The following is a 72,089-nucleotide window of genomic DNA, read 5'->3' as shown; positions in this document are numbered from 1 at the left end:
ACTCAAGCCAACCTGAAATGAGTAAAATCAACCCCTGACACAGTGTTTTGCTCTAATTAGAGCTCTTCAGAGAGGTATAGCTTTGTCCAGACACAAGGAAGCACCCAGTATTAAGTCAATACAAAACCCTTTCAGGGATAGAGTGGCGCATAAATTATGCAAAAAAGAAGGACAGAACTCTGGGTAGTTCTCAAGTTTAGGTGGAAAGCAGCTCCTGTTAGAGCACTCTCAACACCAGCGACACTCTAGATCTGCTCACCTCAAATGTCTGTTTTTCTATCAAAGTTTTTAAGCATAGGATTGGCACAGTGCTATCCACGCCGAGATAGAAAATGACAAAGTCTTTTGCCATTTATACAGCAAAGTCTTTAAGCATAGGACTAGTACAGTGCTGTCCTTGCCGAGCTGTAAAATAACAAAAGCCATTTATCACTCCAGGCACAATATTACAGCTTTGAATTGGTAAAATACCAACTCAAGCCAACCTGAACTGAGTAAAATCAACCCCTGACACAGTGGTTTGCTCTAATTAGAGCTCTTCAGAGAGGTATAGCTTTGTCCAGACACAAGGGAGCACCCAGTATTAAGTCAAAACAAAACCCTTTCAGGGATAGAGTGGCGCATAAATTATGCAAAAAAGAAGGACAGAACTCTGGGTAGTTCTCAAGTTTAGGTGGAAAGCAGCTCCTGTTAGAGCACTCTCAACACCAGCGACACTCTAGATCTGCTCACCTCAAATGTCTGTTTTTCTATCAAAGTTTTTAAGCATAGGATTAGCACAGTGCTATCCACGCCGAGATAGAAAATGACAAAGTCTTTTGCCATTTAGACAGCAAAGTCTTTAAGCATAGGACTAGTACAGTGCTGTCCTTGCCGAGCTGTAAAATAACAAAAGCCATTTATCACTCCAGGCACAATATTACAGCTTTGAATTGGTAAAATACCAACTCAAGCCAACCTGAAAAGAGTAAAAGCAACCCCTGACACAGTGTCTCGCTCTAATTAGAGCTCTTCAGAGAGGTATAGCTTTGTCCAGACAGAAGGGAGCACCCAGTATTAAGTCAAAACAAAACCCTTTCAGGGATAGAGTGACGCATAAATTATGCACAATAGAAGGAGAGAACTCTGGGTAGTTCTCAAGTTTAGGTGGAAATCAGCTCCTGTTAGAACACTCTCAACACCAGCGACACTCTAGATCTGCTCACTCTAGATCATATATTCACAAAAAAAAACATAGGTTTCACAATCGTTATAGTTAGGAATTAGCTTTTAAAAAACCTTTGACATTCACTAAAAAAACATAGGTTTCACACTCGTTATAGCTAGGAATTAGCATTTAAAAACCTTTGAAATTCACTGAAAAAACCATAGGTTTCACACTCACTCAGTCAGTCACGCACCTACTAAATCCTTCATCCAGACACTCATACATACACTCATTCTTCAATATGTTAGACACATTTTAACTTTACAGGAACACACATTCACTGGATGATGTCATCAGTGATGTCATCAGTGATGTCAGTTGAGATGTCATAAGTGATGTCATCAGTGATGTCACTGACCATGTCATGAATGATGTAATATGTGACAGCATCAGCAGTGGATTGCGGGCGGGCGAGTTATAGTGAGTCCAACTAATTATAACGTGGGAATTTCAATGGTTTTGTATGAGTAAACTGTTCAGCTAACTATAACTGGTGTGAAACCTATGGTTTTTTCAGTGAATTTCAAAGGTTTTTTAAATGCTAATTCCTAGCTAGAACGAGTGTGAAACCTATGGTTTTTTCAGTGAATTGCAAAGGTTTTTTAAATGCTAATTCCTAGCTACAACGAGTGTGAAACCTATGGTTTTTTCAGTGAATTTCAAAGGTTTTTTAAAAGCTAATTCCTAACTATAACGATTGTGAAACCTATGTTTTTTTTTAGTGAATTTCAAAGGTTTTTTAAAAGCTAATTCCTAACTATAACTTTTGTGAAACCTATGGTTTTTTCAGTGAATTTCATAGTTTTTTTAAAAGCAAATTCATGTGTATATCGACTTTGTAACCTACAATTATTTTTTTTGTCAGCTGTTTTTTACAACAATTAATTTTATATATATATATTTTTTACAAACATTTGTTAAATGTATATATATATATTTTTTTTCCCGGTGCGCTCAGGGTGCGCGCACCAGTAAGCTCTCCCGAGAGCGCACCAACAGCGCTATTTCTGCGTTCGTAAAAAAAAATATGTATGAAAATCAAATAATAATGAAAGACATTTAGTACCATACTTATAAAAGCAGTATTTTTGATTTACGAAATGAAAATGATTTAGCATTTCCGTAAAGCTATCAAAACGTCACTTAGGCGCACCGCGTAAGCGCCCCCGTAAACGCCTACGTTCGCGCCGCGGAAGCGCCCCCGGAAGCGCCTACGTTCGCACCGCGTAAGCGCCCCCGGAAGCGATTCGGTGTGTGCAGCGTAAGCGCATCAAGTCATGTGACCTTAAAATAACTCTTTTCATTGGTTGCTAACAGTTTTTTTTTACAAAGAATGAAATCCCCACCCATTTCCTTCACTTCTTCTTTCACTTTTGTGACTGCAAGACCTGTCTTTCTGCTGTCGGATCTTTGTTGGATTAATATCTTGGATTACCATGGCTGCCACACCATCCAGCAGTGAAGATGACTCAAATGGATTTCTTGATGAAGAGGTTCCTCAGCCGAAAATAAAAGAACACTTCATATGGAAGTTTTTTCCATTCCAAATGACCAGAAAAAAAGTAAATGCTCCAAAGGTGGAGTGCAGGATCCGTGAATATTCACTGAAAAAAACATAGGTTTCAGGGGCGTTAAAGTTAGTTGGACATTGCACTCATGCAAAACCATGCCCCTGTTATAGTTTGCCATAGAAAACTGCAGTGTCCCGGGTCCCCCACCCAGGACACTGCAGGAGCCGGACCTGTGGGGTGGCGGTCCCCAGGGCCATCACAGGCTCCAGGAGGGGGTCCACGCTGCCCCCCTCCCATCAGTGAAATAGCCCCGGGGGTGGTGGTCTCCGGGGCACCCCCATATTAGAATGTTAGTGCCCCGGGGAGGTGGCGGTCTCCGGGGCATGTGGGGGGGCTCAAGCCCCTCCAGACAGGAATATTTATTTTTAAAAAAAGCCCCGGGTGGCGGTCCCCAGGGCAGCGGGGGCCATGTGCCCCGCTAGCCAATTAATTAATTAAAACCCCGGGATGCCGGTCCCCGGGGCTTGGGGGGCTTGGATGCCCCCCCACATTAATAATCAAGCCCCATGGGGTGGTGGTCCCTGGGGCTGCAGGGGGGATTGGGGCCTCCACACTTTTTTTCTCTGCCCCTGGGACCTGGCCCACCCGGAGGCTAAAGAATAACGAAGCGCGGGAGCCCGGGCTTTGTTTTTTTTTAATTTTATCCGAAATGTGCGCTGGGAGCCTGAATCTCACCGATTGTGGTATCCCCTGAGCAGACCTAGGAGGTCAGTGTTTTTCTACCCGGCCCCCTTTTCGTGTTTTGCGTGTTTGTTTTTCTCTTTTCTTGTGCCTTGGTTCTACCAAGGCACAAGATGGCTGCCAACACTTCCTGGTTTGGAGTGTTGACAGCCAATTAGCATGCAGCTCGTGATCGGGAGGGAGCGCGGATCCTGCGCACCTCTAGATATATATATATTTTTTCATTTTGATTTTCGCAGCAGCTACTGAGCGGATTACACCATTTAACAAAAAAAGGGCTCCTTCTGAACCAAGGGCTACCTTTTTGCCAAATTTGGTGTCATTCCGTTCAGCAGTTTGAGCTGTAGCCGTGTCTAAACAATGTATATAGATATATATATATATATATATATATAACCTATTGGCAGTCGCCAGTAGGTAGTTATAGTTAGGACCTAGTTTCCATAGGAAATTTTTTTTTTGACTTTGGTGTTGTTTGACCAATCTGCATGAAATTTTTCCCCAAAAGTATCAAAGTAGGTGCTGTGTGTCATCGAAAGTTTGGGTGTCATCCGTGAAGTGGGGACTGAGAATTAGGAGAGCCAAATAAGGGTGCATTTGTAATGTTAATTCCCAAAGTAACCCATTGTTGAACCTACAGCCCGAACCACTGGACAGATTTACACCAAATTTGGCAGAAACGTAGATGTTGGTACCCAGATTGTACTTTTTGTACTTTTTCCTTATTTGCTGCAAATCCGTTCTGTAGTTTCTGAGAAATTAAATCCGAACAATATAGTGATATCTCTGGCTGCGGATATTTAGCAGCGGTTTTCACAGTGATTGCGGTTAAGTCGTGACGTATTCGAGGTAAATCATGAAAGTGTGCACCAGCAGTGATGCCCTGATTGTCTGGCCGCAACCTGAACAGAAAGTTGCAGGCACCATTTTATCAATTGGGAATGGTTCCTTGGACTGAAAATGTGTGTCAAAGCTTAGATAAGGGTTCAGGTTGAAGATACTCTGACCCCATGTTTCAGAAATGGGGGTATTAGTGACACAATTATGTGTCCAAAGCAGATTATTTTATCACATGCAATATTCATGACAATGCCGCAACCGCCAGTACAGGCCCTCAATGTACTGTTGCAGGGACATCACGACTATTGCAGTGACATTGCAAATATTGGTGAAAAATGTTTTAAAAAATATATATGTGTATGCACTCGCCTGTCATTTTCACATTCACAAACTCATTTAGATACTCATGCACCCACTTACAGGCGTGCTTGGAGAGTGACGCACCTATGTACAGACCCACTCAGAGACCCACGCACCTACTTAAAGACCCGCTCATAGACTTACGCAAACAGTCTCACACCCACTTAGAGACTTTTACACCCACTTACAGACCGACCTGGGCACTCATGCACACACTAACAGAACAACTCAGATACTCAAACACCCACTTACAGACTCATTCAAAGAGTCAAACACCCACGTACAGACCCAGTTAGAGATTTATGTCCACACTTATAGACCCTCTCACATACTCATGTATGGACTCTCAGATCCACAAAGACACTCACACGCCCACTGCAGACCCAGTGAGACACTCAGGCACCCACTCACAGATCAACTAAGATACTAATACACAGTCCCATATAGCCACTCACACATTTAGTCATGGATTCTGTCAGAGAGTTATGCACTCAGTCACTCACTGATACACTCAGAGTGTGTTTTGATTTTCAAACTTTTCGTTTTTTTAATCTGTTTTAGTATTTATTGATTGTGTCTGCCCCCGGGAATTCCTTTTGCCCTTTCATACATGGAGACAGACATAAAGGGTCATTACCTGCTGATAAACGGCAAACTTGATGGGGTGGAATGTCACCATTGTCAATATGCATATTCCTAACATTGATGAGTGGACCCTTTACTCAAAGGTGCGGGACGTCCTCTCGCCTGCATTGGACTGTCGAGTTCTGGGGGCCTTGGATTCAAACTGTTTTATTTTTTGTTTTGTTATTTGTCAATTTCTTTTTTAAAGACATTCTTTAATGATTTTATCTGAAATATTAGCAACAGAGATATCAAACACAGCCTTCATCAACCATGTCACAGATAGGGTCAGCTGTTACAACATAAGCAAATCTAAACAACAGCATTATACCCAAAGCAGTCTCCTTCATAAACACAGAATGTAATGTAAATTGACACTTGTATAGCGCACTACTCACCCGCAAGGGTCTCAAGGCGCTTGTACGAATACCGCTGTGGAACCCATCATGACATTTCCTGTGAGGCGTCCACTCCTGGGCTCCCCCAAGGTGGAGGCCAGGCATCCTTAGCATTGTGGGGGCCATTGTGGAGAGTAAGCAAGCTATTGCCCAGAGTTGCAGAGTGGGACTCCATGATTGGAATAGGCACCGAGGCGAGAATTATCAGGTCCGTGGAAATTTGAGCCCAAGACCCGCCAAGGTGGGGAATTGAACCCTGGTCCCGGGCTAGACCTCTGCATCAGGGTCTGCCGCTCTAATCATTGAGCCACACTTCTCCACTGAGAGTAACCCAGTCAGCTCATGGACATTCAACAGGGCAAAGCCACATCCCACAGAAACAGAGTTATTCATCAATCATGGTGGCAGAGTCCTCTTCATATGTTGATCTTGACATATGAACAAGGAGCATATAGCATTAGATCTTTCCTCACTAAAGTTTTCAACTGGCTTAAAATAAATCAGCTAAAAAGCAATCAGGACAAGTCTGAGATTATCTTTTTTGGCCAACCGGCAGTATGTAACTGGAGCACTTGGTGGCCAACGGAGCTGTCTCTCCCTCAGTTGGCCAAAGAAAAGGTTAAAAACGTGGGCGTTGTAATTGACAACACCCTATCCATGCGCCCCCAGATTCAAACACTGATTGGCTCCTGTTTTGGCATACTCCGCATGCTAAAAAAATTATTTTCTCTGTTGTTGGTGGACACTAGGAAGAATGTGGTTCAGGCTGCAGTAACATTAAAATAGGATTAAGCTAACAGCCTGTACCTATGCCTTCCTGACTATCTCATTCAGCGTCTACAAGTAGTCCAGAACGCAGCAGCCAGAGCCATCCTTAGCGCAAAGCCGAGATCTCATATGACCCCCATTCGCAAATCTCTGTACTGGCTCCGTATGAAAGAAAGAATTTAATTTAAAGCCATGGTGATATTATTTAAAGCAAACCATGGCCTAGGCGCTTTGTACCTTAAGAAGCGTGATATTCGTTACACCCCAACAAGGACCTTAAGATCCTCCTCTGCAGATCTGGTACGCATCCCCAAAATACGCCTAGTGTGCATAGGAGGAAGATCCTTTGGCTTTTTGAGTGCACAAATATGGCATAGCCTACCCACCGTACTGAGAGCCACAGCTGACGTGGCAACATTCAGAAAACACCTTGAAACCTGTTTTTTCGAAAATTAGTCTTGTATAGTGTTCTGCCACCATGTCCATTATGTCCATCTTAGCGCCAGGACACTCCAGCTGGAGTAGATGGCTGCGCAATATCAAATTCGGCCATTTCATTTCATATGTCAAGGAGTGGATTTAAGAGCCCCCTGGGTCCATGAAGATGGCTACGAGTTCCGCCTAGATCGCCCCCTACCTTATAATCGTGTCTGCACTGCTTCAGCCCCACTTCCTCTGCCACTGGGGCCACCTGACCCATTCAGGTGATTGCCAATAGGAATTTGGCCAGCAGCAGCAACAAATGCACAAACTTAAACACCATTTTCTGGCCTTTATGTCAACGGATGTCACCCAACAGGCAAACAGCAGGGTCTGCAATAAAGGGAATCTGCACCACCACCACGGCGAGTCGGTTGAAGTTAGAAGCAATCCGCGCTACATAGCAGGATTTAGGACAAATATCAGTGTTTTGTCTACCTCGCTGGAATTTTTATAATAAAGAACACGCCATGGGCGACATTTATCCTACCTTTGAAGAATATTGATAAGTTATCCAGCCCTTCGCCAAACAGCAAGAACTGAATACATAAACACTGGCTAATGAAGGGAGACAACATAATAGGAGAGAAAGCATAAGTCTTTTGTGTTCATCACTGCTGCCCCAGAACAAATTAGGGATTCATAAAGATGCTTATATTGAATAAGTTCATATATTATAATTAATTGCAATTTTTAACATCATCTGATGTGGGTTGTTTACTGTTAATGACATCCATGGAATAAGCCGAGTTACCACTGGTATGGAAATCCTGAAGAAGGCTTTGCCGAAATGCGTCGGTGTTCAACACATACTACCAGTGTCTGCATATTTGGCTTTGATTATATGTGAAATTATATAATTGTTATACTATTTAGGCAATATTGAATTAACCTGATGCAGTGTATTGAATTCGTGTTGAAGAAACATATCTTTTCTAGGCTATACCTGAATACATATGTACATGTGGTTCTAATTTGTATCATATTACTGGGATTGTGCATTTATTCAGTTATTTTAGTATTTTATATGCAAAGTATATACATATATACATTTTTTCTATCTAAAAGAACAAAAAGAATAATAATGAAAACTAAATATTTATCCTCATTACAATTGTTATGAGTTGTTATTATGTCTTTGTGTTTCTAGAGTTTACATGCCCTACTAGAGTTAATAGCACTGTGCCCGGTGTTCATGTTTTTCAAATAAATTGATTTCCCTGTCAGGGTTGTATCCTTTTTCAGGGGCCCCATTCGTTTTCCAGAGAAGGAAACATGGGACAAGCAAGGGCAGGAATATGTGTCCGCCTTGCAAGATTATGACACTTCACAAGATTTATTCTGAGAACAATTTGGTGATGGAGTGGTTGGGGACGGTGAGGTGCCGGGCACAAGTACGGAGTGTGGTGTTGTGCTCAGAGAGATTTATGATGAGGAGGAGATGGAGGAAGGAGAGATTGTGGGTGATGGGGATTTTGGGGATGATAGTGGTCGTTAGAGTGAATGGTGGGCTGCAACTCCAGCAAGTCAAAGGGGACAGGGTGCGACTAATTGGAAGAGCAGTTTTGGTGTTTTGGAGGAGTTGGTGCCAAGAACAGAGTCTTGTCAAATGGGGAGAGCCACGGCAGGAGGACGAGTGGCTTTGACATGGGCCCTGAACCTGAAGCCAGGTAAGGAGGGTTGCACAGGCAGAGCTGGGGGGGGGGGGGTTGTGGAAATGTGGGTACTAGCAGCCGAGACGGAGGCAAACATTTAGGATCATGGGATGGGTATGGATGCAGTGAGGGAGAAGGAGGTGAGGATAAGAAGGGTTACTTAAGAAGTGACTGGCCACTAAGACAATGGCAGCTGGGGAAGAGGGGTGTAGAAAAAAAGGAGAGCATGGAGGTGAAGATAAATAAATCCCATTAATAGGGATTACAAAGCCCCTAGGGGAGCATTTGATGGCTGTCGCTAAGGAGCGAATTTGGAAAGGGGAGTATGTGGAACTCTTTAAGTTACTGTAGCGTGAGATAAGGGTAAACAAGGGTTAAAAGGAGAAAGAACATGAGCTGTTCCTTAGGCCCAGGGTGCCGGTCAACATAGAGAATTGGACAGCGGCAGTTCATAACTACGTGAGTGTTTACTGCGAAAAGTACCTTCGAGAGGTGTGTTCAATTGTTTATGCATCTTGATGTGGTGTGGAAGGCAAAGGGGACTTTCAGGGGTTAGGCGTGGTTGTGCTATGATGAGAAATTCAGAGCTCGACTTGCTGAGGAAAAAGACAGAATGTGGAGTCAGCTAGAATAAAAGTTCTTTTTGCAGACTATGATTCCGGAGCAGCCAGCCCCATCAACTTATACAGGCAGGGGTGGGTACGGCAGGATGAGTACGACTGGGGATTGTGGGTGCATGCTGGTCTTTTAACTGGGGGCAATGTTTGCAGGAGAACTGCAAGTACCAGTGCGAGTGTCCGAAATGTGACAGAAAACACATGCTTATCCAGTGTACTACTCAAGGAGGGAGGCTTACTGGGCAACAAGTGGGCTGTGGGGGAGAATGGACAGGTTACAGTGACTGCGGAGGGGGAGAGGTGGTCAGAATCCCATGGGAAAAGGTATGTGGGCCAGTTAAGGTGGACCATTTGCAACACTGGATTGCTATAGTAGGGTCAAAATCTGAGGATTTGTTGTTATCAGGTTTCCAGTTTGTTCTTTGCTTATTCTACAAGGTCCCCAGGGTGAGGCAGTGGGCAGAGAATTTGAGATCCGTGAGAGGGCAGGAAGAGTTGGTTTGGAAGCAGTTGTTGAAGAGGTGAACGAAGGGAGGATGGAAGGACCGTTTCCAGAATGGCTGCCAGAAAATCAGCTTTTTTCACCTATGGGGTGGTAGCAAAGAAAGAGCCAGGTGAGTTTCAGCTTATCCACCAGCTTTCATGGCAAAAAGAGCATTCTGTCAATGACTTTATCCCTGAGGTGTGCGGTAAAGTGCATTATGCATCGGTTGATACAGTGGTGCAGCTTATCAATAAGGTCGGTAAGGGCGCCATGATGGCAAAATACAGCATCAAACTGGATTTTCGTTTGCTGACGGTTCACCCGTTGGATCATGAGTTGATGGCCATTCAGTTTGGTGGGCAGTTTTTTGTGGACAAGCCTTTGCCCATGGGTTGTTCAGTTTCTTGTTTTTGTTTGAAGTTTTCAGCAACCATTTGCAAAAGATTTTTACCCATGTGGCAGGGAAAGAAGTTATGACCCATTACTTGGGTGATTTTTTCATTGTGGGTAGTCAACGTTCAGGAGAGGGTCAGGGGACTTTGACGTGGTTTCAGTGTTGATGCAGATTTACAAATGGGGGTGGGGTTGCACACTACTCACACACCGGCGCTGTCGCCCCTAAGGACTCTGGTCAATGTAGTAACGTGTTCGCGATGCATCATCCTTCTATCTTCTGCTATCTTCGCTGTCTTCGCCATCCCTGGACACGTGTTTCGGGGTATCACCCCTCGTCAGCAGGGATAGGCAGTGTTCTGGGGTTGCCGATGGCTGCCAATATCTGCCAGGTATAGTACCACACAGGCGCGTATGTGCGGGATCCCAGGCTTGTCAGCCCGCTGCTCAAGGGAGCTTTAAAGTTACAAATGGGGGTGGGGTCGCACACTACTCACACACCGGCGCTGTCGCCCCTAAGGACTCTGGTCAATGTAGTAACGTGTTCGCGATGCAGATTTAAGTGTCCTGTTGGTGCCAGAGAAGAGGGCCAGTCTAAATCCCTACATTTTTGGGAATTGAGTTAGATTCACAAAGGATGGAGATTTGATTGCCTGATAAGCATGGGCGAATTTTGCGAATCTGGCATTTGTGAATTTGCGCATTTGCGAACTCGCAATCCGCAAAATCTGCGAATTCTCGCAAATTTGCAGATTTTTTTTGTGTTCGCCAGGGTTTCTGCCAGTTCGCCAGGGTTTGGTACCAGTTCGCAATTGCGAACTTACTTGTCGGCTCGCAACGGTCGCGACTATGTTGTTTCTACGTCTGGTTCATCATCACAGGTTCCCAGCACCCTCTGTTTCACCATTGCCACGCTCTGTTTCACCCATGCCACCCTCTGGTACGTCAATGCCACCCTCTGGTTCATCACCACTGTAGATTATGGGGGGGGAAAGCAAGCACACCTGCCCTGCTTCAACTGACATGAATTAATTTGGGGTTGGTTTATTAATGTGTCACTGTTTTAAAATTCCAGTCTGGCACCTGCTTCCTTATCAGTAATTTGCTTTCTGTTGCAGTGCAATTTTTTCTTCCAGGACCTTTGTGTCCTACTTGTAGCTAATCTATGAGCCTGCTGTGAGGGTCAGAGCAGGGTCATACAATTGTTGCAACTAGCAACTGAACTCTGGAGGGGCCCCAGTCAGGAAGCACTACAGGGAATGGTTACTAATGATGAGTTTGAACTTTTGCACCTCCTGAGTGCTTTCATTTTTGCAAAACTCGTTTTTCTGCAATTTCGCGGGATTCGCGAGGTGCGAACTTGCGCAAGATTGAATTCGGAAGCCGCGAATTCGTGCGAATATGCGATTTGTTTTTTTGCGGCGTGTTAGTTCGCAAGCTTTTGTGCGTTTTAGCGAGCCGCTTGTAGCGCAACGGCGTGAAGTTACCCTCGCGGTCGTTTACGGGCGCGGCCATCTTGTTTGCATGACGTATTTCTGTTTCCGGGCGCGATGTGTAATCTTGCAAAGTGTGCGGCTCGCTAGTACAATTTCGCGTGTGTTCGCGAGGAAAATCTCGCGGCCATCTTGTTTCTCATTCATTGCTATGGTTCTGTATCCTCTCTGAATCTCTGCCATCCTTTGCTTGTTTGAAGTTTGTTTTGGATCTATTTTACTTATTATATATCCCTCTATTTTTCTAGCTCTATATTTTTGTGTTTCCTGCTACTTTTGGTTAATTTTAAACTACTTTTTTAAACTCTTTTCTTTTCTTCTCTTCTCTATTCTATTTTCTTTATTATTTAGCTTCCTTTCTGCCCAGACCATGGTAAAGGGAGCAGGGAAGCATCCCAAGAAGGGGAAGGGTCCCGCACCCTGTGCCCGGCTCCCGTGCAGGCGCTTGAGGGGGGAGCAGGTCGCACCCCGGGAGATCTTCAGCCCGGAGGAGGTGGCCGCACTATTTCTTTATGTTCAGCGCCGCCTCCCCAGGACCATCATGGCAGGCGGCAAGATCGCTAGCGAGTACGGGATCCAGGAGCGCCAGAAGCGGTGGGAGAAGGTGTGCCGGGCCATGTACCACCACTCTCGGATCCGGCGCACCTACAACCAGGCCACCCACCGCTGGACGGATGTCCTGGACCGGGAACGCGATCTGCTCGACCTGCTCGGCCTTGAGATCCCCGGGCTTGGTGAGTAGTAGTAGCTATTTCTTTACTGTGTTTTCTCCTGCTCTGTGTGTTATTATCTTGCACATTTTTGTTTTTTACCAAGAGCAATAATGCTGCTGATTACATTGTAGGTAAATTATATTTCAAAATCTTCTGTGCATTTCAGGTGCACTGCTCTCCTTCTCAGTAGCGCTGCTACTATGCTTATTTGTTTTCGATTTTGTGCTCATTTTACTGGCCTGTGAAATTATGCATGAGTGTAGTTTAAAGAACTGCCTAATGCTAGACACTAAGGGTCAGATTTTTAATTACCAGCGCATCCCTGCAAAGTAGCAGGGATGCGCCAGTAATTGTGCGCCACGCCGCCACCACCCATGGTGCGCCGTATTTACAATGCGGCGCACCATGGGCCCAAAACGTCACCAAAGCATTACGCATCTGTGCCGTAAAGGCGGAGCATTGCTGGAGTTGCGTCGCAACGATGGCGCAGCTCCAGCAATGCTCTGGGGTGCCCCATCTCCCCAATGCTGCGTCAAGCCGTACGTCTGCTTCAAGCAGGCACAGGGTTTAAGTCACGCATCATTGTCCTCAAAGTGACTGATTGAAATCTTGTAGATTTCCCTCAGCCACTTTTAGGATGCGTTCCTGCGCAGGAACGCCCTCCTTTGTGCCGGAAGGCCCCCTGATGGCGCAGGGCTTTACAACGTGATGCATCTCCCATATGCGTCACGTTGTTAATATACGTTGTACCATGGCGCCTCTTTTGTTCTGCCGCTGCGTCACAAAAGTCACGCAACAATGGAGCAAAAGAGCCACAAGGGGCTTCTAAATCAGCCCCTACAGACTCAAGTCCAGTCCTTCCTTTGTACACATGGCGATAAGAAGAAATAGTGGTGGTGGATTGATAGTTTGAGTATTTTAATGACTGGTTAATGTAGTAGGAAACTTTCGTGTTGTCGCTGATCTGCAATCATGATGGACTTTGTCTGTCACTTTGTGTGCTGCGGACTGCTGCCTGCCAATCCTAGGCAAACCTTTTTAGTACTTTGTTTAGTGAGTTACATAAGAACTTTTCAAGTCGACGGTCCGCAAATCAAGCAATACTAATAACGTAGTAGACCACATGAGATCGGTCAATATATCCCGTGGAATAGTTGTCTATTTGCTATTTCGCTAAAATATTTTGTTATTGTTCTTTTGAAATGTTTGATTTGGTTGACAAATCTCATCCATGTTTTCTGGTCTTTCTTTCTTTCATGTTGTACATCAGCTCCCCCCAGGGGCAAGAGGACACAGGAGGAGGAGGCTGCTGTTTGCCCGGATGCAGGCCAGGATCAGGCAGGCGAGGGCTCCTTTGCTGGCCCCGGTAAGTTTTAATTTTAATATAGAGTACCTATTTTTTCCTAGCGTTCCTCATTCGATTTTTTCTAAATCGTCTTTGATCTTCTTGTAGACCGGATCTAAATTCTTATCCTGCCTCGACTATGACTCCCTGTGGTATTACTAGATTATTCTTTTTAGTCTGTCTGTGTAGCTAACTAAGATTGCACATTTGGCAATTCCATTGGACTCCCATTCTAGTCAGCAAAGCTCTATGCACTGAGTGCAGTTCTCTGGGATTGTCCATACTGTCTTTTCAAGTCTTCTAAATGTTTATGCTTTGACAATTGCCAACAATAAAAAGGGGAATGACCACCAAGAAAGAATAAGATACTACTTTACTTTTGGTTTGGATAGGAGGACAATCCATTCTACTACTTTTGCAGGGACAAATCTGCACAAACAGAACTATGGACACTAAATAATGCATTGCTTAGCTTATCAATTATAATAGGCGCTGTTAGACTTTCCACATACCTCAGTGATAACAGACTTTGGAGTTGAACCCCCAATCTCCTTACTGACTAGATAGTGTGGCAGAGTCATTTAGCTCCCAAAGTCACCGATGATTGATCCCCAATGATGATTAGATTATCCAACGCAGGACAAGAGTACGGAGTCAGAGTCAAGAAGTGTTAGATGCATGGACTCATGCTTGCAAAAATTCCAAAACCTTTAGCTCAGCCACTCTATTCTGGAGGACCAAAAACCACAGAGTCTATTTAAGTTTAAAAGCTTTATTAAAAGTAAACACATTTATTAATATCAAGTTTGTCATAAAAGTAAACGTTTAACTGAAAATGGAAAAGTGCTTAGTGCTGACGATTAATTGGACACATTTCTTGTGGTCGAGCCGAGCTCTCACCTGGTTTGAACTTGATCTTGCTCGTGTTCTTAGAAGTCAAGCTTCTGTCTGTTAGGAGAAAAAGTGGTACGTGTTAAAAATAAAAAGCAAGCATTCATCAGTTGTGCCAAAAAGTGCAGCAAGACAAACAGCCTTCCCTGGAAAAAGGGACATTTTTACTTTAGAGTAGACAGCCACAAATTATTACATTGTTTGCTGTTTTTTTAACATTTCTTTACTCTTAGACCAAATATTATACAGTAGTGAGTGGTATATTCTAACATTCTTAAATATTCTTTGTAGGTGGAACATCTGGTGGCGGGGCCAGCGCAGAGGTGGTGGTGGTGGATGAGGGGAACAGTTCTGGGGAGGATGCGGTGCAAGTGCCGGATGACATCAGTGTGCCTGTGAGGGTTCACACGGTGGTGGCGGGCAGAGGTAAGCTATATAGTCCTTACTTATTGAGATTGAAGACTGCAGAGTGTGCTATCTGGGGCTCTGGGAGGGGGAGGGGCGCACCAGCAAGTGCAAGGAGCCTGCGCCCGCTATCTGCACGGGTGTATTATAAATCAACCAGGTAGTAGCCTCCTCTAAATGTACTTCGACTTAGCTGTGTAGTTTTTGGCGAGAAGAATCCCAATCAGATCTGAGATGAACTTGATGGATGGGATAAACGAAAAGCGAAAGAAGGGTGTAAGTAAGTGTGGAAGGACGAGAAATGTAATGATGACTGGCAAAGAAGAATGATATGTGTTTGCTTGGTCCCCGAGGTGGCTGGGAAGGAAAGAATATGGTATGGTGCATGGCTGGGTGAATGATGAAGCAAGGAGGGGTGGAAGGAGAACAGCCTGGGTGGGTGAAACAGAAACTGTATGTGTGCATATACTTTGAATGGATGGATGCCTGGATCATGGTACTATCTGACTCTTAGATAGCATATACTCTTAGATAGCATATGTGGATCTAGAGAGAGTAGACGGTCACTGGATGAACTAAGTGTTACTTTGAAGAGCATGTAACACCGCACCCGAACGTCCGTTTCAGTGTATGAAATGCAAGGAAAAGAAGTTGTAATTTTGTCCAAATACTACCATGAATAGTAGCAGTAGTTTGTATTGCAACTGCAAGCACAGCATATATCCGGTTCTTACGGTGGACACTCCCTACCTCTCTTAATAACTTTAGTTTAGTAGTAGTAAGTCATTCATGTGTGGGTGTATCACTGTTCACTCAATAATAAGCAAAGCACCTAAAGTCATCCCATATGTAATCAAATACATCCCATGTGAAGTGATAGATAATCAGATTATTTAGCTTCTTCATTTTCCTTTTCTAGTACTCATTTGCACTGTAGGGTGAAAGCTAAATTAATTAAGCAGTAGCCCTTTTAACAGAGTATTCTCAGTGCCACCCGTAATAGAAAAGTAAGAGCTTCACCACCTGCATGTACTGGACCGGTACAGTAACGCAAGTCTGTCTCACTCATCATGGTGAGCGTCTGTTTTTCTTGGGTGCAAGTTCACTGCGCTGGCATTATGCCGGCTTGCATAAGATAACGTACCAATTTCCCTAAACAAGAGAGAAGAAGAAGAATAAGACTGGTGTACTGTCATAGTCGACTGTAATGGAAGTCCATAGTGCTCGTAGAATTTGTTCCTTAAACTCCCACTAATGTTAGAGCAAGGATGAAGAAGTGGGAGGTTAGATAGATACTGTCCTCTATAGTTATGTACTGTGCTTTCAATTTGCTACTTGTACTGTGACACAACTTTCTGCTCAATCATTTTGTGTTAATCTTAAGGAGCATTGGTTACAGACTATGTCTTTCTTCCTTCATATAGTTGCTCCTTCCAAATCAAACAGACCATCAAGGAAGGAGTTGGCTCGAATGGCCCGGCAACGGAGGCTGGATGCCACTGTCGCCGAATATCGGCGGCTGGTGGCCCTGAAGGAGGAGGACACGCAGTCTACCGGTACAACATCCACTGGGACAGCTGCATCCTCCTCCGTGCCCCCATGGGCTGCCAGCCAGCGCAGTGCTCCAGCAGTACGGAGCCGGGCTACCAAAGCCAACCGCCACCGCCGAGCAGCAAAGACAGCAGCTGCCCCCCACAGGAGTTGCAAGGCACGCCAGCACCGCTTATGCCTCAGAGTGTCCTACCTGGAGCAGGAGGTCCTAACGTATAAGGCCTTGGTGGAGGGCCTCCTCTCCGACCATGCCACCCTCCGCAAGGAGTATGATGCCCTGGCCGCAAAAGTGAACAGCAGCCTGCCGTAGTGTCCCTTGCCCCTTTTTTAGAGACTTTTGGGGGGTGGGAATTGGGAGTTGGGTTGTTTTTGGGACTTTTGAAGGACAATCGTTGGGGTTAGGGAGGGTCTTGCGGGAGATTATTTTGTTAGGGCTACAAAAATATACTTTTTGAAACTTTATCGGAGCATAGCTGTTTTTTACTGCTTTTGAGTCTGGTGGGTGGGGGTTTAACAGAAAGTTTGTGTTCCTGAACATTAAGTCTGTGTCATTTTCTTCCTTTAAGTGTAAATGGCTAGATGTTTTCAACACTAAGTGCCTCTCACAGAGTAAGTGAATTCAAGAGTCCTAGGACTTTAGTAGTACTACCGTCAATCTCTCATCTCTCCTAAAACTCCATTATACTACCTCCCACCAAACGCTTATCTTACCTGTAATTTGTGTTTGAAAGTAGGGCTAGGCCCAGGGCTGGCTCCACGGGAAATGGCGATTAAGGTTGGCAATCCTGGGCGGATGAAATGTCCTCCTCATTGCGGTGGTACTAGTGGTGTGACACAGTGGCAGTTGCATGCCTATGGAAAAAAAGAAAATGAAACCTGGTTTGTCCTTACTGTAGCATTACAACAGTACAATAGAGAATATAGCAGGTGACAATACACTAGAACAGTGCCACAATGTAGCCTAACAAATGGTAAAGTATTGAAAATATAACTAGTACTTGCGTTGAATTTCTTTGACATTGGCTACTACTACAAGAAATAGTACTGAAGCTTAGTAAGTCTAGAATATATCCTCGGATTCCTTCACCAGCCTGTTGCTATGACCTTATCCTCCCCAGCAAGTGTGTGGAATTATTGATGTCATTTAGTCACACATCAATCAAAACCACACAGCCCGGGGGAAGAGGGTTAGGGTTTGGAAAATGGATGGGAATGGGGTTTTCTTTTTGGGTAGGTTTTTTTGAGAGAAGAAGAAAAAAAGCACAGCATGGACAAACAATAATTGAAGATAAAGAAATCTTTGGGTACAAAGCTAACCATAAATCTTTTAAGTGACATAAAGGAAGTGCATGCACTACTGCATGCATTGTTACTGAAAAGTAAGTAGTACTTTCGACAACCGTGAATGACAGAATGCGACAGTACAGGGCTGCAGCGTTTTCACTTGCCTATCTCTGCACTCAGAGAAACACTTCTTACATTAAATTAGGTTTAAAAAATAGCCGAAGTAAAACCTATAGAATGGCTGTAGGGATCAATTTAGAAGCAGAGAGAGATCCAAGAAATGCAGTCACACTCATAGAAGAAAACAATGGATACTGTATCTGTATGTTGTTGTAGTTGTCCTGTTGAATTTGATAAGTAAGTTGCATGCAGCAAACAATTCCTCTTATTAGCGGCACTCCTCCATTCCAGCTGACGTTTCGTCCATCAATGTTGGTGACCAGAAGACACCCTGTCCACTGCCTGCCTGGCGGATGCTGAATTGCGGCTCGCTAATGTGAAGCCTGACTCCATCCTTTTTTCCCCATTGCACAGACTGAAACCCGGCCTGTAATTATTGAACGAAAAACAGGAAGTGATATTAGAACACCACTGATAAATAAATATACGGTATGTACGCTGTGTAGTGCAAAAAGTCACACTTTGAGTTTCCTAATAGACAGTACAATATTTTTGAAAGTGCGTACTCTGTCTGAGTCTCCTTTTGAAGGATAAATAGGTATGGGCAAATTAATTTAGCGGATCTTTCCCCTGAAGCTAGGTGTACTGTAAACCGTGTTTTAGAACAAAATTAGACCTTCCCAGCAGTGCTCCCACCCAGACCCTTACTAAAGCCAGTCGTAAAAATTTAGACCCCCAATCAGATCTCAAAAAACGAGGCCTAGCAGAAAACTGGTGACAAAACGTACTTTGAAAGTAAAAGTAGGCCCAAATACCCCCTTACCCACTGTGGAGTGTATTCAAACCTCAAACCACTTGCAAGCAAGCAAAAGTATCCATAGCCAGCTTCGCTCCAAGACTCGAAAACCCCCCCACCCAAACACATGCAATAGAAATACTGCTAACCCTAACGAGCCCTAAGTTAAGAATAGTGGCAAAGGCTTTCTTTAACAATGCCAAATCCCCCCTTTCCCACCATGGATTTTCTTCAAATGACTTGCAACCAAAATTACACATTCCCACGAGTGCTCTAAGACCCCAGAACTCAGTTGCAAAAATCTAGAACACCCCGAAACACATGCAATCCTGCTGCTAGGGCTAACCCTAACGAACCCTAAGTTACAAAAAGTGCCAAAAGGCTTTTCCATATGGATTTTGTCCAAACCACTTCTATCCGGTATTAGACCTTCCCAGGAATGCCCCAAGACCCGCCAACCCAAACGCAAAAAAGCACAACACCCCCAAACAGCCAAAATGGAAAATCTCATTCTTACAATATTTATCGGCCTTCGGTCCAAACGCGCTGTGCAGCTAGGTCATAACTCCCGTTTTTCACCACGGATTTCCTGAAAAGCAAATGCAATCAAGATTAGACTGTCCCAGCAGTGCTCCCAGACCCCACAACTCACCCACAAACACCCAGAACCCCCCCAAAGAGCACCTCAAAGGCAAGCAAGTCAGCAAAAAAGCAAAAAAAATTTGCCTCCGATTTGGTCCAAACCACTTGTATCCGGTATTAGAGCTTCCCAGCAATGGCCCCAGAGCCGTCAACCCAGGCAAAAACTAGTAGAAGACCCCCAAACAGCCAAAAAGTAAAAGTACAAAAATGGGGACTTAGTCATTTTCTTGGCAATTTCCAAAATCACTCCGCGCGCGCTCTGCAGCTAGGCCCTAACTCCCCTCTGCCACCATGGATTTGCTTCAAACCTCTTGCAATCTAAAGTATCCATAGCCAGCAGTGCTCCCAGACCCCGAAACCCACCCACAAACACCAGGAAGCCCCCCAAACAGGCCCCCGAAAACGCTACATTGAGCGAAATGTCAGAAATAGCAAAATAAATTCTACATGGATTTTGTCCAAACCACTTCTATCCGGTATTAGACCTTCCCAGGAATGCCCCAAGACCCGCCAACCCAACCGCAAAAAAGCACAACACCCCCAAACAGCCGAAAAGGAAAATCTCATACTTACAATATTTATTGGCCTTCGGTCCAAACGCGCTGTGCAGCTAGGTCATAACTCCCGTTTTCCACCACGGATTTCCTGAAAAGCAAATGCAATCAAGATTAGACTGTCCCAGCAGTGTTCCCAGACCCCAAAACTGACCCACAAACACCCGGAACCCCCCCAAAGAGCACCTCATAGGCAAGCAAGTCAGCAAAAACGCAAAAACAAATTTGCCTCCAATTTGGTCCAAACCACTTGTATCCGGTATTAGAGCTTCCCAGCAATGGCCCCAGAGCCGTCAACTCACCCGCAAAGAAGTAGAACACCCCCACAAGTGCTGAGTCTTTCTTCATTGGGCGTAATCCAGCCGTCTGCTTTGAGGGAAGTAGGAGTCTGAAGGAGGAGGATAGAGGAGCATGTTCTTGTGAACTTGTGAACCTGAGGAATGCAGACTGCGGCACCTTCAAATCAATAAGCAAACAAGTCAAGACAGTTCTGCTGATGGGCTTGTTTTTGTAATTAGGTGATTAAAGTTTGAATTAAATTAACTGTGCAAAACAAAGAAAGACAGACACACAGGAATAAAAGTGAATAAGGACGAAAAAGAAAGTTATTGATTCATTGTCTCATTTTCAGGGCTCGGTGTCAGGGAATAAGAATAAGAGTTCGTCATCATACTCTGCGAATTCAGGTAAGGTGAGGTCAGTGTCACCTAACAGAGAACAAATTCCCTCATCTACGTTGCTGTCCTCCTCGTCTTCATGCGGCGTGCTTTCTCGTACTTTGTAATCTGGTGGTATGAGGTGCTGATTCATCTTGATCATTGTTAACCTCTCCACATTTTTGGGCGAGAGGCAGCTCCGTTTGGAAGTTACAATGCCACCAGCAGCACTGAAAACACGTTCAGAAGACACGCTTGCGAGTGGGCAAGATAAGTAGTTTATAGCCAGGTTGGAGAGCTGTGGCCACAATTCTTTTTTCCCATGCCAATACGCCAATGGGTCAGCATTAACATAGACCTCTGTTGAGTCATTCAGATAGTCCTGCACCATCGACTCAAGGTCCTCCAAGGTTCCTCCACTTTGCTTACTTTTTGCTGTGACCTTTTGAGAACCAAACCCAAGCTGAGTTAGCCAATCCTCTTCTGCATCCAATGTTACTGTTGTGTCTGGTGCAGGTGATCCGGTTGCCGGTGTCTTTAACGGCTGAGAGGTCACTTGTGCCACAGCCACAGGTGCAGAAGTGGATTCTTTTGACTTGGGATGGCCTGCTGATGCTGATGTACTGCCTTTTCCTTCAATTTGCTGCCGTTCTCTTTCAAACCTCTTGGCTGACAAGGCTAGCCAACATTTGTACTTTGTAACATCTTCATCAGCAAAAGGAAAGAATGCTCGGCCTGCCAGCGCCTTTTTGTAGCGTGGATCCAGAATAGTAGCACAAATGTAATGCTGTTCTGAGTGGATCATTTTAAGACGTTCATCACCACGTAGGCGGTCTAATAATTTCTCCGCCAAAACAAAAGGGTCTTGGTTTTTTTTCATCTTTTGGAAACATAGAAGACACCGCCTTCAGTTGGTGCTCCAGCATGCGCAACAATGGGATAGCTTTTCCCAAATTACAGTCCTCCTTGCTGACTGCACTCGTGAAGACCTCAAAAGGACAAAGCATGTCTGTCAGGCTTTTAACTAGGTCCCATTGCGCCGCATCTAGCCTCAGGTCCTTCTGAGCTGTACCCAGTGTTATCGAGTACCGTATACTGCTCATACAGACGCTCAAGCATGTAGAAGGTTGAGTCCTGGATGAGTGCTTTCACTGGCATTAGACGTTCATGTAGCAGGCTCCTCAGATGCTTCCAGGCCTTAAAAGAATGGCTGAAATGGTTGCACATTCTTCGGCAGGTGCCCACTAACTCGCACGCTGGACTGTCTTCATCACTCAAGAATTTTTTAACAACCAGGTTTATACAGTGCGCCAAACACGGCACTCTGAAATATTGACCCAGCTCCATGGCCTTAACTACATTGGCGCCATTATCTGTGGAAACATAACCAATCCGGTGTTTTTTTGGGGACAGCCAGTGAAAGACCTTTGTGTTAAACTCATTCAAAATGTTTTCTGCTGTGTGACGTTTCTCCAAGCCAAACATGGCTAGTGTTGCATGTTTCCGAGCAGCTTTAAAAACTTGGTCCGGTCGACACCTGCGTTTAGCTTTGCTTTAACCCCTGAAAAAGAGACCCAGTGTGCAGTGATGCACATGTAATCAGCGCCAGCGCCACTGGTCCACATGTCTGTTGTCAGATGTATAGTGTGAACAGCACTCTTCTGCAAAGCTGCCCCAATCACCTCCAGCACATCTTCATGTAGTGCTGGAACCGCAACTCTGGCAAAATAGAACCGGCTAGAAACCTTCCATTTAGGGCAGAGCGCTGCCACTAATTCTAGAAAACCAACCCCTTCTACAAAAGAAAAAGGGAGAAGGTCCAGAGCTAGCATTTTAGCCAGCTTAGTGATATACAGACGCGTCAGTGGGTGGTTGCGTTCATATGGCGCGTCTGAAAACAACATGGTTCTAATGTTGCCCTGGACCAAGCATTTACGGGATGATGATGATGATGACTTCTTTGACCCAGTTACGCTCGCTGATGAACTTTTTCGCATTGGTGTCTCACTCTCTCCCACACTCTTAGTGTGGCTCACATGGGGTGTGCTGCTGACAGGGGTACTGGGTGTAAGTGAAGTGTTTGACACGTCTTCTTCCTCCTCGTCATCATCAGATTAAACATCAACGTTTTCTTGACTTGCAATTCGGGCTTCCTTGATCTCCTTTAGGTGCGCAAACCATTGGACAGCGTGCTGTCTCCTAAGATGACCTCTCTGGCCTCCGGTACCATAGTTGGTACCAAACTTTCCACGACTAACTGCAAGCTTACAAATGCTACAAATGGCGAAGTTTTCCTTTTTTGGGCAAACACTAAAGAAGTCCCAAACTACGGACTTGAAATGTCTGTGGGGGCCGGAGGAGGCGGCGATACTGGTGGTGGTGGTCATGCTGCTAATGTCAGATGAAGTGGAGGATGTGGATTGCCGAATTTTAGTACGTTGTGCACTTTCACCACCACTAATTGAGGTCGAGGTGGATGGAGGTCCCTTCTGGCGAGGAAGAAATATGGAAGCGGTACGTGTTGGTGTACTAGTTAACTCCAATGATTGTGGTGTTTCCATTGCCTCCTCGTCGACAACATCATCATCACGCTCAGCAGCTTCTCGGGCTAGGGTCAAAATGTCTGTTTGCTGCATGCCCGCTGGGGCTGCAGTGACCTTTATGATGACTTGGTCGTCGTCATGAGAGTCTTCATCAGCAGCAGTATCCGGCACTTCTTGTTGAGCCTCATCACACTCCATAATTATGAGACTTGGGACGAGCTTCCTTTTACGCTTAACTACCTTTGTCAGATCATGGTGTGCCTCACTCTCAGACGGCAGTGGTGCTGGTTCCCAATTTTGATCCGTATCATCAGAAGGAGGTGTGCTTGAAGAAGATGTAGACACCACCCTTGATCTCTTCCTTGCTAGGGGTGTGGAAGACAATGAATGATCATCAGGAGGAGTGGCTTCCTCAAATGATACCTCGCCTTGATTGTCGATTTCCTGATGTGCCCCTACTTCGGGAGGAACACTTGTGACCCTCCATGCACCTCTGCTTGCGCATCTCCTTGCTCTGCCTCTCCTTTCACTTGCACTTGGGCTTGTACTTGCACATGTGGTTGTTGTTGCGGCTGTGGTTGTTCAACACTCATCAGATGAGTTACAACAACCTGTGTTGATTGAGGGACATTGCTGCTACTTTCTTGCGATGAGCCAACATCACTGGTCGATGGTGATTGAACAACTAGACTAAGTGCCTCTGCAGCACTCAAGGGCTTGGCCTTAAGTTGGCGTGGTGGTGGTGGTGGCACTGAGCCCAATGGAGTGGGGGTGCTGCTCCCAGCTTGGTCCCCAGCAGATCCCGCTGCTGCTGCAGGCGTACTTTTTTTTTTACTCCCAAAAAATGTGGCGGGCGGCACACCAGTCTCCTTGGTAACTTGCTTCTTCTGCTCCTTACTGGCAACTTTCTTGCTAGAGGAGCTACGGGGAACTTTTTTTGGGGCCATCTTCTTCAGAGGTCAGAACAGCAGGCCGCAGTTGCACGAGTTGCAGAGTTGTCTGACACCCCACAGAAAGACTAGGCCCATGCACTACTCACTACCCCTGGGCATAAAGGTTGAAAGCTAGGCAAAATGGTTGCAGACCTAAGAACACTGCCTGCATTCAAAATGGCCACCTGCCTCCCAGCACATGGCCTGCCTGTAGCAGCACTCAAAATGGCCCCCACCCACATGGCCTGTCCCCATGAACACCCCAAAAAATCGAAAAACACAGATAAAGCAGCACAATCCCATGCCATCCAGGCCCTCCATAATGTTTAAATTCAAGACACCCCACAAAAAGACTATGCCCATGCACCACTCACTACCCCTGGTGAAAAGGCCACATCAACAGCCCAAAAAAACGAAAATCACAGAAAAATCAGGACAATCCCAAGCCCTCCATGATGTTTAAATTCAAGACACCCCACAGAAAGACTAGGCCCATGCACCACTCACTACCCCTGGGCATAAAGGTTGAAAGCTAGGCAAAATGGTTGCAGACCTAAGAAGACTGCCTGCATTCAAAATGGCCCCCTGCCTCCCAGCACATGGCCTGCCTGTAGCTGCACTCAAAATGGCCCCCACCCACATGGCCTGTCCCCATGAACACCCCAAAAAATTGAAAAACACTGAAAAATCAGCACAATCCCATGCCATCCATACCCTCCATTATGTTTAAATTCAAGACACCCCACAGAAAGACTAGGCCCATGCACCACTCACTACCCCTGGTGAAAAGGCCACAACAACAGCCCAAAAAAACGAAAACCACAGAAAAATCAGCACAATCCCAAGCCCTCCATGATGTTTAAATTCAAGACACCCCACAGAAAGACTAGGCCCATGCACCACTCACTACCCCTGGGCATAAAGGTTGAAAGCGAGGCAAAATGGTTGCAGACCTAAGAACACTGCCGCATTCAAAATGGCCCCCTGCCTCCCAGCACATGGCCTGCCTGTAGCAGCACTCAAAATGGCCCCCACCCACATGGCCTGTCCCCATGAACACCCCAAAAAATCGAAAAAAGTGAAATATCAGCACAATCCCATGCCATCCATGCCCTCCATGATGTTTAAATTCAAGACACCCCACAGAAAGACTAGGCCCATGCACCACTCACTACCCCTGGTGAAAAGGCCACAACAGCCCAAAAAAACGAAAATCACAGAAAAATCAGCACAATCCCAAGCCCTCCATGATGTTTAAATTCAAGACACCCCACAGAAAGACTAGGCCCATGCACCAATCACTACCCCTGGTGAAAAGGCCACAACAACAGCCCAAAAAAATGAAAATCACAGAAAAATCAGCACAATCCCAAGCCCTCCATGATGTTTAAATTCAAGACACCCCTCAGAAAGACTAGTCCCATGCACCACTCACTACCCCTGGTGAAAAGGCCACAACAAAAGCCCAAAAAAATGAAAATCACAGAAAAATCAGCACAATCCCACGCCCTCCATGATGTTTAAATTCAAGACACCCCACAGAAAGACTAGGCCCATGCACCACTCACTACCCCTGGGCATAAAGGTTGAAAGCTAGGCAAAATGGTTGCAGACCTAAGAACACTGCCTGCATTCAAAATGGCCCCCTGCCTCCCAGCACATGGCCTGCCTGTAGCAGCACTCAAAATGGACCCCACCCACATGGCCTGTCCCCATGAACACCCCAAAAAATTGAAAAACACAGAAAAATCAGCACAATCCCATGCCATCCCGGCCCTCCATGGTGTTTAAATGCCACCCCACAGAAAAACTAGGCCAATGCACCACTCACTACCCCTGGTGAAAAGGCCACAACAACAGCCCAAAAAAACGAAAATCACAGAAAAATCAACACAAACCCCAAGCCATCCAGGCCCTCCATGATGTTTTTATTAAAGAGACCCCACAGAAAGACTCAGTCCACCCACCACTGAATACCCCTGGGCAAAAGGCCCCAACAACAGCCCAAAAATCGAAAATTCCAAAATTGTAGTTGCAGCAACTGTAATGCCCCAAACAAACTTAGTTGTGAAATTTGTAATCCAAAAGTGATCCAAAGAAAGTCAAAAAGGCCTCAAATCCAAATATCCAGTAGCATCCACAAAAAGTAATCCTTCCAGCTCCAGATCCAAATGAAAAGTGACCAGGAGATGGACAAAGCACTGGGAGGAGCCTGCTGGACAGGAACAGGAAGTTGGAGACTGTGGGGCACTTCCTTCCTCCCACCCACCCCCCCCCCCCAAAAATGGACTCCTTGCAAAAAAAAGTGCAGGCAAATGTCAACCTGAGGAGTTATTCTGATAAAAATCATCATTTTCAGAAGGTTTATGCTGCTTGCTGGTGGATTTCTTGTGCAGAATTTCAAATTTTGTAATTTCACGAGTGCGACATTGTTGCTGCTCGTCGCATCTATGTGCTCGCAATTGCGAACTCTCGCGATACGTGCTGTGCAAGGTGGCAAGCCGCGATTACGTAATCGCGGTCGCCAAACTCCCGCGGGATCCCGCAGCAAGATCCAAAATGGCGCAGCACTCGCAAAATATCGAGAAAAACAACTCGGCAAACGCTGAATGACGGTAAGTGAACGCCACACGCCGCAAAATTGTATCAACAAGAAAAAAAAATCTGCTGCGTGCGAATTTGCGGATTTTGCGGAAAATTCGCGAATCTCGCAGATTGCAAATTTACCGAAAATCCGCAAAATCCTCGAACGGAACGGATTTTCCACCCATGCTTATTTCCTGAAGAGAAGAGACAGCGCTGTTTGGAGCTTTCGGACGCAATTTCGGTCAGAGCGTAGGTACAGGTGAAGGACATACAGATTTTGTTAGGCCACCTGAACTTTGGAACTAGGGCAGTCAGGGGACCTTTTGTAGTATGTTGGGTTGGGCATTGATGGGGACCTCACTACCCCATAATAGGGTATGATTAAAGGCAGAGGTGAGAGAGGATTTAAAGATTTAGCACCCATTTCTGAATAAATGCAATAGGATTCCAATGGCAGGAGTTGGGAAACAGATGGAGCGGTCAATAAAGATGTTTTCTGACGCAGAGGGCAGTCACAGCAGTGGCCTTTTCTGGCAGGGTCAGTATTATGTACAGGCTTGGCCAGTGGCCAGTGGCCTGGAAGCAGGAGAGACAGCATTGCCTTCCTGGAATTTTTTTTCCCTTTGGTGGTGGCTGGATGTTTGTAGGGGTGACACTTTGCGAATAAAACAATGCTTTTTAATGTTGATAACATGTCAGTGGTAAACATGGTCAACTGCCTATCTGCAAGGGAACCCAAGGTGTGGAAGTTGTTGAGAGTTTTTGTGCTGGAGTGTTTGTGTGCCAATGTTACTTATAGGATGCAACCCATTCTAGGAGCACACAACGAAATTGCTGATGCTCTTTCTTGCTTTTTGTGGTTGAGGTACCGTGAGTTGGCTCCATTGGGTGGACGAGATGAACACTGCAATGCCAGCTCACTTGTAGGAGGTAGGTGAGAGCGTGTGATGCAGCTGATCCTTGGCTTGTTATCAGGATCAACACATAAGGCATATGGGCTGGTGTGGGATGAGTTCCTGCAGTCGGGGCAGTGCATATTTTGAAACAAGTGGTGGCTGCTCTCCTGAAGGTGTGTCAAAATGAATGGGAGACGCACTGTTTTTTTGATGTGGTTGTTTTTTGGGGCTTTTCGGGTGACAGAGGTTTTGGGTCTTCATTGCGCAAGAGGATCCGCTGGCACAATGTTAGGATGCTTGAAGGGGTTGTTCAGGTGTGGATTCCAAGATTCCAAAATCTAGGAGAGATAGGGAGGGGGGGTGTCATTGCGAGCATACTCAGATTTGACGGTTTGCTGACTTGTCAGGTGGGTTGCTTTGAGGTTTGGATCTGTGGCACTCTCTTGTGAAGTGGGCAGCGAGGAGGAAGACAGCTGGGAGTAACTGATACGGTAGTGCAGTTAGGATGGTTTGGCAGAGGAGGTATGCAATGGTACAAGCTGTTACCAAAATTGAATGCATTGATAAAGGGCTCCTCTTGCCCGGATGTATTACTGATGCACCTAGGAGATAATGACTTAGTGCAGTTGAAAGGAACGGCGCTAGTACAGGATGCCAAACAAAAGCAGCATGGTCAGGCACAACAATGGTATTTACTGGATTTCTGCCAAGGAAGTAGGGAGGGGGGCCAAAAAAACAGGGGCCATCGACAGGGCACAGCTCAAAGGAAACAGGGAGATTCGAAAAAGAGTGGAGGGGTTTGTCTTCCTGGAGCATAGTAATATCAAGTATGAGGCAGTGGAATTTTTTTCAAGATGATGGGGTACACTTATTGGTTTATGGGTTAGAATTGAATTTGATGCAAGTTCGAAATGTGCTAGTGGAAATGCTGCATTTGCCAGTGGGGATGGAAGCGGTTCCTAGGTTTGGTGGGGACAGAAAAACTCAGAAATGTTTCTGATAGCAGTTCGTACACGAGTTTAAAGGTTTATTAAAGAAAACATTGGTCATGTTGGGACCTAGTTGAACTTTGGGGTTGAGGGGAAGGGGATTTTATGAATGGAATGAGAGGATAACTGTGATATGCACGGCGGATTGATGCAGGATTTATGAGAGATGAGGGGTGATTGGATTTTGGTTGGTTTGGTTTGGAAGGGTTGCCTAGGGAGGGGAGGGGTTTTTGATAGTTAATTATATGTTTTAGTGAGGCCCATGTTCATGATTAGTATGTATGGCTTAGAGCCAGGCTTTGGGGTATTGCCAGTCTGTGCACTTGTTTAAAAATCTGTTTTTTTACACACCATCATTCTTGGATACATTATCTCGCCGTGTGAGGGTTTTAGGAGAGTGGGCAGAAAGTCCTACCCTCCCAGAATTTTTGGGCGGGTGGTAGAGTCTAAGGGAAATGAGCAAAATGATTAGCCCAGGAGTTGTAGGGGTGGGGCTTATGTAGGGTTTTGAAGGAAGGATACTAGTAGTAGGGGCCATTTTTTGTGGGTACGCCCCTGTTAGCAAGGGTCAGGCAAGCTTTTCCCCACCCACCCTCTCTAATATTTTCCTGTGATGAGGTTGGTGCACAGGTAGTAGGAAGTATTTTAGTTTTTGCTGAGATAAGCAGGTAACTGGCGGTTCGCACATGAGTTTAAAAGTTTAATAAAGAAAACATTGGTCATGTTAAGACCTAGTTGAACTTTGGGGATGGGGGGATTTTATTAATGGAATGAGAGGACAACAGCGGTATGCACGAAAGATGGATGCAGGGATTTTTGAGTGATGAGGGGTGATTGGATTTTGGTAAGTTTGGTTTGGTTTGGAAGGGTTGCTTAGGTGAGAGGGCATGTTTGTTTGTTGTTCTTTTCCTGCCTGCACCGCCAGCCCACATTCCTGCAGAAGGGACTACAATCCCCATAGATCAACGTGCTGGAGAGGCGCCACCGCTTTGTTCTCTCCCCAGGAGGCACATAAGGGGGGGCCGTGGCTCCCGCAGCACAGGAGCCCATGTTTGTTTGCTGTTCTTTTCCTGCCGCACCGCCAGCCCACATTCCTGCAGAGGGGCCTACAATCCCCATAGATCAATACGCCGGGGAGGCACCAATGCTTTGTTCTCGTGCCAGGAGGTGCATAAGAGGGGGCCGGGGGTCCCACAGCTCGGAACGAGCTTGGGCGGGCTTGTCTGCGCCCATCAAAGCCCGGAGGGGACCGGGCTGGGACACATTATTGAGAAGTTGGAACCAGTACGTTGTCATCTGTGCTTTGAAAGGTACTGTGCAAAAAGTGTTACTGTTACTTTTGTGATTGGACAGAGGGATAAAAAAAATGAGTAAACACAAGCTTGGCACAGGAAGGAAGTTGTAGGGACATTGGATGCCTTTCTATTGAGGGCAGAATTGGCACTTATACATGAGAGTGAACTTACTGGGCGGAGATTGTTGCTAGAACCGCAGCTCCCAAAGAATCGGGCAGCAATCACTGGACTATCCCCGTAAACTAGCCCTGAGGATTTCTTTATCCAACTTAACTTGCTGCAACCTACAGAAGTAGACCCTGAATATACTGAAATATCTGAGAAAGAAGACAGACCTACCAAGCCTAATGTAACTACTCGGGGTCAAAAGGCAAAAACAAGTCAAGGCAACAGCGATGAGCCGCCATCAAAGAAAAGGAAGGGCCAGGGACCCCTGAAACAAAATCATCATCTGCAAAAGTCAACAGGTATAAAACTAAGCCTGTCGACAATGACTGTACCTGGGGCCTAGTTTAGCACCAAAAACCGCTCTGATGACTGGAATGCCTCTATTTTTGGAGGAGGAGGTTTTTGGGAAGAGATTAGAGTCAACAGTATCAGCTTTGCTGGACCCTTTGATACATACGCTGTCTCAAATGGAAGTGAGATTAATAAAGCTGGAAGGTCTTGTTACCAATATTACATCAGGCCCCCCCTGATAGTACCCAATGTAGAAATAGGAACATGCTGCATAGCAGAGGGATGGATATAGTGGTTAATTATCCTGGAAGCAATTTTGCAAGTGGATAAACGCATCAGTCTAGAACCAATAATAGTACAGTTCAGGCTGGGCCTTCCAATCAAATAAAAGTACCACCTCTACTAGACAATTTAAGGCCTCACAACCGTAAAGATGGCTTGAATTATACATGTGCCCAGATTGTAAAACCTGAAATGGGGCATCTTTGGGTATGAGGAGTACCACACAAGGCGTGGGGGAGAATTTTATAAGTACACAGAGTTATCAGAGAGTTGATCAGGGAGATATCACAAGCCCAAATTTGAACCTGCACCTTCCCCCAGAAGCAACCCCATACACGGTTGTGTTGGCTAATGTTCCCCCTCTGTTATCGAAGGTAACAGAACATTGGTCTACACTGAGGAGCAAGTCGCTACACCTATTGAGTTTAAGAACTGGTATAACTAAAAAGCTGTTCTCTAAATTCAAAATGGCATGGAGAATAGGCTGGGTAGGTAAATCCACCTAGACACTAGCTGGTGAATGCATAGTTTTAACATTTAGGTCTCCAGATCTGGTCCAGTCAATCCTATACAGGGCTGGTAACTAGACCGTAATGGCGCAGTGTATTAATACTCTACCACTAGGGTATTTTTTATCAACCACCCAGACCCCCATGGCCAACCTCTGAAGAGGAGAGATTGGCACGGCCTAGACAGCCAAGATATGCAGTCCCAGTTAGTAACCGTTATTATATCCCGAGTCCATTAAAAGACATAGACTGACTGACTCACCCGAAACTCCATTTCCAAAATTCTAAGCCTAATTTAAATGCTTACCGAGGTAACGAGGCACTTAAGCAGAAAACCACCTTTAATCAAGCTTGTACAGCTACGGCTAATAGACTGACATTTCCAGCTTCTAGCGAGCAGGAGAAGGTGGGCGTGGGTACTACTAATTCGTCCCCGGCAGTCTCCTCCAACTCTCATGTATCCATAAGCCTAGTCCAGCCACCTAATATTATCAGGGAACACTCGCCCAAAAGGTTGCACAGCCTAGCGTTATAGGTAATAGGGATAAAATCCTTTGCATTCTCGTTTCGTGGAATATATCAGGATTACGCTCCAAATTAATAAATCCAATCTGGTGTGATTTAATAGCACAGCATGACATATTATGCAGTCAAGAAACAGGGACTAAGGAACCTATTCATATTAATGGTTTCAAAATATTTCACACTCGAGTAGTTGGAGGGCAAAGCGGCAGGGCGAAGTCTCATCTTCACCCTACTATATATCAAGTAGGGTGAAGATGAGAATGATAGAGCCCACCTAGAGGAAACTTTTTATCAATTGTTTACAATATATATTAATGCTAATCATTGTATCGTACTGTCACATTTTTACAATAAAATTCCTCCGGACAAATACGCGTCTGTGGTGAAAAAAATGGTCAATGATTTGGAGTCTTTGTGAAGAGATAATGTAAAAGACATAATGTTGATTTTGGCTGGGGATTTTAATTGCACTCTATGTTCAAAAGATGATGGTAGATCATGTGGCTTCATTGGTGAGGAAGAGATAAGTAACACCCATTTTCGACACTCTTTCTTGAGGGAGTTGTTTAATGAAATAGTTTTCTCTTTTAATCTGGGTTTTGCAAATGAACTAGGTCCTACACCATTCCCCACGTGCCACACCTTTAACCTCTTCGGTGCTGCGGACGGCACCCCATCCCACGTGACGGTGGGCATGTGCGGAGGACGGCCGGGGCCGCCCAAACCCTGCCCACTGTCTAAACGCCCACACAGCAGTGGAATTTGCACCGCATTCAACAGGTTAATGGCTGAGGGTTATGTACTACCATAGATTATATTCTACTGTCAAATAGCCATGCTGTAGGTTGCACTCCTTCTTTGTTGATGATAACTCTCTGAGCGACCACTACCCCTTGTGTATTTCTATCCTTCTCCCGATTAGTAAATCTGACAACTATGACATAATCGATCAAGTGTTAGAGAACATAACAATTGATAAAACAAATGGATATACTTTGCGCTGGTCAATGTTGGACCCTATAACCGTCACAGAACAAGTAATAACTAAGTGTAAACCGGCCTTTGACACCTGCCTGACTGAATCAGCTACTCCAGATAGCATTTTATCCTCCTTTCAATCGACATCAAGGACGGTAAAGGAGGTATTATTTGTCCAGAAATGAAATAAAGAGAAAACAAATGGCTGGTTTGACTCAAAATGTACAAGAGCTTACACCAATTTAAAGCATGAACTACACAGGATACCAAGGAAGTCAAATGGTGTGAGACAGGCAAGAATGGAAATAGGATGGCACTTAAGGTTAGAAAAGGTGTTCTGAGAGATGAAGCCTGGGAAACCCTCCATAAAGCCTCACTAATGAAAGATAGTTCATCATTTTGGAAAGCAGTAAAATCCCCCCTTCTATCTCCTGGAGGTGGTCCCTCAATTAAAATTGCTTTTTCAGAGGACCAATGGATCAAGCATTTCTCGAGCGTGTATAATGGTCAGGAAAACCTAAATGTACAAACCCATATTAACCAAGGGGAAACTAATGGGGATTCCTTAACGCACTATTCGGACCTCCAGTTCACGCTTGAGGAAGTAAATAGGGCAATTTCAGCAAGTCATGGTGACAAAGCACCTAGGCCGGACAGGGTCCCTGTAGATTTGTTCAAAACAAACATGACCCTTTGGGGACCTATTATCACCCAGGAAATTACTGCGAGTTGTCAGACCCCTTTTCTAACTACTTGGTTTGAATCCATCATTATCCCAATTTTTAAAAAAGGGGACCGCCAAGACCCTGGGTGTTATAGGCCTTTCTCATTACTGAATTCCTTGACCAAAGTAGTTGGCCGAATAATCCTGGAACGCCTACATGATTGGGCCCAGGACAACTAGGTCCTATCTGATTACGATATGGTTTTCTAGAGGGCCCAGAGATCACTGAGCAGAGTCTAAATTTGGCTATTACTGTTGGGAAATATACCCGGGTGAAGAAGGGCAGACTGTTCTTAGCTTTCATGGATCTCACCGCGGCCTTCGATTCAGTGGACCACGGTAACCTATGGGAGATCCTCGAGACCATGGGAGTGGAAGTACAAATTATCAATTTTCTTAAACGCAAGCTTGGCACAGGGCAGGAAATGACACTAAGGCACAAGTGCGTTATGGTATGGGTGGTGAATGCACAGCTCCTTTTCCAATTAGGAGGGGGGTTAGGCAAGGGTGTGTTCTAGCCTCCTTCCTTCTCATATATTAACGGGTTGGGTAAGACCCTCCTTAAAGACAATCGAGATTTTCCTCAAATAACTGGATGCCCAATACCTGCGCTCCTTTATGCAGATGATGCAGTTTTGATGTCTTGTACGCAAATAAGCCTACAGATGGTCCTATACAGCTTTTCTAATTTCATGAATGTTCTTGGTCTTAGTGTGAACACTTTGAATACCTATATAATGAGGTGTGGCTGTGGTAGTCAGAGGTCCAGGGACATGTTCCTGTACGGACAGAAAATAGAGCCCACCAAGAGCTTTTCATATCTTGGAATATTATTTAATAAAAAAGGCTCACGGACCCAGGCTGTCTCGGTAAAAAAACTGATGTTTCATAGAATAACAACAGCTCTTGGGAATTTCTAAAAAAAAAATTCAAATATAAAACAAAATAAAACAAAGACATATCTGGGACATCACATTCAGTTACAATAATAAGCAAACATTTTCAGATATCAGGATTTCGGTAAAAAACAATGGGCGGGGTAATTGAAACATCGACGCATAGATCATTCAATAATGGTTAACTGCACACAATTACGCTACATTTGATGCGCTACAGTACTCAGTCCCCGCCACTCAACAGAACAGGATAAAGAAAGGCGTAGTGCCCCAAGATACGAAAAAACTAAATCAGAATAAATGACAAAAATATTCACGCCACTGCCTAAACTAACTACACTGACACCATCCCCCCACACTGCACCCCTGCATATGGCTTTCGCCGAACCCCAACTAGCAGTGTGCCTGTCGCCCCATCTAACTAAATACTAAAATATAGAAAATGGCGGAGGGCACCTTCGTACGTGCCCCCGGTCCCCCCTCCTTCCCACCAGAACTAAGAATCCCCCAGAGTAAATCCACAAATCTATTAAGAAGCTAATTCAGTATGCAACAGGAGAAACTGCAAACACCGCCCAACCTCCCGCAAGCATCATGATAGCAAATCCCACATCCATCAAGACCAAAATGTCAAACCCAGTCAATCAGTCTCATTCTTGACCCTTCCGATCGGACGTGCGAACCCCTTCCGGACGAACTGCCGCCTCCACAGGATAGTCAAAATACGAGAAAAGTGCAGCAAAGTTCAAACTGAGACCAAGCAGAGATGTTAAGTCACTGAGAACTTCATCAGGTCCAAAGACTCTCCTCACCGTGATGAACTCCCAACTTTGTTTCCTCCGCCATAGTAATGGAACTGGCGATTGGGAGAGAGACGCGGTTTCAAGCCCAAAACAGTTCTCATCAAAAGTCTCCGGAAAGGGAGCACCGATTAGTCCTTCCACAGTCAGCGTTGATAGTAGGCTTGACGATCCATTCGAATCACCGATCTTGCTCCTATCGGCCATCACAGCGGCCAGAGGCTCCGACACCTCTCGTTGCACGGGCCAGCTTCCTCTATCAAAATGGCCGTCGTGGGTATCTCGAGCTGCTTCATTCCTTGTAGTGGAGCAGGGTCCGGTCCAATCCGCCCAATTTCAAACTAATGCGCTATCATTTTATGAATAAGGGCTTCCACGTTAGTATGAAGAGACAGAATGTCCGCCAGCACAGTTCGCAACGACGGTTCATTCTCAGTCCGCTCCACCGCTCCTCGCTCGATATCGACCATTTTTACGTCCCCCATAGAGCCCGGTCTCCCCGGGGGAACAGTCAAAAGTAGAACGGACAACAGCAGAGGGGTACTCAATGTTCACAGCGGCATCGATCTGCGCTTCGCCACCGCAAGCGAAGATCCCAACCCAGCAAACGCCGGCGGGTGGCTAACCGGGCCACCGGGTCAGGGACCTCCGCCCACAGCCTCAGTCGTGCATCGTCACCCCTCCTTCGATGTTTACCAACTCAGCAGACCGTCATCAAAATCGGGCCAAGAAAACCTCCACAGCAATAGACCGGAACCTGCCACTCGCTCACGGCCGATGTTTTTCAACTGGAACCCGGCTGGGCCAGTACTCGAGACCCCGGCTTCCAAGCTGGGCTAGGCCGCAAACTTTGACACGATATAACTCTGTCTACGAAACCGGTAGAAATCTCGGGTTCGCACCATCGAGCTGTAGGCGGGTTCATACACACGGAGGCAGGGCGTAAAGACAGGATCATCTGGCAGGAGACGGAGGTCGGCGGAGCCGGGAGCCTAAGCAGCCATCTTGTTCGCTAGCATAGCTCCTCCTCGGAAAACTCCTTTTTAAGATAGATTTTGTCTGTACCAGCTAGTACTTCTTCGTATGTTTGTCATGCTGAGTTGGGGCTTCCATATATTTCTGATCTTATGAAATTGGAACCTATTCTCCTATGGCATAGGATTTGGATGAAAGTAGAGACAAAACTGAAAAGGGACATCTTAAAGGATAGTTTGAAATTGGAAGGGGCACTAAAGATACCGTAGGTAAAGTATGTTCGAAATTTTATGTATAATTTAGGTCACTTAGAATACTTTACCGACCCGAGTACTATCCAGACAGTTTCAGAAAGGACCTAAAAAAAGGAGAGTCTCAAGCTATTGGACACATTACGAATATCAGTAGAGATTTTAAAGCCCAGGGTCCTTCCTAATCAGCTGATCTTAACCACTGTTAGTATACAATCATACTTAATATTCGTACCTGGTGGGTACGATTGGTAACTATTAACTAGATTTAGGCTGGGGACCTTTCGTAGATCTGTAACCTTTCCTAACATGAACGACAGGGCCTGAGACATGCAGATGTGCCCATGTGTGACAACCGGTCAGCCCAATCTACTATTCATGTTGTTTTATTTTGTACATTTTATAGGGAGTTAAGGAAACTATGGATTGCTTCAATTATAAAATCATTTGGGATAAGACAATGTTGCCTGGCACTGACTATTCTGCATCTCTTGGAGAATGAACACATAGCATGGAGGATGGCTATGTTCTCGAAGAAAGTATTATATCAAAGCAAACGCATTGTAATTTAAACACTGAGATTGCGGACGCATTGTCACATTTTTATCAAGTTTGGCTTTTAATAATAATTTTGCACAATCTATTCCTATTTTTTTATACCCGTCTACTTATGAGTAAATTAATGGTGTGTTTTCATGTGCTTTTAAGATTGTCTAAAAAAACTAATCGAATAAAGTTTTCCTTGACTTGACTTGGATAGTTAATTATTTGTATTAGTGTGGCCCATGTTTATGATTAGTATGCATGGCATAGAGCTAGGTTTTGGGGCATTGCCAGTCTATGCACCTGTTTCAAAAGTGGCCTTTTACACACCATCATGTAGTCAGTTAGTCATTCTCGGATACAACATCCTGCTGGAGTACTTTTATGGCACCCAAAGCAGTATAAAATTTGCTCTGATTGATTGTACTTTGAGACAGCCCTAGGAACCTTTTCTGTACGCTGTACTCTCAGCCAAAGTGTTTGATTAAAGGAACTGTTCCTGTTTTGCCAAAATACCTCGGGGCATATTATCAAGGGGATTTATCTCCGCTTTTTTGGCTTTAAAAGCCAAGAAAGCGGAGATAAAATTATCTCCCTATTAACTAGCTGTCGCTAACACCAGTTAGCGACAGCTAGTAGGAGATAGCGACCATCTTGGGCCCCACTTTGCATGTCAGTGATATTTATCACTAATGACATGCAAAGTGGGCGTGCCAAGATGTTAGCGACTGAAAACAGTCGCTAACATCGCTATCTCCTATTACCAACGTTTGGAGATATTCGCGCTAAGCGCGAATATCTCCAAAAGCTAACACCTGCCCTGAGCAGTTCTTAGCCATGTTATCCAATGGGAGGTGGATAACATGGCTAAGAGCATTAGCTCGGTAATGCATGAATATCGCGGACTTTCTAGCGATATTCATGCATTGCGGCGATTTTTATCGCATTTGCGGTAAACCTTGGTAATACCAAAGTTTATTTGCGGTAAAAATCGCCGCAGCTCAGCGGTAAATTTTTGTCTCTAACCAAGCAATAGCAATAATTATCGCTATTGCTTGGTAATATGCCCCCTCGTCTTTTGTTTTTTTCAAGGTAAATTCATATTCCAGCAAAAAGTGATGGGCCCAGAAGGATGTTGAGCCCACTCCAGTTCTCCAGATGTGAAGTCGGCAGCTCTGTTTTCTGACAAAGCTTTAGGAAATAAACGTAGAAGAAACTACAAGAAAGACTGTGTGGCACACAGGTAGACATAACTGAACATAATCTTTATTGCATGGTGCTGGACACACTAAATCAATTGTCTTCGCTTCCATCACAAACAAGGTTAAAATAAAGTAAACCTGTTAACGATTAACGTTTATGTGGGATCTGAATTTCAGCAAGCACAATCTTTTTTTGATCTACACTGAGAGAATTTGCGTGGCAAATTAAACCATGCAAATACTGGGCCTACGTAGATTCGATTTGGGGTTATGCAGGGTAGACATCGTTTTAAAAGGGATTTGCATGCAAGGGTTGAATGTTCTCATTTTGCCTTAGTGCCGTGTAAATGCAAATCTTATCGTTGCCTGGTTTACACACACCACTTCATGCAGTTACAGGCCTCTGGGCATGCGGTTAACAATCTGTTTTGGCTTTCTTTAAGTGCCAAGCCAAAAAGTAGGCGGGTGTGCCTTTGTTGGTGAACCACAAAAGAAGACGAAATGCAGACTTGGGAGGTTTAAGGATAAACTTGTAGCAAAGGTGCAAGCAGTTCCGGCTTTTGGGCGGTGCGAGCGGGGCCACGGCACCTGGTGCCAAGGTCAGGGGGGGCGCCATTGTTGCTTTGAAATCGGCACCAGTCGCATTGCCCAAATGTTGAACACTGTTGTCTCTCTTTCTTTTCCACGATCTTAAACTTCGTGGAAATAAAAGAGAGAAACAGTGTTAAACAGATCAGGAGATACACGTGTATGCCCACCTATACCCTTCAGTTAAATATTTGCTTTGATTATGACTCAGAAAATGAAATAAAACGTTTCCCGCAAACGTTTGGGAATTTTATTTAATTGATCCAGGCACATAGAGCCGAGCTCCGCTCTCTACTTGCACTATCAGTATGTCTTCTTATAGCCTTGATTACTAGAGACATCCCACACTAGCTTAATTTTATGTAATTCACTTTCAGTTTGTTAATTAAAACATGTACGTTTTAGGCAGGGAACTCTGTGGTGGTGCAACATATATCATGGTTTTAAATGCACCTGCTGCTGCATTATTTTATTCCAGCAGTTTTCAGGCAACAATAAACATGTCATGATAACTCAGTGATTAATATTCTTTCTGGAGAGAGAGATTGGATCTTTGTTATGTGGAAGTTTTGATTCATTGTAAGGTAGCACAGAGGGTTAATGTGCCTGCTGCAAAAAACATATCCCATGCACATTACAAAGATCATATAATGTAAATAAGTCAGTAGGTTACTGCTTTTGGCAATGAGATCCTATTGTTACTTACAGTTTTTAAGTTAAAATCCTAATGTAGAACAGGGAGCTATTAACTGAGAACTGCATGGTATAGGTTGGAGCGTTATGATTTTTTCCCGTCTTTCATTATCTTAATGTTGCAAAATGGGTTAATTTGGGCAGAAATCAATTCTTATTATTAAAGAGAATCCACAACCACGGTGTCAAGTTTTATATTCTAAGTTTGTGCTTCTCCAGACCAAGCACTCCTAAATGATTCTGCCTACAAGTATGGATGACATGACTCCTTTTGTAGTCCTCTGTCTTATGTAATGTTTCCCATACACTGATTTATACACGTTTAATTGATTCAGTGGTGTAGCAAGGGGGAGGGGTGGGGGCGGACCACCCCAGGCAGCACAAGCTTTTGCGGCAGTGGCCTCTCCCCACTCTTACCCGTCGTTTCGGTGCGGAATTTACCCCCACTCTTCAATCGGCCGCCGCTGGGTGGCAAATGCAGTGACCGGCCAAAGGGCTAGCTACGCTACTGGATTGATTGTGTCCGTGTAATATTTGTGATGTAAAAGGGTCTGACACACTAAACTGGTATGAGTGGTGCTATAAAACTAATTTAATGCATCTGTGAGAGAATATTTATGGAGACTTGAAGAGGCCTGTTGAAGAGTGGTATTGAGGGAATCCGCGACGAAGGTGGTCATTGGGGGGCGCCAACAAACAATGTTGTACATGGCACCACCAGGGTTAAAGCCGGCCCTGGGTCACAAGTATTTTTGTAAACTTTACAACTGATGATGATCACACCTGGTATTAAGTACCTGCGGAAAAAAGAAATGCCAAAGAGTTTGATTCCCCATTTTACGACTGCGGTATACACCCTCGGCATACGCACACTGTAAAAATCTTAATGGCGCCTGAATTTCTTCTCATTTAGTGCTTTAGATAGTATTCCTAAACATATATAACATAACTTAGAGGGGCTGAATCCTACCATGCATCATACATAGTGGCGAGAGTCATGTTTATTTGAAACTAAGCAAACAAACTAGCAAGGTAAACAAGATATCAACATAAAATGGTAAACAGTACAGAAACAACTTAATAACGTCAAAAAGGTGAAATTGAATTTCAAAAATCCGTTTAGTCAAGTTCAACCAGAATTGCATATTTAGGGGCAGATTTACAAGCCCCTTGCGCCACTTTTGCGTCACTTTTCCCATGTTAAAAGTGACGCGAAAGTGGCGCTAGGGGCTTGTAAATCTGCCCCTTAGGTTCCAAGCACTCGTTTTTGTTCAAAATTATGATATGTTTAACACTTACTACTCCTTTTATGGCACTCATTCTCTTTGCAGATGGGGCGTAAACTACTTTCTGGGAGGCGACAGTGAGTGATTTGGCAAGTATAGAGCTTAGCAGTAGCTGTGCACTTTCCATTCAGAGCCAGCTTTGTAAAATATCCTCATACAGAACCAGTGCAAGATTGGCAAATTCACATTATTAGTAACATCCTTCTTTGATTGGACAGGAAAACGTAATCTAGGGAGAAGGTACCTTCGTATTTGTAGTTCAGGCATGTTCTAGCAGGACCTCATTTGCACATGACATCAGTCATGCAGGTGGAAATTAAGAAATAATGATTTCAGAATTTCTCAGGCAGTTGTAGGAAATTTAGTTTGGATCAAACAGCAGTACCCAGAGTCATGAGTGGATATATATATTTTCGTATTTACCTGCATCTATTGTTGCATGCTTACAGTTCGTTCAGTTCTGTATCCTATGTCAGCATTTGAATTGCGAATAAGGTTCCTGTTGTCTTTCTGTGTCACGTTTAATGCTGGGGGGTGAAATTTCTTCTAAGCTGTGCATAACAACCATAGAACATGATGAATTGAAGCATATCTTGTGTCGACACTCGGTCGCAGCCACAAGTTCCTAAACTGATTCCCTAATTCTAACCCTTTGGAAATTTTAGCAGCCAGTGAAGTTGATTCAACTCGAACTGTGTCAGAAGAAAACAATAGTGTTAGACCCAGCGGTTTCTTGTTGGCTGGATCGCATCAAGGGCAGACAGAATCCATCGTCCTATATAGGGTCAGAACAATACACTTGTCTGATAACCTGTGCTCATCCTTGGGTAGCTTGGCACAGAGCAGTCAGGCTTATCCTCGAGGTCAAAGTGTTAAGCATTGCCACAACACTACCCTTGTATCGTAGTGTAAAGTATTGGCACAACACAACCCTCGCAACACACTGAGTACACTACAAAAAGACTCCACACCATATGTATAAAACACTGATCTTTGTATTACACTCACATTGAAATCAAAATGAAATACACATTGGATGTATACTTTACACATATATGCAAATATATAATAACTCTCCCATTAGCAGCAGACGGCATGAACATATATTTAGTAGTCATAGGTATTCACCTAACCCTTTATCCCTTCAGCCTCATAAGCAACATAAACCCATGTGCGTACTTCCCCGAGGTGTTCACGATCATAGCAATCCCTTCCACATCAATAGTGACAAAAACATATATGCAAGCTGTTTAGAGCTATTCCACTTTCCCTCTAACACATTAGCTGAAACACAACATTCCCAATATTGCATGCCACTTACAGTTGTAATGGTCAAGAAATCACAGGTTTTGACTATGCTTCGTGACCCAAAACCTTGACCACTCAAACTACACCAGTCAAAGATACAATGTGCGCCCACTGGTGGCACTTGGAATAGATTGTCAGGACCACCAAAGGCAGAAGGAAAGAGTTATGTGGGTTTGTCTCTCCAGATTAGGCCTTCAGGCACCCAGTGGGACCTTCATGAGTGTGGGATCACTATCCACCCTGTATGCAAAAGACTGTGATAACGGAAGCTAGGGCGCTTTCAAATTTAAGAAATGTTTCCCCTCAAGCAAAGGTGCGAGCTCCAGTTGCTTCAGGCAAGGACGTCCTTTCTGGCCTTGGGATCTCGTGGACAGGAGGCCAGCCACAGGCTTTTGGAGAGTGCTTAGGGATCTGGGGCACAAGAGCTGGCAATTAGTTGCAGGCCAGCAACATCCGGGAAACTCCAACAAGTGATAGTCTCCTTCCTGGAGGACGACAAGCCCCATGCCACCACAAGTCTGTGGATAATCCAGTTGCAGTCGCTCCTGCCACAATGGCTCTTCTTATCGATGTCTCAGCATTGAACCAGCGTAGTACGGTCCCAGTCCCAAAAGCGGCTCTAACTCTTGAGGTCAGAGTCACAGTAGTTATACCCACAACGGCCTTTAAAGATGAGATCAGTTCAAAAGGACACCTATGAACTGCCCTATCCCACTCTCAATTTTGTCCTGTCTGCCAACCTACCCTGTGAGGCTTGATAAATATCTTTAGTGGGGCCAAGACCCTGCCCCTTGGAATGCAGGTGCCATCTCCACCCAGCTTATCTATCCCAGGAAGAACCCTCAGAGGTTTGCAGTTTCCCTTGAGCCCCTAGATTATGGCCTTCAATCAGGAATACACAGATGTAGCTGTCCCCCCACCACCCAGATGTGGATTGGAGACAGGCTGACAGGCACACAGAGCCATGAGCACAGAAATGCCCACTTTCTCAAAGTGACATTTCTACATTAGTAATGTTGAATCCACTCAAACAACTGGAGAGTATTTGCCACTACTAACCCATCGAAATCAAACACTATACTGCTACTCTTCTGCACATAGGAATTACTGATCAATAGCTTTCCCACTGGTCCCCTATGTTAATCAGTGCAATAAGCAGGCCCCACTGTACCGAACACTCCATCCGGTGCTACCAGTGCTGGATAGCCCACCCACGTCCAGCCTCTTCTCCAAACAGCACCCAGCCCACAGGAAATACTCCAATGTAGAGAGACATCCATAACCTTGGCAAGTAGTTTTTTAATTGCAAAGCCGAGTAACAGCAACCTGCACACACAGACCAGACAGGGCAAATCTGTGGCACATTTGAAGAGCTACTTGTGTGGGTGGCACAACCAGTGCTGCAGGCCCATATAGGAGCATTTGAGTTACATGCCCTTGGTATATGTCTTCCCCTTAGATAAGGGATCTACAGCTAACTGAAATCAGCCAATCCTGTATACATCAATCAGTAGTATGTATATGACAAGCACAGCGCTTTCACACTGAATGGAAGTGTCAAAAACACTCTAAGTAATAAGGCTACCACATAAATCGGTGGAAAACCAGGAAGAACAAAAGCAAAAAGTTGAGGGAAAACACCCTGGAAAGGGCCATTTCCAACAGATTGGTAATATTAATTACAGAGGAGAGATAAGGTTTCATCATATAAGCAGTTTTTAACATATCGAAAGGAAGGGGGGGGAGTATTTTCTGGTCTTTTCCATTGGCCTGACATAAGGATAGAAAACTGTCCAAGTTCAATTTAAATCTATTTTCCTAATCAGCGCAGGGCTATCAAACAAATCATTATGATACAGACAAGAAAAGGAATATATGAGACAGTTTAAACAATGGGGTTTCTGTAAATTATCAACGGATACACAATCTCACTAAATCTCAAAATAAAAGTTTGTCTCAGACCTTGTCCAGGTTAGGATCCATTTTAAGAGAGGTTGAAGAGCAAGCATTTCAGATAAATAACTTAGTCCTAATTTTTGGTGCACAATATATCCACGGGTGCATTAGGGATTGCTCAAAAGGCATCTAAGATATTTATTTTCTACTGTCTATAACACAGAAACATCAACATAGCCAACATGTTGCTTCCATATGCCACTGCAGAGGTACACTTACAGTTTTAAGCAGTGCCAGCAGCAATTTCCTTCTCATGATAGCCCTTAAAAGCTGATTTTTCTTAGTACTCATTGACTTAAGCCAGGTACATCAAGAATCAAATTGGACTACTAAATAAGAGAAGGAATTAACTCTAGCCAAAACATTCCCTTCAACACAAAAAGTTCTAGATCTGGCGGACCAACCCCCACTTTCACCACAAAGGACTTGTTATATGTCACTTTGTCCAATGCCCCCGTAAAGCTCACTAATCAAGTCCAAAAGCTTTTGCAGCCCTTCTATGGTTCTAGCTAAAAGGACCACACCGTCTGCTTATATCACACAGGAAGAGGGCATATACCTACCATGGGAAAATCCTGGCTATTATTTAACAAGAGTGTTTCAAAACCATTGATGTATAATGCAAACAAAAACAGGACCAGAATGCACCCCTGATGTACCACACGCTTAATCCTACAAGCATCAATATATGAGCTGTCATAATAATATTGAATGACCGCTGACACATTCATATGCAGGTCTCGAAGGAAAACTTCAATGTCAGGGTCTACCCCTAGGACAGGCGTATATTCCACAATTTGTCTCTGTTCACTCTGTCAAATGCTGATGTTAGATCCATGAAAGCCATATGAACAGAGCCGGATTTAGCTACAGTGATTTTTTGATAATAAAATACAGATTCAGGCACTGATCCATTGTGCTGGTGCTAGGACTGAACACATTTTTTAGGATGAAAAGGATATGATTATTTTCAGCCCATGTTGTCAACCTATTAAGCATCACTCGTCTAGTAACCTTTAGAAGTTAATCAATTAAAGAGATGGGTTGATAACGCTAGGGGCCAAGCTTGCTTCCCTTTTTGGAAACTGAAGTTATAATTGAAGATGACCGGGTTGGTAAAGGTCCTTTCTTCGTAGTTGCATTTAGAATTTGAGTAAGCATAGGTGCCCACTGAGACATAAATTAGGTGGAATCCCATCAGGGCCTGTGGCTTTATTTTTTGATAGCCCTGTGATTCCAATCTTGACTTCCTCTATAGAGAAGAGTAGGTCAGAGTCACCCATACAGTGAGGGTTACCATCCCAGAGAGAAACACTAGAATTATATATATCTGTGAAGTGCGTCGCTCATCTTTCAGGAGGGATGCAGGAACAGATAATCCCTCTATCAGTCTGAGAGACTGATTGACAATTAAGAATGTCCAAGAATTGACAACTATTGGCTTAACAACTAGCCTGAAGTAATTGGTCCCCTGCTGCTTCTCTGATGATTTTGCAGGTTTACCTTGTATTTATATTTTGAGCAGCAGGCAGCAATCAACAAAGTGTCCCTTGGTGAAGTCTTTAGTGCCTTCTTCAAGCCTCCATGGGCTCTATAACATTAATTGTCAAACCATCTACTAAATTGCCTGCCAGTGGTAAAAGAAGGCCAGTGAACAATAATGGGGTTCCCCTGACAATGAATGGAGTTCCTAAGCCAGGGATAAAACAGCAATTGTCTAATAAATGCTTAGGCAACTATACATTTGAAAGGTTCTGAGAAATAAAAAGGGGCTTGAAATGCTATATGACCAGAAACGACCTAAATGTGGATAGATTTAGTATGTTATTTATATCAAAAATAGAAAAAGATAAATAAATATTTATTATGTGGTAAAAGCAGGACCAGTCAAAAAGTTGCATACCTTCTCAGCTATGTAAGCAAAAGTTCTTACGATATTTTGATCCAACAATTCGACATCTAGACATTTTGCGTGGTCTGATGCACAACAACTGAACAACATAGCCTGAAAATCTTTGGGTACTATTTTAGACCATTTCATTCTCCTTCCCTGTTCTTCAGGGGTCACCTCACTACTACCTTTACATGGACATCTTTTAATTGACTGTCCCCAACCCATAGACAGAGAGATTGGCTTGTGATCTCTAAATTCACTGTCTGGGAACCATAAATCACGAACAAATTGAATACTGAGGAAGAAACAAATATGAAATCAATTATATAAAAGCAGCCACAACCTGTAAAGGTTGGGGCTCTGATAGTAGATCCATGAGTAATTAATTTCTCAAGAGAAAAACCTGATTGAATTTGTGAATTGAAGAGTTACGAAAATCCCCCTTTCATGTATGTTCCATGAGCTGTGTGCCACCATTAATAGGGCACCTTAAGATTGAATTAGGGTCTAATGGAATTCACCCACGAATATAGGTATTAAAGTCACCCACTAACAAGTGATGAATAGAACCTAATTTGTACTCCTCAAAACAGTCCATGGAAGACCTTAAGGAAACAAAATAGTCCACTAACAAATTGGCGTTATAGAAATCACTCACTAAAAAGTTCGTAGAGTTGTAAAAGGTTACCTGCACTGCCTGAATGCTAGACTAACCTGTGTGGTACTCCATGAGCTTGGCACTGAGAGAAAGTGAGATTAGAGTGATCAAACCTCCTTTGTCTCTAGTCTCTTTAGAGGGAATGGCTTGAGAATAAAAAGTACTGAAATCCATCTAAACAAAAAGTAGTCGAGGTATCCCATGTTTCCTGTAAGCAAATTATGCCAAAGTACTTAATAAAATCAAACCAAGTATGATCAAATTTCTTATTGGTTAGGCCCGTTATATTCCAGTTTGGTATCTCAATGCAATCGCTATCAATGCTCCTACCTATAAGTTTGACACAGGAAGACTGTGCATACCTGTGCTCTGCGCTCTGTCAATCGCAGTTCGCCAGTAAGTTCAGAGGCTCAAACTTGTTAGGCAATGAAATTATACGATTTGAGCTGTCGACCACAATATCACCTTGGGATTACGTTATGGTTAAAAAGGGGGTCTGTAAAAGAAAACCAATGGCAACACAGTAATGATAGAGTCAGACCCCTTTGTTGCCAGCAGACTGTGTCAGTATTCAAGATGCAACAATAGGTTTATCAAAATGTACCACCACATAATCACCTTTAGAAAATTTTTGATCAGATCCAATACAACGCGCCTTCCTGCCCCTATTAATGTGCTGGGCGCTCTGAGACACACTATCAACATGTCTGCTCAACCAATGCATTACCTTGTTTTTAGCTGATCATAATTCTCCTGCAACCCCTCCTATAAACGGAGGACGATATTCAAGACAATTACATAAGGTTTAGCGATGGTCGAAAGATTGATGGTTATGTCTGCAGACGTGATAGCTGAGACACAATCACTGCGACTTGCCTGTATGGATATCATTTTAGACAGTCCGCTTTATGGAGATATCATGATGAGCAGATGATCAGTCACAGACATTCCCAGCTCACCTGTAGGTAAACGAGCACTCAGAGGGTCTACATTTAGTTGGATTGGCCACTTTCCCTGAAACATTACTTGCTTTATCCCACCTACAGGATCAAGATAGCAAGCGTCTCCCCCCACTGGATTGCCATGTGTAGAGGCATGCACATCGTGGTTTACTCTCTCAATTTTGCCTACAATATTAGGGTGTTTCTTAAACTGAGAGGCTAAATCTAGAAGTGCATACTAAATAGCACCTATTCGTTTAAAACATTCTTCAAAATATATTTTAACCAAACATTCAACTCTGGAATATGAATGATCCAAGAACTCACAGACTAGACTTTTCTTCCCTCCCTTGCTGACTTTGAAAGAGACAGAGGATGCTTTATCACTCATAGAATTAGATGTTATGGGGACTTTCTCTCTCTTTTACCTCTTGGTGGCCAGAGGCTGAGAATGTAGTAAGCTATGCAAATTGTCAATATTAGCATAGAAAACAGCATGATGCTCTTCAACCACAATGGTCACAGGATTAGTCTCAATAGGTGGGCCACTTCCCTTGGGTATTAGAACAGAACTCATCTTTTGTGATGGGGCGACTCGGAGCGCCAATCCTCCTGGATCCAACCACAGATTGGCCAGAAATGTGCAATCCCAATTCCTCCTCTACCATGGTGGTCTCTTCACTTAAAGCACCCATACCCGAGGTAAGAAGGACATGACAGAAGATTTGGTGCGGGTGCTGCTGGCATGTTACCATTAGTATTTGAAGTGATACACTTATGTTTCCCTGTGCCATCACGAGATCCTGGAGCGGGCTAAGGAAGGGTGGCCGGGTTCAATAACATTTGACCAAAGACGGGCCCAGACGGCCTGAGTCTTGGGCTGGTCTTTGCATGGGCACAGCGCGGTCATGTCTCATGCAGTGGGTCCAGAAGGTGGAATTTATGCCCAGTGGCCCCTCCTCCAGCATCTAAAAAGCCAAGAAACTTCCAGATTTTGAGTCCCGGCCCAAGGGCAACAAATAGCTGAGAGCGTGTCTCATACTGTGACTCCAGAAGGCGTCATTTATGCACATTGTCCCCTTCTGTAGAACCTACGAGGCAACAGGCTTCTGAGCTCTGAAGTCCCAGCCCAAGGCCAAAAAGCAGCTGTGTTTCTGGGAAGACGTCTAGAGGCTTCAATGTCTGTGAAGGAGACAAGTCTCATCTTGTTTATTAATAAAATGGGGATGACAAGACTGGGTGTAATGAGGCTACCCGATGTAATCTAAGCATTACAAGTTGTTCTGACACCAACACTCTGTGGGGCATATTTACATGTTCTGACGCATCTCTGCAAATCAGCAGGGATGCGCCAGAACAGATGCGTCATGCAATCCTCTCCTTCTGCCATCACAGATGCGCTGTATTTACAATGCGGCGCACCATGGTGCAAGGAAGGGGAGATGCGTGACGCATCTTGTTGCGTATGGGCGGCGCATTGCTGGAGTCACGTCGCAAGCGCGACGCAGCTCCTGCAATGCACAGGGGCCACCCATACTCAATGTGGTGCGTCACTCCTTACGCCTGCTTCAGGCAGGCGTAAGGATTCGACGCAGCAGCGTCGTAAAACTGACTCAGTGAAATCTTGTAGATTTCACTGCATCAGTTTTACGGGGCTTTCCTGCGAGGGAACGCCCACCCTGCGACAGAACGCCCATATGAAACCTGACGCAGGTTTCATGTGGCGCAGGGCTTTACAACGTGACGCATCTGCCTAGATGCGTCACGTTGTAAATAAGTTGCAACGTGGCGCATTGTTATTGCCGCCGCTGCGTCACAAAAGTGACGCAACGGCGGCGTAAAAAGTGTCGCAAGGGGCTTGTAAATCTGCCCCTTAGACTTTAGTGCTTTTTGTAAAGGTTCAAATACAGTACATTTGCCAGTATTCTGTTTATTATTTTAGGAAGTATTACAGATCAGGTCCTCCAAACTTGTCGGTTTGGATAGCCTGAACACTTCACTTCTAAACGGCAGCCACTAACCCAAGACGTGAAGTGATTGTATATTCAGTGCTTCCACCTAACTGTAAATGTGTACTTTCACATCAGAACACCTTGTATGCCTACCTAGCCCCTACAGTACAGCATCAAAATATTAAAATGGTAACTGAAGACGTAAATCATTCACAATTGCACTAAAGTTTACTCGGTGTGGTGAATTTTTTTATTTTCCTAAATAAAATGATCGTTACCTACAAATAAAACGCTGTAGCAAAGTATTCCCAACACATACAACGAATACACGCAACTACAGGGTACTTGAATATTACAAGGAATGGAGGCATTTCACATGAAGAGTATTAGTGTCTCCTTCGCTATGGTGGAGGAGCGTCGCCCACTGCTTTCTAGCAGTGCGAGAAGCAGAAACATAAAATAGTAATAACCTTTAGTTATTATCATTTTATGTTTGCTTTGCTCATTGCAGACAGGCAGGTGGGTGGAGCTGCTTTGCTCTTTGAGCAGGGAGGGGAGGAGTGGTTTACCCACTTCTGAGTAGGCAAAGACTCTTTGGTCAGCCCTCTCGGGTTTCCCAAACCAGTCATGCGCACTCTGCCCTTTATATAGAGCATGCCCGCCCCATAAGCCCCTGGCTAGGCACCGTCCCGACTAATCACAACACTGCTTGCAGTGTTGCGATTGGCTTAGGGGAGGGAGCCTGGGTGGGAGGCATGAGAGCAGGAACCGAGAAGACGCGGATCCCGGCCTCAAGGTAAGTAAAAAAGTGTTCTTTAATTAAACCCGCAGTGGGACCCCCCCCCCCCGCGCGTGACCTCCCTGCGTGACCCCCAACGCCCGCCACCTAACCCGGGAACCATGCCGGCCGCAACTGTTCAGTGGGTTTGTTTGTACCAAAATGTCATTATAAGCAAAGTACCCTTGAGGTTATGTAACATCTCATCACCCTGGCTAGTAAAGTACCCACTGCACGTTGCAGTGATTGTGTCATACTGACTGTGTACACTGAAGGTAAGTCATGCCACTCACCATATGACCTCTGGCTGTAGAATCATACATAGTGCAGGTTCCTCTACTTCCTATCCAGCGAAAGTATTACACAGCCCTTGATTTCTCTGAGGGTTTAGGTGTTATTTCAAGTCTTTATCATTGCCATAGATCTTCTTTATCCTCTTCCCTAAAGTATTTCTTAAGGAACTTTTCCAATCCCCATTTAAGGAGCTTCCATGATTGCTCATTTGCGTTCATACTTCACACCTTTCGCTTTAAAGTCAGTTTTCTTCAAGTCAGTTTTCTTCGTCAGGTATATTTTTGTATGACCAAAAAAACTTAAATTGCTACGAGCTCCTCTCTGCCTAAAACCTATATTTATTTTTGTGTTTTGCCTTTTAGCATGTTTTCGAAAAATCTAATTATCATGCGCATCTACTTGAATGTGGACTAGGTATTTGGAAACCTTCCTTCAAGGGCAGTTTGTGTGTTAAGGCGGAGAAGCGTCACCCCACTAAAAAAATGCCTCACAGGATAGAAAAATAAAATGGTAATAATGTCCATTTATTACCATTTTGTTTTTCCTAACTCCGCCCCGAGCTGAGCAATAGGATGAGGGCGGGCTTTCTGGTTATGCTCCTGCCAGTCAGGCACCAGCAGAAAGCAGTGGCAGGCAGGGCACTTAGGTTTAAAGAGCGCATGTCTTTTTGGCCGGCCATCATGTGATGGCCAGCCAGACATGCTGAATTTAAACCTCTCTAACCCAGCTGTCTTACGACAGCTGGGTTAGAGACAGGATAGGGCTCCAGTGCCCTCAGAAGTGGCAAGAGAGACCGCTCCCTCCAATCCTGGCGCTGCTCTCATGCAGCATGAGAGCAGCACCAGGATTGGTTACTGCAGTTTCCTGGAGCCTGTCTGTTTGCCCAGAGAGAAGACTAGATCGAGGAGGAGGACGTAGCACCAGGAAGAAAGTACGTGGAATGATTTATTTATTTATTTATTATGTTTGTCCCCCGCCTCACCACCAAACGTACATACCAGTCGCCACTCCTTGCATCTTGCACAAACGAGCACCGGACTAGAAGTCCCTGTAACTTAAAGTACTTCTTTCTTCAGCTGTCTCTTCCAAATCCAACCTCCTCAGATGGCAACTCTTTAAGTTACATATATTAGTCGACATCCAGCACATAAACCAGACACATCAGCCAATCATACACAGACACATTTATTACATATCCCACCACATGAGCTCATATGCACAGACTGCTAACAGAATGTTCAAACGCACAAACATAAACATGCAATAATAGCGTTTGTGCCTGTATTTAAAGAAGTATTAAAAAATGTGATGGGTTAAATTTTTGAATTAATCTCAGCCACTGGTAACTGCTCAGGCCCCCTCCCAGTCTATCGTTATTTTGCACACAGACGGCCACATGCATCAATGTCCGTTTTTGCGATTCCTTATTTGCGATTTTTAGGGAATCGCAAATAAGGAATCGCAAAACGGGATGCATGATTGAAATTGCATAAAATTTGCGATTCTGTAAAAATCGCAATTTTTACCGAATCGCAAATATTATGCGAATTCCAATTTGCGATTTCGCAATTCCCATTGATTCCTATGGGCCAAAAGGCCCATAGGAATTAATGGGAATTGCGAATTCGCAAATTGGAATTCGCAAAATGTTAATGCATTCCATGGGTGCAGGGGGGGGTCCAAAGAACCCCCCCTGCACCCCTGAAATGTATTTTTAAATGGATGTTTCACACACATGTCCTAAGGACATGTGTGTCTGTAACATGACAGTGTTTAAAATGCTAATTTGAGCATTTTAAACCTTTTTCGCAAATTACCACGAGGTTCACCCTCGTGGTAATTTGCCCCCCCTAATTGCGAATTCGCAATTTTAAAAACAATCATGCATTGCTTTTAAGGAATCGCAAATTTGCGATTCCTTAGAAGCAATCGCATTTTTGGAAATCGCTAAAAATAGCGATTTTTCCAAAAATGATTGATGCATACTAAAAAGGTATTAGGAATCGCAAACGGACGATTTTATCGAATCGCACCGTTTGCGATTCCTAAATACCTTGATGCATGTGGCCGCATGTCACCTCACTTTGGACCCAGCTGTATGCAAATCATTCTTGACCCTGCTCCAATTGAACAGTCCTGCTCGAACTGCCAACTGTCAGGGAGGACGTGGCTTAGTAATGCGGGCAGCACTGTTCCCATGAGGAGCAGGGTCAAGACTGATTTGCATATGGCTGGGCCCAAACTGAGGTGGCAGGGTGGGCAAAAAATGATGGATTGGGATGCGGCCTGAGCTATTGTCAGTTGCTAAGATTAATTCACGCATTTCGACCATTTACCTTGTTGATTTTTTATTTAAAAAAGAGCACAATAGGATACTTCTTAACTACTTGTGTATTCAACTGAATGCTAACATGTTATTTGGTACACCACTAAATAATGCTTACCATGGTATTTATAATCTTCCAAAACTTTGTCATAACAAAAGCCACATATTTTTTGCAACCGAATTGAAAACCTAAAACTAGCAGCCATTTCGTAAGTGGGATATAACTCCACATAGAAGAAAAGTTCAGAATACCACACATTATGTGACTCAGCTCACTGCTTGTCATTGACAAGAAAAGTGCCGGTGCTCAAGGTTTTTCTAAGAAGTCCGCATCCATCCAAAATGCATAGGGCAAAAGTGAGGACAGGCCTTAGATTGACGTCCCCTTAGATCAGTGCACTTATTTTTGGTCTATGACAACGAGATTATTTTAAGGGTTCCCATGGCAGCATGGACAGTTTCTCTGTCTTTCGTATGCCACGTGTAAAGTTCAGAAGGTTTCCACAAGCACTTAAGAATTTAACAGCCACATGCATAATTGTTGGAATTTGCGATTCCTAAATTGCGAAAATTAAGGAATCGCAATTTTGGAATCTCAAATTCCTATGCATCAAGAAATCGCAAAAGGTATTGCGATTTCTTAATTTTCCTTATTTGCGATTCCTCAATTGCGAATCGCAAATGAGGAATCGCATTACATTAATTCCTATGGGTCTAGAGGCCCATAGGAATCAATGGGAAGGCATTCTCATTTTGCGAATTCGCAATTAAGGAATCGCAAAATGAGAATGCAATTTCAAGGGTGCAGGGGGTGGTCCAAAGGACCCCCCCTGCACCCCTGAAATGTCACGTAAGTACATTTTACTCACACACATGTCCGAAGGGCATGTGTGTGTGTAAAATGTAAGTTTCAAAAATGCATTTATTTGTATTTTTGAAACTTTTCGCAAATTACCATGAAGGTGTACTTCATGGTAATTTTCCTCTTCAAAATTGCGAATTGGCAAAAAAGAAAAAATCATGCCTAGCATTTAAGAAATCGCTAAATTTGCGATTTCTTAAATGCTATCACAATTTTAGAAATCGCAAAAAATTGCGATTTCTTAAATTGCGATAAATGAAAAATGAATGATGCATCCCAAAAAGTGATTTTGGAATCGCAAACGGCCGAATTTTGCGATTTGCACCGTTTGCGATTCCAAAATCGCTTGATGCATGTGCCCGTAAATTCCTTATCTTGAGTTACCTTGTAAATGGGCTAGATTGTCCCCATCCCTGGAGTTACTGACACTGGGGAAGGCTAGTAACTCCACCAGTGGAGAACATCCAGCCTATTATGAGTTGGACAATGGCTATCTACTAAGAAATTAGATATTATTGGGGAATCATTCATTTTGGGTGTAATTCCCCCAGTAATTGCCCATTTTGGGCCGGGCTTTCATTCAGAGATTTCAGCTGCTTTTAGCCACCGAAATCTCAGGATAAATTAAACTGATCAGTGGTATTTCTGTAAATCTAACATTCTGATGGTGCTGGTAACTGTTGATATCTGCAATTTCAGAATTAAGAGGCCACTGGTAATGAGGGCCTAAGTGGGCAATCTATCTCAGGGGCTTCAGCAGAAGTCCAATATAAATTGTTTATGGGGAATTAAGGTGGAAAGATCTGCTGTGATGGCTGGGAAAGGTTCAATAATTTTGGTTGGTGGAGATCTTGGTGAGATCTAGACAGCATGGTGCCAAAACTGGGGAGCTTCACTAGCACCAGAGTGGAGCAGTTTGATGACTCACTGGCATCTATCGACAATGGATGAGTTACTAGTTGGGGATTTCGAGTTAAGTTGAATTTATAGCACAATAATGGACTCGGAGATGTTTTAGTACTGAAGAAGAGAAATGGTTTGTGGTGGCGGATTGCATAAATAAAGGACATGTATTCATTTATTTTATTTAATTATTTGTTTTTATATAGCGCGGACTTTACCCGAAGGTGTCAGAGCGCTTCACAATAGGAACAGAACTGAAACATGAGAACATTACAAGTGAACAAATTACAAAAGCAAACGTTACATTACATGAGGCAAAAGTGACAATCGTGAGCAAACAAAATACAACAGGTAGCAAACGGTGCATTACAGGAGGAAGAATTGACATGTGCAGGTTACAAAAGCGTACAAAGTACAAGAAGAGGTATAATACTGCAATAAATGGAGGACACTCAAACACTAGAACAAAGGTTACGTAGGCAATGGTGGCACTTGTGCAAGTATCGAAAGCAAACAAAATGTAAGAGGTAGCAAACAGTGTGTTACAAGAGAAAAGTGACGTGTGCATGTTACAAAAGAGTACCAAACACAGGTAAAAGGGTAATACTGCAATAAAAGGCAGATTCTCAAACCACAAGAACACACTGGGAAGGCACTTCCCTAGTCATGGAGAATAGAAATTTTCTATACTAAAAGGTCTTCCTTCAGATAATAGAGAGGCCATGAATTAACTTTGGAAGTGTCTTTGAAGGAGGAGAACTTTGAGGTCAGTTTTGAAGGCCTGGGAGGAGGTGGTGGTCCAGAGCTGAGGCGGAAGTGAGTTCCAGATTCTCACTGCATTGCCTGAAAAGGATTGGGCCATCGATCTTTCCTTCTTGAAAGTGGGAGGTTCAAGCAGTAGATTTTCCGCATTTCGTGATGATCTAGAGCCTCCAGAGAGTTTCAGTTTATTCGCCAGGTAGCGAGGAGAGGAGGAGTGCAAGGCTTTGCGGGTAATGCAGGCAGTCTTGTAGATGGATCTTGCCTCGATGAGAAGTCAGCGGAGGGTGGATAACATGTGTGTGATGTTGTCGCTTCTTTTGGCTCCATAAATGAAAGGAGCTGCTAAATGGAGAACAGACTTAAGGGGGGACTGGTGGGATTTGGGGAGGCCAGTAAGAAGAGAATTGCAGTAGTCCAATCTCCACAGCACTGCCACTCCAGTTGACTTTTACATCATGTTATGAAGTAGTCACGAGCAACAACACGCTGTAGCTCATGCCTATTTTATATGTGGCACTTTGAGGGAAACGTGTTTCTCTAGTGGGGAGGAGGTTAGCTGTATATGTTTAAATGTGGGAGAGGCGACATATATACTGGGGAAAGCAACGCTTGCGGCATTCAGATGTTGCCTCTTACGGTACTTGCCTGTTGTCCGATAAATAAACCTAATGGAGGATTCTTTCCAAGAATAAACATCATTGCAGCGTTTTTCTTACCTGAATACTCCTACAATGGCGACGAGTGGGCACAGAAATACGTGTGGATACATTTTCTTTTGTTGTTAATTTTGTTTGTATCCTCTTCACGTACCGTTCTAAGGGACATATGTATCAATGTATTTTGCAATCGTAAACAGACCGATTTGCTAAAATCGGCTGTTTGCAAGCGCAAAATGGCTTTTTTTAATGCATGAAAGTCATTGGGATTCATAATTTAGGTAATCTCAATTTCTTGCCATTACCTAAATTGCGAATGCAAATAGGGAATTGCAATTTGCGATTCCTTAATGCATATGCAAGAAGCCTTTCCTAAATGTGAACTGTGCATTTAGGAAAGGCTAATTAGCACCAACTTCAAGTTGATGTTAATATATGCATACTTTGAAAAATGCACAAAACTGCATTTTTCAAAGTGCCATGTGGCGCATGTGTGTGCCTTACATGTTCAGCTTTTTTCCATTAGGGTTGCCTCAGGGGGGCCTTAGGCCCCCCGAGTACCCTTGCCTTTTGTATTACCTAATTTGCGATTACCAATTAGGTAATCACAATTTAGGCAATGCAAGACCATTCCCACCTATGCGCCTTGAGGCCCATGGGAAAGAATCTAGTAGCAATAGCAAATAGCGATTCCCGAATTCCGTTTGAGAATCTTAAGGAATCACAATTAGAGAATTACTATTTGCTGTTTCGTATGGTGCATTGCCTTTTGCGATTACCAAATAGCAATTTCTTAAAAACGCTATTTGGTAATCGCAAAAATGAGGTTTGATGCATGTGCCCCTAATTGACCCCGCCCTATTAGCTATGCTGTCTGGATAATGTTGTGGATTGGTCTACAAAGGAGCCTGGATATTGGGTTGCATTGGTCTACTAAGGAGCGTTGTTTCACTTTGCCGCCACACATTGGATATTTCACTTCCTACGTTTTTCTTGCTTGCCTGGAGGAGTACCTCTCTCATTGGATACTATTGATGGCCACACCGTGGCATCGTTAACCCCTTTTCTTGCCCCTACGCATTGCCGAAGGAGTACTGTAATTTCCCTTGTGGGCCACTGTTGTTCGTCACACACGTATTACCCCACAGAAGCTTTTTGGGGCACATGCAACAACATAGGGAATTGTGATTCCTTAATAGTGGTTATTAAGCAATCGCTATTTAGGATTTGCAATTCCTTATGCATGTAGGAAAAGCTAAATAAATTGCAATACCTACACATTTCCTATTAGTGAATTGCATATTGCAATTCGCTCATAGGGATTGCCTTCCCATTCATTCCTATGGGCCTAGAGGATTACCTATTTTGCGAAAGGCTTTGGGCTTGAGGCATCCCAAAAGGCTAATTACTGGCGCAAATGGGCCGATTCTGCAAATCGGCCCGTTTGCGACCGATAATTAGCTTGAGGCATGTGCCTCCACGTTATCCGACTGGATCGGAGGGTTACAGCAAATATCTAGGGGTTACCCTTATTTCCTTTGCCACTATTAATGGATGCACGTGCCATATGGTAAAACAAGGCACATTTCAAGGAGTGTTTTGCCTTCAGTTTGGATCTCTGATCCACCGGTCAGCTAAGCAACAAGTGTTTATGATGCGATTGAGGTACTGTACTGCAAAGTTTCTTTAATTTCCAGTTTTAGCTCCATGAAGACAACAGTGGCTTCTTTTATTATTTTACATTCCTAGTACTTTACATTTCTTTCCATTCTCTATTTCATCTCCAGTTTCATGTAGACGACGGTGACTACTTTAATTATTTTTCATATTCACTGTACTTCTTTATTGGTGTTTGTTGTGCCTTTATTGGTTGTTCTCTCATTATGGGGCTCATTAGGATGGCGGACGGAAGTGCCTCCGCAGCCCTGGAGTATGCGGAACATGCCTGATCTGCGTCCGCCTGTCGCGGTCACTCCGCCCGCCATATCAGGATAGGAAAGATTGTCCAAATTCCGTCCGCGACGGAAGAGCACGCTCCGCGGGCCATCTACACCCGACCACGCGGCGGACGTAACCAATCCAGAGACTCCGCCGTACTGACTGACGTCTAGGACCGTCCTCCAAATCAAGATGGCGGAAAATACACATAAAAGCGCTGCGGAAAAACAACCTTCCTGAACACTGCGGATGCCCCACAGCGAACATACCCACCACGAGCTGCTCGCCGACATGGACCCAACACTACACGCTTACCCGATACTCTTCGCGATCCACCACGTCCTAGTCCTGGCCCACTACTGAGGACGACGCAGGTGCGCTACAAACCATTCGCTGTCTGGAGGGGAGTACCTGCAAGGGTCGTGACGTCGGAAGGGGGAGTGTCAGGTATCTGAACCCACTGATTAGAAGCAAATACAAAAACACACCTGTATCACACACGCAGGAATAACTCCGACAAAGCACAACACATGATTGACTTGCTTTATTACACATAATCGGGGTATAATCACAGTGTATGCATGAGCATGGGCATGGTGGCCACCACAGCTGGTACAACAGAGGCAGTACATGAGAGTGCAGAGTGCAGTATCAGAACACCAACAGGGCATTGTGGACACCAGAGCAGGTACATCAGAGGCAGTACATGAGAGGGGCTAAGTGCATCAACAGTCCATTGCACTGAACAGGTCCATCAGAGGCAGTACATGAGAGGGTAGACTGCAGTATCAGAACACCAACAGGGCATTGTGGACACCAGAGCAGGTACATCAGAGGCAGTACATGAGAGGCGCCAAGTGCATCAACAGTCCATTGCACTGAACAGGTCCATCAGAGGCAGTAAATGAGAGGAGCTAAGTGCATCAACAGTCCATTGCACTGAACAGGTCCATCAGAGGCAGTACATGAGAGGGCAGACTACAGTATCAGGACACCAACAGGGCATAGTCGACATCAGAGCAAGGACATCAGAGGCAGTACATGAGAGGGCAGAGTGCAGTATCAGAACCCCAACAGGGCATTGTGGACACCAGAGCAGGTACATCAGAGGCAGTACATGAGAGGCGCCAAGTGCATCAACAGTCCATTGCACTGAACAGGTCCATCAGAGGCAGTAAATGAGAGGAGCTAAGTGCATCAACAGTCCATTGCACTGAACAGGTCCATCAGAGGCAGTATATGAGAGGGCAGAGTGCAGTATCAGAACCCCAACAGGGCATTGTGGACACCAGAGCAGGTACATCAGAGGCAGTACATGAGAGGGGCTAAGTGCATCAACAGTCCATTGCACTGAACAGGTCCATCAGAGGCAGTACATGAGAGGGGCTAAGTGCATCAACAGTCCATTGCACTGAACAGGTCCATCAGAGGCAGTACATGAGAGGGCAGACTACAGTATCAGGACACCAACAGGGCATAGTCGACATCAGAGCAGGTACATCAGAGGCAGTACATGAGAGGGCAGACTGCAGTATCAGAACACCAACGGGGCATTGTAGACACCAGAGCAGGTACATCAGAGGCAGTACATGAGATGGCAGACTGCAGTATCAGAACCCCACCAGGGCATTGTGGACACCAGAGCAGGTACATCAGAGGCAGTACATGAGAGGGCAGACTACAGTATCAGGACACCAAAAGGGCATAGTCGACATCAGAGCAGGTACATCAGAGGCAGTACAAGTACGTATTCCAAGCAACCCGTCCCAAGGACCACAACTGTGGAAGTCTGTACACAATGGACAATGTACACACCATGTGCCATGACATGTGAGTGAAGTGAACAGCACCTCACATCACACTATCATGTGGATTGCGTGAGGTACCTGCATCGGACAGACTGCCAGCACCAGAAACTGGAGTGTGAGAGACAGCCACAGCTCGAGTGACTGACACATGGGCCACAGACCCAGACACACTGCCAGCACCAGAAACAGGAGTGTGACACACAGCCACAGATGCAGTGAATGGCACGTGAGCTACAGACCCAGACACACTGCCAGCACCAGATACAGGAGTGTGAGACACAGCCACAGCTCGAGTGACTGACACATGCGCCACAGACCCAGACACACTGCCAGCACCAGATACAGGAGTGTGAGACACAGCCACAGCTCGAGTGACTGACACATGCGCCAGAGACCCAGACACACTGCCAGCACCAGATACAGGAGTGTGAGACACAGCCACAGCTCGAGTGACTGACACATGCGCCACAGACCCAGACACACTGCCAGCACCTGATACAGGAGTGTGAGACACAGCCACAGCTCGAGTGACTGACACATGCGCCACAGACCCAGACACACTGCCAGCACCAGCAACAGGAGAGGGCACAACTGATACAGTGCTACTACATGATGCATGACAGCAAACAACAGACACAGTGCCACTATCTGACACATGAGAGTCAACTGCAGATGCGCCACTGGGACCACTGAAATGATGAGCCACATGGCTGTATGGGCCAGGAGGCAGGGTTGCTCTGGGAGCTGGTGATAGTTGGACTTGACCGACATCGGGGTGGGCATGTGTCAATGGTGTGTGTCTATGTCTCTTGGGGATATGTGAGTGCGCCCTGTACAGGACAGGACTGCCAAGTGGTTCGGACGGAAATGAAATGTCACCCACCATGGGTGGTGCATCTGCTGCCGGGGGTATGCTCTCTCGGGACGTGCTGGAGCATGCTTGTCGTTTGCTGTGTGACTGCCTTCTGGCCTCTGCAACATGTGTCGTGGGGGATGCTACAACAGGGCCCACATTCCTCTGCTCCTGACGGGCCCTGATGGGAGTGGAGGTAATGGGTGACTCCACCGCGGAAACATCTGTATTCCGTTCCCTCAACAACATCAGCCTTAGTGCAGCAAGGGGTGATGTATGTCTGTCCTTGATAGCGCCAGTGTCCATGGGAGAAGCCTTGTCCCTTGGAAGTTCCTTTTCTGTAGGAGGAATGTTGTCTCTGGCCTTTCCCTGTTCACTGGATGGTGCCCTGTTCCTGGCAGCAGACTTGTCGTCTCTGGTGTACCTGTCTCCTGAACACACCTTCTCCCTGTGTGTGTCCATGCCCTTGGGAGTGTCCCTGCTCTTCTTAGGTACCTTTGTCTTTTGGCTGACCTTGTCCCTGCCCTTGGGAGTGGCTCCTTCCTTACTAGTGTCCCTGCCCTTGGGAGTGTCCCTGCTCTCATGAGGTGCCTTTGTCTTCTGACTGTCCTTGTCCCTGCCCTTGGGAGTGGCCCCTTCCTTACTAGTGTCCCTGCCCTTGGGAGTGTCCCTGCTCTCATGAGGTGCCTTTGTCTCCTGACTGTCCTTGTCCCTGCCCTTGGGAGTGGCCCCTTCCTTACTAGTGTCCCTGTCCTTGGGAGTGTCCCTGCTCTTATGAGGTGCCTTTGTCTTCTGACTGTCCTTGTCCCTACCCTTGGGAGTGGCCCCTTCTTTACTAGTGTCCCTGTCCTTGGGAGTGTCCCTGCTCTTATGAGGTGCCTTTGTCTCCTGATTGTCCTTGTCCCTGCCCTAGGGAGTGGCCCCTTCCTTACTAGTGTCCCTGTCCTTGGGAGTGTCCCTGCTCTTATGAGGTGCCTTTGTCTTCTGACTGTCCTTGTCCAAGGTAGTGTCCCTGGAACTGGGAGTAACCCTTGTCTTGGGAGTACCTTTTGTGTGGGATGCCTGTGTAGCATGTGGAGGCATTTCCCCCAACACCACTTGTGGATCCCGTGTGTGTACTCCAGTGTATGTGACGTTGTCTTTGTGAACAGATTTTGCTGACCTAGGGGATGGTGTCTGAGCCCTCCGTGCCCTGACGTGCTGGCTGACGCTGCTTCTAGTGCAATAACCTGTATTGGAGTCCTGGTCAGAATGTACACTCCCCCCTGAGACATCCAGTGTGGTAAATGGGGAAACAGAAGTAGCACCCAGTCCATGCGACTGTACAATGGCAGACGAAACACTGCTAGCCAATGACTGAACTGTCCTGTGTAGACCAGCAAGATCTCCATGCATCCCTTCCATGAATGCCACCACCTGCCCCAACTTCCTATTGTGGTCTTGGAATGCATTTATCATATTGGTCTGCCCCACACACAGCTGTCGCAGCAGATCAACAGCCTCAGCACAAAGTGCATTTTGGCTCACCGAGGCTGGGGCAGCGGTGCCTGTACCGATCGCCACTCTGCTCCCCCTACTCCTGCGTGCACGAACAGTACATGCAGCAGTTGGCAGCAGTGTGGGCCCTGTGAGCTGTGTCCCGACCGAAGGTGTTGATTGCCCACTCCCAGTCTGTGACAGCAGTGCTGACTCACCAATACTGTCGGAAGATGAGGACGATGTTGTCTCCACATGCGAGTCCTCAGGGACGGTCCTGTCCCCCTCTCCGTCGCTGCCCTCTTCTGTGTCAGTCTGCGTGTGCGTGAAGTCTGATCCAGGTGCATTGCCTCCAATCATCTCCACCGTCTGTGGCTGAGTGGCCTCTGCCAAAGCTGAAAAGCACAGAAAAGAGGTGTAAGTCATGGGCACACTCACGTACAGTAGGCCAAGGAATCCCTAATGCAATAGCTGACAAAGTACATCTAGCCCCCAACCTGCACACGGCCCACCCCTACCAGTCATCCTCACATGAAATAAGCGCTGTTGGCCGTGAAACCTGTACAGCATGCGGACAGGGCAGGAGCACGTACATCTGCTCACATGTCTTGCCATGGGGCGACGGACCACTACAGCATGTGCATCAACACTCAACTGCTTAGCGAGTGGCGTATCAACATGCCGGACCTGGAAGTGACATTTGACTCCGCCAATGGCACCCACATGCCATTGCAACGATACATACGCTACACTGGAGTCACTAATGTGTCTGGGCAACAATACATGCATTGCACTCCCATGCAACATACACAGACAGTATGCTTACCGCTACTTTGCTGTTGATCCACACGCAGCCGGTCGGACAGGTCAGGATGCGTCACAACAATGATACGGTGCATGAGAGGGGTCATTGAGCGTCGGGCCAGACGTGGCGTTCTTGGAATCATCCCTAGTGTCACTTCCGCTACATTCTTGCTCAGCCTGGAAATGTCGTCCCAGCGTTTGTGGCAGTGTGTATGTCGTCTATTGGACACCCCCACTGCCCGTACATCACGTGCTATGCTCCTCCACACGTCCTTGCGAAGGTGCAGCTTCACCTACCATGATGGGAGACAAAAGGGTGCAAGTCAGTGGACAGTTGGCCAGTCAAACAGATAGGGACAACACGTATCTCTCAGCAGACATGCACATTCCGACAATCGTGTTGGGCCCACAGCACACCGCCAAGATTGCAGAGGCCAGGTGTAATGGACCACCTCATGCACACCTACATGTCCCCCACTGCACTTACCGCCTGTCCGGGTGCGCTGTACAGCCGTCCGAAGTTGCGGAGCACACCGTCCACGAGGACATCCAGCTCCGCGGCGGTGAAGGGACGAAACCGGATCTCTTTGACTCTCGACATGGCAAGTTCACGGAGTATGGCACTAGAGCAGCAGTCGGTGGTCAGCTCCGCAGCAGCAGGTCGAGATGATGGTCACAGGCAGGAGTCGGTGGTCAGCTCCGCAGCAGCAGGTCGAGGTGATGGTCATGGTCATCGTAGAATGTGCGCTTTTGCAAATCACACTTATACAGGGCCCTGAGGCCATGTCAGTGGCATACGTCGCCAGCCATTGGTCAGCCCTGGATGCGTGTTTGGAAAAGGGCCAATGACTGGCCCTGGTGTTGCGGTGCACAGCATACGCTACATTCGATTGGGCATACGCGGGCCTTGTTCACACTTCCCATTGGCTGCACGTGCACAGACCGTCACGGTCACACACCTGCACCCGCATGTGGAAGCTTCCGGGACGGATGCTTCTCTTGCTACAATGTTCATTCACTGGCGCCAACATGGCGGTGCACGTATTCGGCGGGGGAGGCGCAGACCAACAGATCCTTTAGCTGATGTCAATGGACATGGCAGGTCATGACCCCCCTTACAGTCACACTGCATCATCCACCGTACACCGGCAGGCCCAGCCCGGCCCAGGACCGGCGTGCCGGCCATGTCAACCATCGCCGTGCCAGGCCCCGTCCACTACCGCTGTGCCAGGCCCCGTCCACTACCGCCGTGCCAGGCCCCCGTCCACTACTGCCGTGCCAGGCCCCGTCCACTACAGCCGTGCCAGGCCCCGTCCACTACCGCCGGGCCAGGCCCCGTCCACTACCGCCATGCCACGTGGATTGCGGTGCCTACCGGGGTACTTGCGGAGTTATCCTAATCGCGGACACGGAGCCTACGCAGGTATAGCGGGAGATGTGGATGTTCACGCGGTCATGTGCGTACGCGGCGGCCGGTGTTTCTTCAGTTCCGTCCGCTTGCGGCGGTCTCAGGTGTACCCCGACCGCCGCGGACGGAGTTTGGTGTGCTCTGTCCGCCGCGATCGGTGTTTCGTTCATATATTATCCTAATCGCTATGGCGGTTTATCCGCGGACCGGTCCGGAGTATCTTGCCACCTTCCTTGGCAGACGGAACACGTTTCCGTCTGCGATCCTAATCGACCCCTAAGTCTGGCATTGTACCCCCTCCTGCCTTTCTTAATTCTTCTTGGGAATCACCCCAGAATTGGGAAACGTGGGAGGCCATGTTTCTGGCATTGGTAGACGTGCTTGAAGGGGATGAATGTGAATCTGAAAGGAAATTGGTGTTACTTACACAATGTCTTGGTAGGATAGGGTTGAATGAATTCAAGAATTTACCTGCTTTAGTTAGTCTTGGCAATGTGAATGTCTATCAGTATGCTACCAAACAACTTAATTTGATGTATAGGAAGTAAACTAATATTGTAATGGAAAGATTTATAGTTTACTCGAGGAAACAACATTCTGATGAGTCTATTGAGAAAGTGTCAGTACTTAGATCATTAGCTGGCACATGTGACTTTCAGCATATTTCTTATGAACAAGTACTTAAGGATCAAATTCTAATGAGAACCAACAATAAAAAATTACAAGAAAGGTTGTGGACAAGTACTGATATGCAATGCTTGAAAAGAATAAATAGAAGTGCAAGTACTCTGTACCAGAGTACCTGCTTGTTTCTGAGAAGTGGTGGTGCTCTCCATTCAAAAGTATTAGGTCACTCTTGAGAAGTGCTGGTACTCTCCCTCTCAAAATAAAAAAGTGCTGGTACTCCATACCGGACAGTACTGTCCCCATTTAAAGCACTGCTGATATGTTGCTCAGCGCTGCTATTGAGATCGCCAATGTAATTGAGCATTCAGAGAAATTTGTGCAGGAAATAAGAAGCGTTGAAAAGACTGACATTCATGCTGTTACCAAGGATAACTCTAAAGTGAGAAACACTCATGCCTAAAAAAGGGATATTTTGAAATCTAATGATGTAAAACCCAAGTGGCAGAGACGTGATGGAAGGAAGAATGTACTTCTGTGCTATTGATGTGGTAGTAATACACATTTAGGTAATGCAAAAGTGTGCCCCACTGTGGACAAAATATGTTCAAAATGTGGCAAGAAAGTACATTTTAGCAGGGTGTGTAGATCTGCTACTTAAAGATTAACTTTATACAAAGTCATGAAGGCTATTGAGGTTCCGTGAGAATCGTAACGATGTTTTGGGCTTGTTCGGATATGGACGAGTTTAGTGTTTACGAACCGCAAATGATGAGATTAGTAGGTGTACGCGTTTTCGCCACACTACTTTGAAGGGTTAGTCTTATTTACGGGTTTCTCCATCTGGACCCTCGGGTTCCATTTTAGATACGGCATCCATTTTGTTTCTTGCCCTCACGTAGCCGGCGAACGGACAATGTTTGCTTCGTGACCCTGGGATTCCCAAGCTCTTGCGGAAGATGCATATTCCTTTGAGTGTGCCTTTATGACAAGGGGAATGACACGGCAAAGGCAGATGGCTCCGCTCGAGGCTCATCTTGCCGTGCCGGTCTATTGTTTCAGCCTTGCATACGTTAGATTCGAATCCTTTGATCCTGTGATCACGCTTCCGATATTGCCCCCACACTCTTTTCAATCTGTTGTCTGTCTTTGTTTCCCTTGGACCTGTTCTTGTCCCTTCTCTTAGCTCATTTACGACTAGAATGGAATGTGCTTAATGGTGGGATAGCGTGCTTTTACAGTTGGGAACCGACATGTATCTGTAATTATGTTCCGGGCTTCTGAAAACATGAATGTGATCCTTTTGAAGTTTACTGTGGGAACTGAGCTGTAACCTTTTGTTTGTTATGTTGTGCAATGACGAAAATGTGTATAAAAGGAGCGATCCACTTTTGCAATTCGAAGCAGACTCTCAGAACCTACACTCTGTTGTACTTCTAGCGATTTCTGTATCCCTGCAGTAAATAAATGCTGATCTTTGACGCCGAAGGAAGTGTCCCGTGTCTCTGTGATTTGTATGCCGGAACAGGTATATCCACGAAGGTTTCAGGTGTTGTCCCCTGGCACCGCTGGGCCTTAAAGTAGCCCAGTCCTTCAGTTGGCGCCCAACATGGGGCGACATCAGCGGTACCGGTCCAAAGCCTGGCGATCGTGAGGAACTTCGTGTGAAATCTCCGAGGGAAGGTGCACCCCGATTCATCGATCCTGTTGTCGAAATAAGTGGTCCGAAGATTTTTCCCGCGAAGATTCCCGCTTCCTGACGGCTGCGACGGACTGATGCCCTGACTGTCGACCTGTTTTGGCGCCTGGCGTAGTCCTTTGTACGGCGAGACGATAGACGGGCCTTCCTGGTGACGCCATTGTTCTTTCAGTTAAGTATTTGTGGGTCGCTCCCAGTCCGTAGGTTAATTCTTTGGTTCCTTTTGGAACATTTGTTTCAAATTTAAAAACTTGGCATTTGCTTGACATTTGCTTCGTACTTTGAAACTTGGTTGTTGTTGTTGAAACTTGGTTGATTGCATGGTTCCATTGCATTTGTGGTTCTTAGTTGTTGGTTCTCTCTTTTGGGTTTTTCTTTGACAATTGCAATTGCCAAAAACCGAGGGTCTCGTATTTTTGCGAGGATATCGTAATTCGATAACCCTTGAAGTTTGAAACTCGGTTATTGTGCACGATGCCTGGCCATAGTACTTTGTTTGGTTTCTTTAAATGTTGCAGCACGGATTCCCGGTTGGAGGACTCGTGTCCGATACCTCCAGTTGGAACTCCGGTTTATGAGCTCTATAGTCGACATGGAGTGGGCCCCATTGTATATAATGAATGTTGGATAAGTTATACGAGAAACGATGGTGTCCTTAGATGGCCACCCCATGGTAGTTTTGACACTGAGATTTTAGATAATCTCGAAGCAAAATTGTTTAAAAAGAAAGCTAGGCCAGCAATGTTTGATTCCTTCCGGTTATGGCGCAAAGAGGCCAGACAGAAAGAAATCAAGCAGATAAAGAAAAATAAGAGAGATGGTATCATTACGATGATGCAAGGTGCAGAACAGTATCAGCCCCCACACTCTTTTCAATCTGTTGTCTGTCTTTGTTTCCCTTGGACCTGTTCTTGTCCCTTCTCTTAGCTCATTTACGACTAGAATGGAATGTGCTTAATGGTGGGATAGCGTGCTTTTACAGTTGGGAACCGACATGCATCTGTAATTATGTTCCGGGCTTCTGAAAACATGAATGTGATCCTTTTGAAGACAGCATCGCATGGCGGTGGATAAATGTTATCCGGCTTTACCGTCAAGTTCTGAAAAGAAGGGAGAAGAATCAAAAGAGGATCCTTTGTTATCTTATTTACTAAAGTCACCACCCCCTTATGTACAAGGTGCTATAGCTCCTATAGTTCCCCCTGTTCTTCCGCCTGTCGTTCCGGCGGCTGCTGGTCAGCCTGTAGCTGGTCCTGTTCCTCCGAATCCCCTTGTTCCTCAAGTGGGCCCTGCTCCTTTACCTCCTCTTCTTCCTACTGCTCCTTTGCCTGTACCTTCTCAGTCTATTGTTACTACTACTCCTGTTGTCTTGGCTACTCCTACCGCTCCTATGTTCAGTCCTCATATTGTTGCTCCTGTACTTCTCTCCTCTTCTCCTTCTGTTCGTAATCGTATACCTAATTCTGTCGCTAATCTCTACTCTCCACTTTTTGGATCGTTACTTGAGTCCGATGCCTCTGACATCTCTCAGAGATGGAGTCAAATTCCTGGTGGAAGGGAGAGTGCGACGTTAGTAACTATGGCGCGCAGGTGGATTAGACACCCTGCTAAGTACACTTCGCGCATAGTTTTCAATACGTTCTCTCAGTTTAATGAGCCCACGCAGAGATTCGTGTTCGAAGAGATGTGCAAATCGTTGAGAGAAGAGTGGGATAATGATGAGCTAGATAACGTACCGCCCGATATGACTGAACTTCAGAATCAGTTTTCGAACGGTATGATTGTAGGTGGTGATGTACGACGTGCATTAGAGCGATTGTTAGCTTTTAGGACTACAGTGCCTTCACGAGTGTCATTTGACGACGACTCCGATGATCCGAAAACGAAATCTGATCAGTATCCTATGCGAGAAGTTCCCCCAGTGTGGATGCCAGGTGATGCTAATGCCAATCCTGTAATTTTGCCACATTTCCAGAGAGTTTGGATACATCTCCCATGGAAGCGATCAGAAGTCTTGCAAGTGAAACAATCTTTGCCTGACCCGCGGAAGAATCCAGCAGGTTATTACAAGGAGTTATCCCAATTAGTGGATGCTTCTATTATGAACCTTGCTGATATCGACATGTTGTTTGGTAATATCGTACCGCAACCGATCTGGGCGAAGATTCGTCACGAGAATCATGCAGCTGAGTTAGGTGGTGATTGGGCTGCAATTGTAGCGGCCGATGGACAGCAAGTTGGTGGGGCCAAGCCTGAACAGCTAATTACGGATCTGCCCCAAAGAATTATTACGCTCATGAAAACACTCATGCCAGCGATGAGGGTGAACTGGGATAAATTGTCTGCTTGCAAACAAAAGAAAGATGAGAGTGTCTCTGATTTCTTTACTAGGTTTGAGGAGGCATTTATCGATCATAGTGGTCAGGACATGAGCACTGAGGGAGGTCAGCGATTGTTTGTCGATAAGTTTGTGTTAAATCTGTTGCCCGACCTATGCAACAAATTGAAAAATTCTGAAAGTGCATGGGCTGTTTCTACCACGGCTCAAATATTAGCAACGGCTCAATATTATGAGAATAGGGAAAAAGAAGAGAATGATCGCGCAGACAAGAAAACGAAAGAGCTAAAAACTAAGGTCTTGTTGCAGCAAGCGTATCCTCCACGCTCGAATCAGAATGACTCGCAACAGCAGCATGTGCAGTATCGACCGCAAGCGCAGTCTTCTAGGATGCAGTCACGCTCTGACTCCTCTGCATCCAGATCTATGCTTGGGTATAATCAGTGTGCATATTGTAGGGGTGAGGGCCATTTAAAGTTTAATTGCCCTGTTTTACGTGACCGAACGAATGGTGTTTCGGTTCGAGGAGGTCGTGGTGGTCATCAGCAAGCATCTCGAGGTAGAGGTCGTGGCACCTCTCAAAATCAAAATGAGCGTTCTGCTCCTTCATCGGACGCGAATAATTGTTTTGATCAGCGAAATACATCGTCTGGTAGATCTGCACAGTATCATGTGGATGACTATAATGTTGAGCATCTCTGCACTCCCTTGTGGAGTCCCACAAGGCTCCTCGCTAAGCCCCATGCTCTTTAACATCTATGTAGCGGACTTAGCGAGGATAATAAAGGCCTATGGGATACAGTTAACATCGTATGCAGATGATACCCAGCTGGTGCTGGGTATCCATAAGGATGGCCTTACTGTAGCAGCCAACTTCCAGAAAGCTATGCTCGAGGTCAGTACCTGGATGGCCATGAACTGCCTCAGGCTTAACTCGGACAAGACCGAGATCATGACCTTCGGAAAACTCTCCCCTGAATGGTCTCTCGGCTGGTCGCCAGACAAGCTCGGCCATCCACCTGTCCCAGTGGAAAAAGCCAGAAACCTGGGAGTGATTTTCGACAACAAGCTGGTCTTAGACCTCCATGTTAATAAGGTTGTGTCATCTTCATTTTACATCTTGAAAAAGATCAAGAAGCTGCTACCTTATCTCCCTCCGTCAGCCGGGAAGACTCTGGTCTCTACCTTAGTCTTCTCAAAAATAGACTACGGGAACGCTCTCTTCCTCCACACTCAGAAGCGTGTCATCATGAAGCTGCAATCCATTCAGAACGCGGCTGCTAGGATTCTTCTTAATATCCCTCGCCGCAAATCTACCACCTCTGCTATTCGCCAGCTTCACTGGCTGAGAGTTGAGAGCCGTGTTAAATTTAAGGCCCTCTGTATTGCCTATAAGGCCATACATGGCACAGGACCCAGATTCTTGATCGAAGCTTTTCAGCTCTACACCCCCAGAAGGCACCTTAGATCGGCCAATACCAGTCTTCTGCCGGTGCCACGTACAAGATCAGTCACCTGGGGTGATAGGCGCTTTCTTGTGGCCACTCCAAAACTTTGGAACCTTCTGCCAACTGCCATAAAAGCCGCTCCGAATCTGATTAGCTTCCGTAGGCTTCTGAAAACATGGTTGTTTAACCAGTGAGAAGACGGTAGGATGATGAACTCTTGTTGCTCCACAGCGCCAAGACACCTTCGGGTATTTGTTGCGCTATAAAAGTTGCGTAAATAAATAAATAAATAAATAAATAAATTGGTGCAGACGACAATTACTAGGACAGTCATAGACAAAGAGAGGGAGTAGTATCAGTTCCGGTTGATCAGAGAGGGCCTTACGTCGCAGTTGCCACATCGGGGGTAGTTGAGCCTTTTCTGTTGGACACTGGTGCAGCAAAAAGTTCCATCATGCATTCGAAACTCCCTGGCGCACCTTTGTCTGGCTTAACGAATGTTTCCGTTGGATTCTCTGGCGCCCCGGTTAGCAATCCAGTCTCTAGCCCTTTGTCCCTTACGATCGGGCCACGTGAGCTAGAGGCTCCTTTGATTTTAACTACTGGTTGTGGTGAGAATCTCTTGGGTCTGGATTTGTTGAAGCGGTTATATGCAACTCTGTATTGCTCTCCTACGGGAGTGGAGCTTACATTAGGTCAGAGAGTGATCTCTCCTATGTATTTGTCAACTGATAAGCCTCCACCGGAATTGAGTTCCCTTCCTGAGTCTTTATGGGCAACAGGTCCCAATGATGTGGGCCTACTGGACATACCACCTTATGTAGTCCAGTTGAAATCACATGTGAGATTACCGCGTATCCCCCAATATCGTATCTCTCTTGATGGCGAGCGAGCGCTATTAGCGATCATTTATGACTTGATCGAAAAGGATGTCATCGAAGAAACTCGAGGGAATGTGTGTAATAGTCCGGTGTTACCTATTCTGAAATGAACTGACCCATCCAAGCCTCTTGTGTACCGTTTTGTCATTGATTTGAGAGAAGTGAATAAAATCGTGATCCCACAGTTTCCAGTGGTGCCTGACATTACAGCTTTGCTGACCCTGATTCCAGCCTCTGCCTCCTGGTTTTCGGTGATTGACCTAAAGAATGCTTTCTTTAGTATTCCGATTGCTGAGGAAAGCAGAGATCTATTCGGCTTCTCATTAGGTGGTCACAGTTTTAGGTTTAAACGCGCACCACAGGGCTACTGTGAGAGTCCATCGATCTACAGTCAAGCCCTTAAGAGTCAACTAGATGCATTTGTGTTACCTGCTGGTGCGGCCTTGATTCAATACGTTGATGATCTATTAGTGGCTGCCGACACTGAGCAAATTTGCAAAACTGCTACGGTACCGTTGTTAAAGCATTTATGTGACTTACATCACAAGGTGTCACCTTCTAAGCTACAGTATTGTTGTCAAGAAGTAACCTATTTAGGTCACTTATTGTCAAAGGAGGGAAGAAGGTTGACCCCAGAAAGAATTGCAGCGATTGCTCGAATGACTGTGCCAACAACTCAGAGAGATGTACGTGCCTTTCTAGGTATCACGTCATACTGCAGACAATGGATTCCAAACTTTTCATTGTTAGCGAAGCCATTGTTAGCTCTCACGTGCAAGGATGTTCCGACTCCTTTGCCATGGACTGAAGAGTGTCAGACAAGTTTTTCTGAATTGCGTTGTGTTCGGCTCCTGTGTTAGGTACTCCTGACTACAGTAAGCCGTTTACACTATACGTTCACGAGAGAGAAGGTTGTGCGTTAAGTGTTTTGACACAACAATTTGGCGGCAAACAGCGTCCATGTGCATATTTTTCCTCGACTTTAGACCCAGTAGCTAGAGCGTTGCCGAGTTGTCTAAGGGCGACAGCGGCAGCTGCGGTG

Source organism: Lissotriton vulgaris, chromosome 3_1 (genome assembly GCF_964263255.1).
Source record: "Lissotriton vulgaris chromosome 3_1, aLisVul1.2, whole genome shotgun sequence".
Classification (NCBI taxonomy): Eukaryota; Metazoa; Chordata; class Amphibia; order Caudata; family Salamandridae; genus Lissotriton; species Lissotriton vulgaris.
The sequence above is the reverse complement of the archived record's forward strand: the minus strand, read 5'-3'. Positions refer to the sequence as shown.